The 53,511-nt window shown below is 38.9% G+C and overlaps 4 protein-coding genes across 4 annotated transcripts; 2 read left to right on the top strand and 2 right to left on the bottom strand.

The window, feature by feature from the left end:
* Positions 1-9,311: 9,311 nt before the first annotated feature.
* Positions 9,312-10,350, top strand: LOC145768662 (uncharacterized). Its single transcript, XM_082580223.1, has 3 exons — positions 9,312-9,612; positions 9,843-9,961; positions 10,254-10,350. The coding sequence occupies exons 1-2, from the start codon at positions 9,381-9,383 to the stop codon at positions 9,953-9,955; spliced, it is 345 nt and encodes a 114-aa protein (XP_082436349.1). The 5' UTR covers positions 9,312-9,380; the 3' UTR covers positions 9,956-9,961; positions 10,254-10,350.
* A 14,331-nt stretch (positions 10,351-24,681) lies between these two features.
* Positions 24,682-33,662, bottom strand: LOC145782962 (transmembrane protein 179-like). The gene is made up of 5 exons (XM_082594723.1): positions 33,493-33,662; positions 30,728-30,893; positions 27,513-27,662; positions 26,440-26,524; positions 24,682-25,112 (listed from the first exon to the last, which is right to left on the bottom strand). Exons 1-5 carry the CDS (start codon positions 33,617-33,619, stop codon positions 24,924-24,926), a joined length of 717 nt encoding a protein of 238 aa, XP_082450849.1. The 5' UTR covers positions 33,620-33,662; the 3' UTR covers positions 24,682-24,923.
* Positions 33,663-37,428: 3,766 nt separating this feature from the next.
* Positions 37,429-45,302, top strand: LOC145771829 (uncharacterized). The gene is made up of 9 exons (XM_082583564.1): positions 37,429-37,585; positions 38,575-38,768; positions 40,161-40,204; positions 40,786-40,883; positions 41,538-41,676; positions 41,898-42,028; positions 42,284-42,433; positions 43,024-43,071; positions 43,417-45,302. The coding sequence occupies exons 1-9, from the start codon at positions 37,514-37,516 to the stop codon at positions 43,498-43,500; spliced, it is 960 nt and encodes a 319-aa protein (XP_082439690.1). The 5' UTR covers positions 37,429-37,513; the 3' UTR covers positions 43,501-45,302.
* Positions 45,145-53,128, bottom strand: LOC145767270 (cocaine esterase-like). The gene is made up of 9 exons (XM_082579064.1): positions 52,974-53,128; positions 52,293-52,488; positions 50,048-50,244; positions 49,184-49,347; positions 48,549-48,694; positions 47,673-47,894; positions 46,726-46,882; positions 46,197-46,443; positions 45,145-45,697 (listed from the first exon to the last, which is right to left on the bottom strand). The coding sequence occupies exons 1-9, from the start codon at positions 53,126-53,128 to the stop codon at positions 45,532-45,534; spliced, it is 1,650 nt and encodes a 549-aa protein (XP_082435190.1). The 3' UTR covers positions 45,145-45,531.
* Between the last annotated feature and the right edge of the window lie 383 nt (positions 53,129-53,511).

Raw genomic sequence — 53,511 nt, forward strand, 5'->3', positions numbered from 1 at the left:
TTTTTTTCGAATTTTGACCCCCCTCCCCCATGTAACGCCATCGTAACGCTTTTTTCAATCCTCCCCCCCCCCATGTAACGCTTTTTCACTACAAATTCAGCACAAAAAACTACCATTCCGTACTCGACAGCGTTACGTAACGTTTTGCTCTAACCCCCTCCCCCCGATGTGACGCTAACGTAACGCTTTACTTAACGCTTTACGCGTCGGCAGCCGTGGCCGAGTGGTTAGCGCGTTGGGCTCGCAGTCGAGAGCTTGCATGTTCGACTCCAGCCACCCGCACTTGCTGTTGTTTCTCTGGGCAAGAAACTTAACGATAATTGCCTCTACCTAGTGATCGATTTTGAGTAATGGGTAGTACCAAATTTAAGTCATAAGTAGAGTAGACAAGCGGAAACTGACATTGCCGTCGGCTGCAGCGTGGGTCAGGTGTATGTCGGAAAGCGTACACCGATGCATAGCGCTCAAGTCCGCTTTTCCGCAATGCAGGATAAAGATAAACAAACAAACATAATCCCCCCTCCCCAGGCGTTGCGTAATATTTGAACGTTCCCTAAAGCTGTCTGAACCAACAGTCACTGATGCAAATGCTTGTAGATCATGTGGCCCAATCCCATGAAGGCTTTGCAAGTCTTCATGGGATTGGGCCAAAACGGATTAGCCTACATTGATCGAAAAGGAAGATTCATGCTACGCGAATCAATACATATAGGCTATGTTAAGCGATTTGACGTCATAATGTCTATGATTGAACCAATGCTGCCAGTCACAATTAAGATAAGCTAAAGTTGAAAGTAAACAGTTGAATATATGAGAGCACTGGACTGCACTGCAGAATATGACGCTGGTGTATGAATATGAGACAGCAGTCGGTACAAGGGCAGCAGCTGACTTTATAAATATACAATATGACCTTTCGCTGCTTCCAATTGTTTGCTGTGTTTCTTAGGTGATTATAGCAGCATACCTAATTCTAAGGAATTTTTATCACTGCACATTTTCTTCGAAAACAGATAGGCTAGTAATTTAGGCCACATAATCCCATATTGCAGGCTTGGCTAACCCGCCGAGCCGTATGCGGCTTTTCTCTTGATTTTATGCGGCTCTTACGCATAGCAGGTAAGTCGTCTTCAGGTAGGCTATATCATCAACTTTCTAAAAATCACAGGGATCACCTTGTGTATAAAATATTAATGTTAGAAACGAATCCCCGCCCCTTTAATATTATTGCTGTATCTCTGCTCCATTCTACTTTTTCATGCTTGAGTGACCTCAGCCATGCATTAATATTTTTGAAAGTTACCTATCTTTCTTTTTACGTTTTTGGCATGGACTAGTTATTGTTTATAATTCTGGAGATTTAGAGTGACTAGGAAATATGTTAGGAATGAAATTTGTAAGAACTAGGAAAGCAACTGTTTCGTTTTATTATTGCCGTTTTGAATACACCAATTCTTCGAATAAGTAAGGCCTGCACTTTATCCAGTCTAGGCAGAAAACGTTTAAGACAATTAAACTTGGATAACGTTTTGAATCTTGTAATGGAAATTGCAAATTACGTTCGCACTCATGCGCTCAATCATCGGTAATTTGTTGAACTATTCAACAAATAAACCAAGCACCAAAATCCTTGCGACTTAAATCAAGACATCCCTTCTACAAAACCAACCCATCCCCAATAAATAGCCTACTAGCCTATAACGGAATGGCAGAAATTTTTGAATAACTTAACAAAAATCCCTCCTGGGTGGAGACTTAATCACGGACCCAAAAAAAGCTCTTCCGGGCTTTGACACGTCTACCAGAAAATTATAGTTCACTGCAAACCGCATACGAACAAACTAAAACAAGTTACAACATAAGAACAAAACAAATGACAACCTTTTTCGATAGGTGATGACAACTCTACTCTCCAAAATGCAACGCCTTAAATCAGTCTGCAGACCATCTCATATTGCAGTGTCCAGTCAAGAAGAATACCTCATAACCTCACAGCCCACCAATGCAACAACGTGCTCATGGATTGGCTATATGAAAATTGCTTGGGTAAGCTTTGTTTCGAACCTTTTTCTCGACCTTTGCTATGTTGATGTGTATTGTTTTGATATGATGGTCAGAAATAAAAACAACTGAACTGAACTGTTTATTGTGCATGATTTGCACGAGCAAGGTGCAGTCGGAAATACGCAAATAGCTTTAATCAACTTCTAGGCCTAATTATAAATCACGGAATCCACGGTCTGTTCTAGTGGTTTTCAATTTTTTTTCAGGCCCTTTTTGGTGCCCCAAAACCAGAGATGTACGTATGCGCCGCAAATTCTACGCCGCATACTTGCGGCGTAGACTTATTGTTTGCGCTAACGCTTGCGGCCACAATTTTTTGGTGAGTTTGCGCTTGAGGCTGCGCCGTAAAGTTTTCGCGGTTTTTTAGCGCATAGCGTCAACGCATACTTTTTAATGTCTTGGTTGTTGTTTGCAATTTTTTTTGTCAAACTGCGAAATGTTGACGTCTTGCAATTGCCCATTGTTCTAGTGTTGTGTCACAGTGTCATCTATTGTTCAGTCAGCTGGAGTTTGTTTGTACAGTATATCGCACTACCGCCTTTGACGCTAGAGTCCCACGTGGAGACTGAAGTCTTGCAGAAAAAAAGAAAGAATTAGTTAAAACAACTTAGGCCTACTGAAAAATTAGTAAATTACGGGTAAGAACAGGAATGTAATGTAAGCAAGCAAGTAGGTAGGTTGGTAATGTCGCTCCATGTAAAATGTAAACAATGACTTGGCTTCGTAGTGTGAAGTACTTTTAGTCAAGCAGTGTTGAAGGCGTTTGTAAGCTATTGTGAGCACTTTAATTTATATTAGTTAAGTCTTGCATTTTGGGGCAAATGAGAAACTTCTCAGGCAATGAGCAGTGCAGCCTATGTATCTAAACAAACTCAAATATTTGGTCTCCGACCGTGATTGCTTGCATGATGTTGTACTCTGTATGTTATATGTAGTACATTACTTTGCCTTTTCCGGTTATTCTTGTTGTAGGCTAGGCCTATGTAGCTAAGCCTATGTAGCGTAGTAATGTGTAGGCCTACATACAGTAGGCTATCAAGCTAAGGTAATTTTTACTTGACAATTTATACATTCTGTTGCGTAAGTACGTAGGCTAATTATATATGTTTTGTAACTTGATGAGCAGTTTAGCAAAACATGCATCCAGGGGCCAATTGTGAGAGGCTTTTGAGTAGCCTACTGCTAATAACACTTGTAGGCTAATGCTAACTATCCCTGAATGCTAATAACAAAGAGTTGTGCAGTTCAGAATCTAAACTTGCTTGTGTCTGGCAGTTTTGTCTTCCATTAACCCACTTTTTAAAAATCTTATCAGAAAAAAGCATAGAGCTTACTGAGAGAATTATGGCATTAAAAGCAACATCAGTCTTATTCAAACGGAATCATTTTAAAAATAGTGTTTTTTATAATGGATTTTTAGAGAGCGACAGTTAGTAGGTTACTAGGAGCGACAGTTAGTATAATACTAGAATTTTCTTGATAGGCACTCGCCATATATCAAAGTTGTTAAAAAACTCTGAGGCTGAGAGCCACTGCAACCAGACGAAGGAAGCCAGCGACAACGAACCCCGTGGGCTATTCCATGCTCTTTATGAGGACACTGGCGAAGACAGCATAGACGAGGTTGTAAAAGCGTACTTGGAAGAGAGGCCACACAAAGGACCATTAACCATGGGCGCTTTTCCAACGAAAGATTTCCAAAATACTTTTTTTCGCTACAACACGCCAATACCTTCCAGTGCTGCGGTTGAAAGAATGTTTTCAATGGGCAAAGACATATTGAAACCAAAACGCAGCAAAATGTCAGATGAACACTTTCAGATGCTTGTGTTTCTTCGTGGAAATTCAAAATAAAACTTGTTTGTTTCGAGTGGTTTATACCGTGTGAATGTTTGGCACCTAGCAAACAAAATGAGTTTGCGCTAGTGTATGCGCTGACGCTGACGCCGCCAACTTTTTTTACAAGTTGCGTTGACGCATGCGACGTATAGTTTTTCGAACGTTTGCGTTTGCGCTGACGGCGTCAATATTTTTTGTATGCGCGTACATCACTGCCCAAAACCCCGTCGTGGACCCTTAAAAAATTATCTGAAATTTTAGTATATCGCGTTTCCTTACGTAAGCAAACGTTTTATAAGTTTCGAAGCGACGCACTTACAAGACTTTACTGAACGCGACGCATTGATGACATTTGTGACACACAGTTTGGAAATCACTAATACGCAAATAAAATTCAAACAATTTTTAAACGTCGTCATTTATCAATAATGCTGTAAACTTTCACGACCCCCTGAAAACGCTTTGCAGACTTCTTGGGGGTCCGCAGGCCCCGGGTGAGAACAGCTGGTCCATTCAATAACATTTTGAATAATTATGGGCCGATGATGATGAGAGCAGATCGTAAACCACGAGTGAAATGTGCAACAATTTTATGCGCACCGAACATATGCAAAAATTTGTCTGTGCTGTGAACTCATAGATGGTTATTTTTACACTTATTCAACGTCTGGACTTAGGTTACTACCTGTCCATCGCATAGGCCTATTCAGTACACACAGCAACTTTTATTTTATTGGGATTTCTTCGTTTATTCACATTTGTTTGTCGAATCGACAATAAGCGGCATACACAAATAATTGCAAACTACAATAAAAAACCTATCTTATATGGAATTAGCATAGGTCTACAGAAAAACACAAACGCGGCGTACAATTTTCAGCCGTTGCAGGTCAACAGAGCTGGCATGACGCCTTATTGCCAACCGAATAAACAGAACATAAACGTCACCGGCGATCCTGGCTTAGTGCCATTTTAATTTCTGTGTGTGTTGCCACAGTGTGAAACCGGTTGTACTTTGTAGCAGTGGCGTAGCCAGGGGGGGGGGGTTGGGGGTTACAACCCTCCCTTTGGCACGCGTGTGACGTCACGGTATTGAGAATGATGCTTTCAGTCTAAAAAAAATTGTCTAATCTTAAACAAGATTGCATTAAAAGAGCAAGTTTTGCCAATACCAAACATCTCAGCCAGGAATTGGCAACATGAAAACATAGAAACTTAGCTTTATTTCCGAAAAATGCCGAAGAAAACATGATTTTATCCTTTTGCTAAGCCACCAGACCCACCATTTTACAGGAATATTTGTAACCACTGGTCACAGCGGTAAACCATAATCTCTTCGTGGGAAAATTGTAACATAAAATTCCCAAATCCGTTCGTCTGTATGTACTGACCGAAAAATAAACACACTTTCGAAACGTCTATTCAAAAGTGTATTCCAGTAAAACTAGCCCACGGCTATCGAAATGACTGGTGCAACGCCTTACACCTCTAAGAACTGTCACTACAATACAAATTACTTGGATAAAAGACGGAACTTTTGTCCAGCTAGCAAGCACTAAGCCAACAGTTAAATGAGCGGCCAACTTTCAAGCAATCATTTTACGAATGACCAGAATAGATATCAATATCTCAAATTCACGTATGCAGTACTATGACGCAATAATGAAAGACAATTATGAAGTCATTCAACAGGTGTTTAAAGCTGATGTAATCCAATGTATTCATGTTTAAACAGGTTTCAAACTGAAACAGGCCCAAACAGGTCCAAACAGGTTTAAACAGGTTTGACACAAGTCTTATTAACGATGGTGGAATTTTGGCACATTTTCTAGCAACTTCCATGACGTAATATTCAGTAGACTTGAACTGTTTTTATATGACGTTTGAATAGGTGAAAATTGTCGGGAACATAGCGGCCCCTAGTTATGACAGTCTGACATGGCATAACTAAAAAAGAATTGACGACAATTTTGAGCCAATGAATACAACACACGATACATACGCAAATTGTTTGAATCACTCACGTTTAAGTTAATACGCAAATACAAAGGGCATGCAAAGAATGAACAGCAATACGAAATAATACACGACGATACATGAAATTGGTACCATAGGTACACGCTAAAATGACGCTATATACAATGGTTGCGCTAATAACCGACTGTTCCGGGCTCAGACAAAGGTCGACCACCGCAGACAAAACCAGGCTCAAACCATAACACTTAGGTGTTCTTTACGGGGGCGAGGCACGAAATATCCCTCAAAACGTAGTCTACTTTCACTTTCCCCGTACTCTCATCATAGTTGCAGACGGCAACTTTGGCTCTACGAACCACAGGCTTCCCTTTCCTAATTTGTGGAACTACCTCATGCACCCTCCCAAGTTGATACTTCCCACGTTTACCAATGTCTTGGAGAGAACCTACCACTACAAGTTGACCACCCAGCAAACATTGATTGCTGGGCCAGCATCGGCTATATGCTGGGTATGTTGGCATAAGGTCGGCAATTTCGTCCAACGTTTTGCCAACATTGCCAACAATACGCCAACAATTTCAATACATCTTATTAAGCGTTGAAAAAGGTCTCAAAGATTTTATTTCAGGTTTATTTGTTTTAAACTTGAAAAATACTAACACAAACCTCTTTTCATGTGGTATTGCTTCTAAACACAGTTGTGTGACTGGTTAACATCATTCAGAAGCATTGCCAACGTTGTGCCAATTCATAACAATTTCGGTGTTTTCTTTCAAATTATGCAAATGTATGCCATCATTTTGCTACAATTTAAAATTTTAATAATAGGCTATCAATGCTGTTATTATTTTCTGATACCGTACAAGTATATTATGAATATTTAAGACCAGCGTTGGTCAGAAGAGTAGCCAATGCTTTGCCAACAAAGTACTTTCATTTCAGTTTGTTTATGCCAAACTGAGCAGAGGTCTAGAAAAAGGTAGGAGCAACAAAATGCGAACGCGATAACGTGCTTGATACCGAAAAAGTTTAAAGTGTCCATTAGCCTACACGTTTCCACAAAATAAACAATTGCAACGTTGGCTATATGCTGGATGTGAGGGCACAAGGTCGGCAATTTCGTCCAACATTGCCAACAATACGCCAACAATTTCAATACTTCTTATTAAGCGTTCAAAAAGATCTCAAAGATTTTATTTCAGGTTTAAGCTTATTTGTTTTAAACTTGAAAAATACTAACACAAACCTCTTTTGTGAAGAAAGGGGCGTTCTTCCCGGCTATCAGCACAAGGCTGAGCACTCACTAGTACAGCGAGCAGCTGCGATTCGCCAACCATAACGGTGTAGCTTCCACGCTAGCCATTCAGACCATCCAATCAACAATATGTTTCTCGGCAGCCGATTTGTAGCAAGAATTGACAGCGATAGACACGTGTTTCGCCCATAGACACGTGTTACGCCCCTTTCTTCACAATGTCCTCTGCCCTGGCGCCTGCTGGTTTTGTTGGCTCTTTCTTTGTTTCCACAAAGATAAGAGTTAAACTGACTGGTAAAGCGGTGGTCGAATAAATTTGTGGCAGAATACGGTGCGATACTGATGAGCCCAGCCTCATAGGCGAAACACGTGTCTATCGCTGTCAATTCTTGCTACAAATCGGCTGCCGAGAAACACAAACCTCTTTTCATGTGGTATTGCTTCAAAACACAGTTGTGTGATTGGCTAACATCGGTCAGAAGCATTGCCAACGTTGTGCCAATTCATAACAATTTTGGTGTTTTCTTTCAAATTATGCAAATGTATGCCATCATTTTGCTACAATTTTAATAATAGGCTATCAATGCTGTTATTATTTTCTGATGCCGTACCGGTACAAGTATACTATGAATATTTAAGACCAGCGTTGGTCAGAAGTGTAGCCAATGCTTTTATTACTTATTTCCATTTTTTAAAATATCAATAGCCTACAAACCTTTTTTATGCGGTTTTGTTTAAAAATATGTTTCTGTGAGCAAGCATCGGTTAGAAATGTTGCCAACGTTGTGCCAGTTGAACAACTATTCTAAAGTTTTCTTTCAATTTATGCAAATGTACACCATCATTTGCTACAGACCAGGCCAGTGAGAAGATAATTTGGGCCCGGTACCAATGAGATCTTTGGGCCTCTAAACAGTTTTAAAAATAACGCACTACATCTAAATATACCCGGTAGTTTGTTTGTTTTTCCGGACACCTTGAAGAAGTTACGGGCTCCTAACATTATCCAGGGCCCGAGTTCAAAAGTACTCCCTGAACTCCCCTGACACCGCTACTGGTGGGCAATTCCCAGCTTCAGGAGCAGTCATGTTGCGTCGAAATCTCTCCTCAATTTCTTGAAGCGAGATTTCACAAAACGATTGCTACTTTTACTTTCAACGATCCGGCAAATCGTTTTTTCTCCTCCCGCGGTGCATAGAAAAACACTGCAGGCACAATAATTGTTGTGAAAACTCCATTATGACGTCACTACTTAAACTTTGACTGGGCAATATGACGTGTTGAAGTGAAATAGGCAACAAAGCTTTAGAATGCGGCGATGTGTTATATCAACGTGAGGAGATGCAATTTAGCAGAAGAACTTGGTTTGTTTTGATGAAGGAAGACAAAGGCCATGACGTAATCCTTTGCTAAAGGGATTATGACGTCACTCGATTCACTTCGACTGTTCAAGCATGGCGGTTGTGCGCAATACACAATTACGTGGAGAGCCGAAAGCACAATGCTTATGTGAACAGCGCTAAGAGGAATTTTCGCTTCTTGCATCGAAAATATAAAAAATCGAATTCAACTGAGATATTAGTTTTAGAAATGATCAATTAGAAATGAGCCGAAAGAAGTTTTAGAAATGATCAAAATGAAACTATAGGAATGACTTTCGACAATGTTTATGAAAACCTGGTAAGTGAATGTCTTTTATTCATTGAACCTGAAATAATTGTGTAAAGTCGTTTTTGTCACTAGGCTACGTTTACACAATTCAAAGAAAGTTATAAAACTCCATTTAGAGAAAGTTATAAAACTCAATGACCAATGGAAAACTTTCATATGAAATATTCTCGTGACAAATTTAGTGCCAGTGCTCCTAGATGAGTGCTAAGAAGATATCACCAAAGTAGCAGAGCTTGTGATGTCCCACAACATGTGTAGGGTTATGCTCAATCTTTGATTTTGCTGCTCCGGCAGTGTTTGCCTGACTGCTTGAATGTGTTTGTATTTTTATGTCGTGTGGATAGGTCTGTGATGGTTGTAGAGTATTTGCAAATGTAGCTTTCATAGCCGTCAACTGAATAATAATAATAATAACATGTTTTATTTTGCGCCCATTGCGACAACATAGCCTACAGTAGCCTACACTGCGACCTACATACGCAACACACGACTGGAATCCCAAATAAAACTTTAAACGTTGGCTGTCATTTGTAACAGTCGAAAATTTCTGTAACAAGTGCTGAAGCTTTTTAATATGATGGATGAAACCCCTGTCATTACATTCGATTTACATTTTGCAGGTGGCAAATTTAAGTTAAGTTGTTGGCAAAAATGCAAGCGATTGTATCAGTGGACTTATTCCAACTATTATTATCGAACACAACACAGTTCAAGTCATGTCGAGAACAAAGAAAGAAAAAAAAACATCGTGAAGTCTAAGCACTCGTTTGATTGTTTAAAAAAGAATCTGAAAAAGGTTGTTCTTGGTGAGTACGGATAAATGTTTCTACTACGACTAAATGATTATGTCATAACTATGCCATTTTGCTCTTTTGATTAATGTATGATGTAATTGTGAAGAGTATTGAGTAATGTATGAAAATGTTTTAGTGGTGTACTCGCATTGATGTGAACAACGAACATGGTGGTTAGTAGGCTATGTCGGCATTTACAGTATATACTGATTTAACACTTCTTTTTTTACTTTCATGATTAGACATGGTGATGGCGCACGACAAAGCTGCTGCCGTGCAGCAAATTGATGAAGAGTTTCAGAGTGATTTCGAAATTGGAAGGACAGGCAAGGTGGCCGAAAACGGCAAAAACTAACTTTTGGTGAGCTTGTTGTATGTTTGAAAGACAACTGCGAATGTGTTGCTTTAGTTGTTGAATAACTATCTGTACACGCAATTAGAATGTATTGGAACTTGATTATCGCTCTGCGTGGCGCAGAATCGAATGATAAGTTTTTTGTCACGCACGTTGGAGAGAGTGATATTACCATGGATATTACATTGATATTGCAGATTGTCAATTAACTTCGTATTATCCTGGACAACAACTGATCAAAATCCTACACTGTTGCCAAACAGCCCTCTTGAATTAAGTATTTTTGTTTCATTTGCAGGAATTCAGAATGATAAAGATACGCAAGAAAAAGCTGCTGATGTGCAATGAATATCCATCTGTCAATACGATTTGATGTAGCTTGTTTCTAATAAATGTGAAAATATAAGAAGCTCCCCAGGTAGCAATAGTCGGCGTGCAGCTGGCGTCATCAGGGCGACGAGCGCTCACATTGGCGACTTCGAAAATCGTTAGCTGTAGGACAGCGCCTCACTGGCGAATATCGTCATGATTTTTTTTCTTTAAAGTCATGACGATATTCGCCAGTCAGGCGCTGTCCTACAGCTAACGATTTTCGATGTCGCCAATGTGAGTGTTTTCTGCTAGCTTCGCGCCGTCGACTTTCGAGCGAGAGACGCGCTTCCGATTTTCGCTCGCTTTCCGCTGGCAACGCGCCGTCGAGTTTCGTCAGATGGTGTTGGTTTCGTACGAAAGGCCGAGCTTCGCGCTTGATTAGAAAAATTTCGCCATCATACCGTTTAGTTGCGCTTGATTGAAGTCACGTGCCATTTCAAACACGCGGTTGATTTGATTTGAAGAGCCTGTTTGTTTGATTAATTGTCATTTGCGCTTGTTCAGTTATTGGGTAGAGTGGTAGACTGCTGTACAATAAAGCTTACTTTGCACTTATTTTGCTGTACCCGATTACGCCTACAGCATGTAAGAAAGTGTCGAAAGAGGGAACTGTGTCCTAGTCTGTTGTGTTTTAACCTTAATTACATGAAGATTTAAGCAAGCTAACAAACGCTCTCTTTTTGATCTGGAAGAAAAGTTAGAAGAAGATGCGGATGTTTTGGCAGCTATTGTAAGTCACTGTACTCATTTGTTATACACTTTTATGCCACAAGCTACATGTGTGGTAGGCCATGTCGGAATAGGTACATGCAATCCTATTCCGACATGGCTACACCAGTCTTATGTCATGCAACAACCGATCAGTTAAATTCTAACATGACGTGTTGACAAAATATTTGTTATTGCACCTATAAAGTAACTGTTGTCATATTAGTTACATGTTTGTTTTCGCTTTGCAGGTGGTAACTACAGTAAATCATACTCAAAAAAGATTAGAACCTCCCAGACAGCAAAACCCGTCATTTTTACATTGATGTGACGTCTGCGGACATTGAACCAATGTAAAAATGACAGATTTTGCTGTCTGGGCTTTTAACTATTCTACTGCTCAGTTTCAATTTTTAAAACTTGTTTGTTTTGCTCTAAATGCTTCCACATACATTTTGTGTGCAGAAATAATTTAGTTTGTAAAATAGAATCATGTTTATTAAACCAATTTATGATGATTTTTAAAGAATAACCTAACGATTAACCAATATATAGAACGTGTGGTTGTTTGGTTTGAGTTCACGATCTAGACTTCGCTTGTTACCTTGTTCAGTTCTAAACTGACTATTGAGTAACGTGTGGATGTTCATTTAACAGCAATGGAAAATAACAACGGTTGGATGAAAATGTACAGAAACTGTGTGGAGAGTTATGCGACTTTTAATGAATTACGATCTGGCCGCTCAGTTTAATTGAAGTGGAAAAAACGAAAAAAATGCCTTTCTTGATCTGAAAATAAAAAAATGTAATTTGGTAAGTTTGTATTTATATAATTGTAGTCTATATTTAAGTAGTTTTACGAGCTACCGTCAGTAATAAGTGCTGCAATGCTATTGCTAACACCATGCATACTACAGTACGATGGTGGAAAATGCCAGGCTTCTTTGTTTTTATGAATGGAAGTTAAATATAAATCAAATCAACTGAGGATTGACAAATTGGAAGATTTATCAAGGAATGGAATATTTTTCTGTAATATAAACGTTAAAATGTGACAACGTCCTGTAATAAGTTATATCAGTTTCTACTATTTAGCCATGCCTTCCAAATATCACATGCGTGGTTGTTGTTGCAAGATAAAACACGGGTTTCAGCAGCACCTTATCACAAAAGATGTTTCAATAGTGCTGAGTATTATCACTGATGAATTATATTAAACCCCCTCCCCCACCGATGTGACGCTAACGTAACGCTTTACATAACCCCCCCCTCCCCCGTCGAAGGCGTTACGTAATATTTGAACGTTCCCTAATTACAATTTTTTTATATTACTACCCGTCTTGCTACGTCATAGGGGGTTTATACAGTACATTTAATTGTAATGAACCCCACTCATGTCCTCATGCAGGTTAAGGATACTTGCCATCGGTTCGATCCCTAATAATGAGTTAGTAGTGTAATTAAGTTGTTGTTGTGAGCGAAATTGTTTTCACAGAGAGCTCATATTGTATTATTACAGATGTGATTCGAAGGCAAGCCGAGGCGACGGACAAAGTTTACAAATCTGCAGTGAAGCGGTATTTGAAGGCGGCTGGTGACAGAAATGAAAAAAAAACGACGATACATGGACGATACATGAACGCTATATGTTTTTTGGTTGTTTGTTGACCTTTTAGTGTTCTATTTTAACATCTTGCTGCGAATTATTATTTTTGTGCCTCTTATTCGGTTTGCTTCCTTCGTACAGTAGTTGTATTTGGGAAAATCTTATCCCGACAAGCTATTGCCAAACACTGTTGTGCCGTCTATTCACTAATATTAATTCTTGTAGTGAAGTCGAGTTTAATGTTATTAATCATTTAATTAATATGTTTAATGTTGTTATTCAAACGTGTTTTCGGAGGGGTGTTTTGCCGCCAGTCCTAATCCCTAACATTACCCCGAACCAAAGCTCTTTGGCGTCAAAACAACCTGTTCCCATTTTTTTTATATTTACCTAATGGATGTCGGAACGCAATAATCACTTATGATTGTTGGTATACTGCATGTATCATACGTGGATTTACATTTGTTTTCATGCAATGGTATGTTATGAGGGTTTGAATTTTGTGCTATCTGGCTTTGAAGGTTGCCAGCATGACAGCCACAACAGATGTGCAAACGAAAATGCGTTATGGTCGTCGTTCAAGCGGCCCTTCCCTATAATTGTGGTTGCCGTGCTGGCAACCCTCAAGGCCAGGTAGCACAAAAAACTCATTAATTTGAATTTCCCTGCTGGCTACGTATTAATCTTTATTACATCATAGAGTACAGTGCAAGCAATAGTAGTGTTTTTGATGTTGCTGTGTATTTTCTTCCAGTGCTGTGATTTTGACGTATTGCAATACCTATCATATATGCTTATATAATTATGACACTGTCGTATGTAGTACACAATTGGTTTCTAACCGGGAGTAAATTTTACTTACCCCTACCCTAGGCCTAAGGTAAATCTTGCAAGCAAAGATTTTAATCAGTTTGGAAAACCAAGAAAGTTTTTTTTAATAGAATTTTTTGCTTAAAAATTATTGTTTCGCGAAAACTGTCAAAATTCACTTAACAGCTGCTGGGCTTTTACAAATAATTTCATGTTTATAGTCTTTAGCTTTGCTCTCCCATGGCTTGGACTTGTAAATTGTTCTGCTATTTGTATTACAAATGATCAGAAAAACCGCCATTCATATTACTGAAACATTTTTTAGCATTGTGTTACGAAAACGGAGCTGTGGTAAGACAGTGTAGGCTATTAAAAATCTTCATTGTTTTCGTTGTTTTACATTCTTGAATTGCGTCTCGCTTTAACCACAAAAATACAATTAATACACGAAATGCTCAAGAAGTTTTAGTGTTTTGTTTTGATAATTTCGCAAACAACAGCTGCTGCTGGTGGCCGAAAAAAAACGGGCTTCAGCAGGGCGACATTCGTCAGCCAAGCGACAGCGCGCGCAGCCGCAAAAACGCGCCAGTAAGTTTAGCGAAATTCGTTGGCGTACAGACAGCGCGCCGTTAACTAACTTGAGCGACTTTCGCGATCGAGGCGCTTACGCACAGCCGACTTTATTGTCGAATTTCGCCAGCGTTACGCCGGCTATGCGATGAGCAGATCGGTGGCGGCTAGATGGCGATTATCGCTGGCGCGTCGCCAATAACTTCGCTAGCGTGGAGCTGGCTACACGCCAATCTTTGCTACTTGGGTCGGCTGTTACTTTGCTTTGTCACAAAGGGAGTAGTGTTGCTTATAAATCCGTGTTGCTGCTGTTCTTTCGCCCAAGGATTAGCTAGGTTCAACAATAAACTTTTGGTGATGAGCGAGGTTTAGGTACAGAGACGTTTGGCAAATTATAAATGCCAATGCTGTTCAGATGTTTTATGCACCAGCTTTGGTCAAAGCGCGGGCATCACAATAGTCAATAGGTCAGATGAAGCAGCGTCATGGTGCATAAAAGTCAACCAGAATTTAGGCGCTAGATGAAGCAAAATGGTGCACAAGCCATCTTGCCAACGCTGGCCAGATACAGATGCCAACGTTGGCAAGATGAAGCAAAATGGTGCATAAAACATTTTGCCAATGTTGGCAAGATACAGAAGCCAACGTTGGCTAGATGCAGAAGTCGACGTTGGCTAGATGCAGAAGCCAAGGTTGGCAAGATGCAGAAGCCAGCGTTGGCAAGATGCAGACGCCAACGCTGGCCAGATGCATCCAAATGGTGCATAAAACATTTTGCCAATGTTGGCAAGATGCAGAAGCCAACGTTGGCAAGATGCAGTAGCCAGCGTTGGCAAGATGCATAATCCAACGTTGGCAAGATGCAAAAGCCAACGGTGGCAAGATGCAGACGCCAACGCTGGCCAGATGCATCCAAATGGTGCATAAAACATCTTGCCAACGTTGGCGTCTGCATCTTGCCAATGTTGCGGCCAACTTCTTGCCAATGTTGCCCCAACAATCACTGTTTACTGGGCAGGCTCCAAATTCTCGGCCATTTTTAGCCATTTTTTCCGGCCCTGAAGCCCTGGCAAGTAAAAATCGATCCATTTACTCCAAAACTGCTGAGAAAGTGACAAATTGAACCGATAATCCCTTCTTAATTGGTCACGATCATGTGGTTGCCCAACAGCACAGTATGGGTCTAAGTATGGGGTCAAAAGTGAGGCAGGGGTGATGACAGTAGAATCCCTAGGGTCGTCGCTCAAAGGTACCAAAGGGCGTTCGTTCACGATCCGAACGGCACTACTGGTGTACGTAAGCAGTTCAATAAAACTGGGCTTACGTACTGAAGAGTCCAAAATGTGAAAAAATGCCATTTTAAATTGTTTTACCATTGCCTCCCAGGCGCCACCTTGCGCCGGAGCATACAGAGGTATAAATTCCCAGTTTATCTCTCTCTGTCTCAGAGCGTTGTGAAATTCAGCTGATTCTATCAACTCGGGTAACTTCTTAGATGCTGCCTGAAAGGTACTTCCATTATCGGAATAGATTGCATTAACCTGCCCACGTAAATCTGTAAATCTTGTAAAGGCAAGTAAAAAATCACTCAGTGACAATGACGTAACCAGCTCAACATGAATAGCTCGAGATGCCATACATGTGAACAAGAGTCCCCAAGCTTTTTTGTGACTTCTACCTTCAACAAATGTTAAAGGTCCAAGATAGTCTAAGCCGCAATCAAAAAAAGGGTTTCCTATGCGCAGTTGTGCGAGACAAAGGTAAATCAGACATGAGCTGCCTTATAGGCCGTGCTTTCTCAATCGCACATACACCACAATCATTAAGATACCTCTTCACGGAAGCATTACCATTAGCGATCCAAAACTTCTGTCGCGTAGACAACAAAGTGTGCTGTACTCCACAGTGCGCATTTCGATTATGATGCGACAGTACAACAAGCCTAGTGAAGGGGTGTTTCGAAGGCAAAACAATCGGATGCTTTGCTTCAAGAGAGATCTCGGGAGAATTACTTAAGCGCCCTTCAATGCGGATTACACCAGCGTCATCTACACAAGGTCTGTACTTTTTAAGTGAACGCAATTCTTTTAAGCGTTCCTTCTCACGTTGCGAAGCGCCAACACTACCCCGCTTTATCACTTCCTCAAGGGCATCCGGCGATCGCTTGGTCATTAAATGTACCACATCGCCATACACGCTCTTCTGAACAAGCTTCACAGTCAAGTCTAAGGCACTGTTAAGATAAGAGGCGTCCAGTTTTGGCTTCACAAAGCTACGCTTTCTCGTTTTACAGCACAAAAATTCAACAAAGGCGACTAAATAAGCGATTCTCTTTTTCATAACATACAAAGAAGGTGCGGCCTCGATCAATTTGTGAAGGCCACCCTGTCCAACGTCAAGCGACTCCTCTTCGTCACGAAGATATAGGCTATGGACAGGTACTGAAGTGGCATTTTCTACAGATGGAATTTCCTCACACTGGTAGAGAAGACTAGAACCATTTAACCACAACTCTCGAAATTCTTTCTTTGTAATAAGATTTGGCCTTGTGCCAACATCAGCTGGGTTCATATCGGTAGGGCAAAAACGCCAATCCTGGGCTCCAGACAACAATAAAATATGCTCAACTCGACGCGTAATAAACTTATTCAAACGTAAATCAGGGTTTTTAACCCACTGCAACACAGTACGAGAATCACACCAAAAATACTTAAGGCAGTCGGGCATCTTCAATGCCTCGTAGGCCTGCTTCACGAGTCTTGCTGTATTCAAAGCGGCAACAAGCTCTTTCCTAGCTATCGGCCAAGAAAACTGATTTTTTACAACAATGGTAGATTTACCCAGAACGAAAGACACACTCGGAACTCCGTTAACCAGTCTACGTAAGTAAACAACAGAAGAGAAAGCTTGATTCGAAGCATCACTAAACCCATGCAATTGATATGAAACAATATCATCCGGACTGCACACACCAGAGTTTGCAAAATACCATCTCGGTAACGAAAAATCCTTAAGCAGGTCCAAAGAGCGAAGCCACGACTCCCACTCTTTAACAAAGCTATCAGGGACCTCGGTGTCCCAATCAAACTTGTCTATCGCCAATTGCTGAAGTATAAGGCGTGCTTTTAGAAAAAATGGCGCTCCAAAGCCTAGCGGATCAAAATTTTGTCCAAGCTGACTGAGCATACTTCTGCGCGTGTGTTTAGCTAAGGGCTTTAAGGAACATGCGATACGCATCTCGTCAGACTCGGTTTGCCACACACAGCCCAATGTCTTCGCTGATGGCAAAGTCATATTTTCAATCTGAAAGTCAATGTCACGAATCAAAGGTGAAAGCATCTCATTATCCAAATTTGACAAGACAATCATAGCCTCCTTGTTAGCACTCCACTTAACAAGTTTAAACCCACGACTATCAAACAAAGCAATTGATTCATGAGTGATTTGCTGAGCTTCCTCTAAGCTATCAGCCGAAAATATAAAATCATCCATGTACATATTCTTTGCAATATTGCAGAGAGTCAATTCACCAGCACTGCTGGGATTCTGCTCGATCATTTTCTTTATAGCCAAGCAAGCGATATACGGGCTACTCTTTATTCCCCAAGGGTGTACACAAAAACGAAATGGTACCATCCTACCATTTTCAAGGTCATCATCTTCAAACCACAATATACGAAACAAATCCCTTTGCGACTCAGGTAACATTATTTGAAAGAAGCATTTAGTCACATCAGCCATGAGACCAAATCTACCAAGCCGAAATCTAGCCAAGACATCTACCAGAGGGTTTAACAAGTCAGGACCAGAAAACATTACATCATTAACACAAGTTCCTCGAAATTTAGATTTTCCATCGTAAACAATGCGCTTTTTTAATTGTGACGTCACAAAGTAAGGTAAATACCATTCAAATCCCTTGACATTTCCTGCTTCACCAGCACGCTCAATATAGCCATTAGATTTAAGATCTTTCATGGTGTCAGTAAGGAAATCACGAAGTTCAGGTTGTTTTAAAGCTTTCTTTCTTAAAGCAGCAGCTCTATCTAACGCCAACACAAAATTGTTAGGTAGATCAATATCTTCCTTCAACGGAACAGGTATCTCAAATCGACCATCTTTCAACTCAATATTCGGTTCGACACGTTCTCTAGCCAAATTATCATTGCGAGACAAATCACATTTTTCATTTTGCAAAGTCAAATCCTGAATGACTTTATTCAGGTCTGCTATTTCCATATCACGAGACTCAATTTTACACTGAAAGCTAGAGATGACATCCGACTCTGAAGACGTCTGCACTCTGCACACTTTAGCAACGCTTTCAACTAAGGGTGACTTACCACCACAAGCCAACCAACCGAGAGGAGTGAGTAAAGCATGCGGTTCACTACGATTTTCACCAACACGTTCTTCTTTTGTCCACATCAAATAAGCGTTGTCATTGCCAATCAGTACATCTACAGTACTACAATCATTCAAATGAAACATATTCACGTCATGAAAATGACGGAAACCACTTAAATCCTGTTTATGCGGTAAAGTTTTAACATCGTCAGCCCAAGCTGGGTTAACCACCGAAGTTATATCACAAATCAGTTCATCTGTCTCTAACGACTGGATGTTGAGTTTGACAAGGTCAGCACAAGTAGGTTTCTGACCAGCCAGGGTATCCATTTTAAACGACGCTTTATCGTACGGTTTAAGATCAAGTTCACACACCAAATCACTCGAAACAAACGTCAACTGCGAACCAGGATCATGCTGACAATACACCAACTTCGATTTGCCAGTGATTGGATTCAAAACACGAGCAGCAGTAACGCGGTTAAAGGCTGCTTTAACATTTCCAATCTTAACATTACGCACAGGAACTCTGGCACGAGCATCATCTTTCCCAACCGAATCCAGAGAATCACGTGACGTCACATAAAAATCATGCAGAAGAAAATAGTGTTTCCTATCGTTGTTAGGCCCACACTTACGACAGTTATTTGCATGAACGCAATCCCTAACCATATGCTGGCGCAAACAATTCAAGCATTTGCCAGCTTTCACAATGACATCTCTCCGATCTTTAGGTGTCAAGCGTAAAAATTCTTTACAATTAGACAAAAAATGATATTCAACTTGACCACGTGACGAACAACAAATGCATGCCGGTAGATTTTTACGTCTGGCTTCACCACCGCGCGGTGCGCCAACAGCAGTCGAGTACTGCGAACTCCCTGACATCACATCATCATGGGGTTTTACGGACGTCTGCCTAACCGGACATGAAGGCAATTTTCCTTTGCCAAACTTTTTAAAATGCTGCGACTCACCAGAATCGCCCATTAGCATAATGCTAAAATCAGTCGACTTACGCGTTTCCTCCCGTACTACAAATTCAAACAAACTCTGAAAGGTAGGCTCATCAGTGCCACCATACTGATCACCTAAAAAGTCAAGATAACGCTGCTTAGCGTCAAACGGGAGTCGCTTAGCCAAATCCAGAACAAAACGTCCTTCTAATTTATCACGCTGACCATAAGCTTGCGCGTAAAGCAGACACTGCGACAATTCATCTTTAAACTCTTTCAGATCACTGGAAGAAGTCGAAGTCAATTTGCTACCATAGCGATACTTTCTAATTTCCGGTTCTGCGAAAAGACCTCCACGAACTCCAAAACGTTGAGACAAGCGAGCTAATGACATTTCTATCCTGTCTTCCTCTGACAAGCCAGGAGTGTCGGAAACCAAATTAGCAATCGTTTGTGCAGCTGTTCTAACACAAGCTGCTTGCAACAAAGTCAAACGAGTTCCCTTAAAGGGCGAAGCTGCCATCAAGGCCATAACACGATTTTTAAAGAAGACAAATGGCATATTATTACCATCGTAACCAATCAAGGCCGCCTTATCGAAGAACGTCCTACTATTTTGGTATTCAAAAAAGCAATCCTGTTGTTGAGAACTCGATTTAGCGGGAGAAGACAAGCTATATCCCTTAAGGGGCTGAGTGGGCTCAGTCACATGCACAGCCCGATCACGATCCTCAAACACGTTAAAATCAGGAGACACGATACGCCTCTCACAACCACCCAAATTACGTGTAGCTGGGCGATCAGCAACTAGCGGCGCAGAAAACTTTAAAAGGGGCAAAGCATTACTGCTAATGGCGGCCCCGTGACCTGTACGCTCTGGGGGAGGAGATCGGTTATAATTCACAGACCTTGGCTCTACAGCCTTCGGAAGACCCTTAGCCGCGGCCCCGAGACCTCCTGAAACATCTTGAAAAGATGTGGATTGTACTGGTCCACTTACAGATTGAACAGGCGTCTGGAAAAGGTTAGGTAAATTAAACTGCGATTGATGTTCACTTCTGGAATGCCTAGAAGAGCCCTTCCTAGAGCTACGCCGGGAGCCCAACTCAGAACGATATTCAGCTAAAACTACCTCTTTACGTTGTTCAGCCCTCAACTGAGCGTCTTTGAGTGCGAACTCAGCAGCTCTGGCTTCGGCCTGAGCTCTCGCGGCAGCCTCAACTCGTATGGCTTCAGTTCTCGCGGCGGCCTCAGCAGCTCTCGCTTCGGCCTCAGCTCTCACGGCGGCCTCAGCAGCTCTTGCTTCGGCCTCGGCTTGTATCTGGAGCTCCTCTCGTCTTAGCTGTAGGTTAATTTGTGCAACTATCCGTGACGAGCTCTCAGACATCCTAGTGCTTACATTTGAGGCGCTATCCTCAGGATGTATGTCAGCATCCAACCTATCTGAGAACTCACTTTCTTTTTGTTCGAAGTTATTTTTTAACGAGTTAAATTCGGGATCTACCCTATCACGAAGTTCTGCTAAGATTGCAGAGTTAAAAATTTTACTCAAGAGAGCATGGAAATGCCGTAATTCCTCTTCTAAAGTAGATAAGTTAGATCGAAAAATTAACAGTTCCTGCTTATCACTCAAAGAACCTAGGGCTACAGAAAGTTTCCCAATTTGAGTCAAAATATCCCGTCTAAGATGCCGGGCCTCTCGAACTGACTTAGCCTCATCGTTAATGGGTCCCTCCCCAAATTGGCCTGCCCGACCGCAAAGAACATCATCAGGCTTAAACTCAGTCGAGTCTACGGCGGTCGAGTCCCTGTCGCCACCGAGTGTAGACATATTAAATGTTAGGGCTAAATTTAACAATTAAAAAATTAAGTTACACAAACACACAAAATTAAGTTATAAAACTTAACTGTAAAGACAGTAAAAAATACAAAAAAGAATTTAAATGCACGATACCGTAGCTGTACGAGTAGCCTATATGAAGTCCAAAAGTCCACAAAACTTGCTTGGATTCTTCCACTTGAATCTTCAAGCACAGATAGATTGCTTTTAATCTTCTTTCTTGCCAATGATTGTCAAAGTTATTTTTCTTCAGTACCAAACTGAGAAGATATGTCTTTACTTTTTAGCTTAAAGTTCTTTAGTAGCCTACCAACCAACAAGATCTTCTTTATTATTCTTTGTGCTTCTAAGTTCCAACTGACAACAACGTCTTTTATTTTTTATGCTTTAATTTCTTCTTGACCTACCAACTGACAAAAATCGTCTTTTATTTTTTATGGTCACAGCGGTAAACCATAATCTCTTCGTGGGAAAATTGTAACATAAAATTCCCAAATCCGTTCGTCTGTATGCACTGACCGAAAAATAAACACACTTTCGAAACGTCTATTCAAAAGTGTATTCCAGTAAAACTAGCCCACGGCTATCGAAATGACTGGGGCAACGCCTTACACCTCTAAGAACTGTCACTACAATACAAATTACTTGGATAAAAGACGGAACTTTTGTCCAGCTAGCAAGCACTAAGCCAACAGTTAAATGAGCGGCCAACTTTCAAGCAATCATTTTACGAATGACCAGAATAGATATCAATATCTCAAATTCACGTATGCAGTACTATGACGCAATAATGAAAGACAATTATGAAGTCATTCAACAGGTGTTTAAAGCTGATGTAATCCAATGTATTCATGTTTAAACAGGTTTCAAACTGAAACAGGCCCAAACAGGTCCAAACAGGTTTAAACAGGTTTGACACAAGTCTTATTAACGATGGTGGAATTTTGGCACATTTTCTAGCAACTTCCATGACGTAATATTCAGTAGACTTGAACTGTTTTTATATGACGTTTGAATAGGTGAAAATTGTCGGGAACAACCACATTTTTGTTGAAAATGCTCTCAGAATGCACCAAATTCAAAGTAATTTTTCAAAAATTTCTGGGGGAGGTCCCCCAGACCCCGCCGCTGGGTCGTCAAACCCCCCCTTTCAAAATTCCTGGCTACGCTACTGCTTTGTAGGTATCATTACGGTCTCCAGCACGCCATAAAGTCGATGTTTTACCAGTTCTACCTTATTCTGGGCCCTTTCTCTGTTACAGTTTTAGCAATCGCCTTGATGGTCAAAATATAAAAATATAGTGAACTTGAATGAGTGGAGCACTTCAAAAGCAGTTCTGTCATATCTAGTAAAACCATACCGATAGAAATGCTTCAATTACAAACTAGAGACCTAGAGGGGTCAATCCCCAGGCCTGTGATGTTTTTTTAAGAAAAATGTATAGCGCAGTTGCGTATTTTAACACAAAGGCTTGTCGCCATAAATTTCTACGCAATATTAGGTCGAGGAGAAAAATATGAAAATGGTGTAAATTGTAGAATACAAACTCAAGCAAATGACACGCAAAATGTAACGTAATTTATCAGACACTTTGATCAAGAAAATAACACAAGTTATGGTAGCAATAAGACACTTAAAGGGCGGGGAAACCCAAATTAACTTTGCGAGTTTTTTGTTTCAGCGTGATGTCATTGTGTACAACATGCGTTTTAGCAATAAAAAAATCCAAATTTTGTTGCCCTCGTCTCGCTAAGGCCGCTTTTGTTTGATACCCGTTTGCGAGGTCTCGTTGCACATCAAGCTGCGATGCTGTTCGCTGTGATGTCACAAGGTACATATAGTTGTGGCCAAAAGTTTAAGACCAGACTTGATTTATGACGATTTTTGCATAACTTCAAAATACTGCAGATATAAGATGATGCAACTGAAACAATATCTGATGCAGTGTTTTGAAGTAATGCAAAAATCGTCATAAATCAAGTCTGGTCTTAAACTTTTGGCCACAACTATATGTAGGTGGGATGGCGCAGCGGGTAAGGCGCTCGCTTTCCAATCACGCAATCCTGGTTCGACTCCCGGCTTATGCTGGTTGTTGACAAACACCGCTCACCTCTACCCAGGGTGTAATAAATTGGGTGGGCGTAATTGCTGAAGTAAAGGCGGCCGAGAGAAAGGAACTGGCCACCCTACTCTCGTTAGTGCCGATGGCTTAGTATAATGAGAACCTTATCTTCTCATCCCCCAATGCTTGGATTCAAGTATGGGACTCACCTTTACCTATATGTACCTTGTGACGTCACAGCGAACAGCATCACAGCTTGATGCGCGCGAGATCTCGCAAACGGGTATCAAACAAAAGCGGCCTTAGCGAGACGAGGGCAACAAAATTTGGATTTTTTTTTGCTAAAACGCATGTTGTACATAATGACATCACGCTGAAACAAAAAACTCGAAAAAAGTTAATTTGGGTTTCCCCTCCCTTTAAGTACAGCACTTATCAACTGAAATATATATTGCTAATGCACTGTAATAGTCTACATATGAATAACTTCGACGAAAACAAAACAACAGGAAAAAAGCTTGAGACAAAAGCAAGACATATGCGGATGGTGAGTTTTTCTAATGTATTTTTTTCGTCGCTAGTGATGCAGGCCTATTGTAGCTATTAAACATCCTTGCTTCTAATGTTGCTTAACACTGATGTACAGATTTAGAAGTAGCCACTGCTTTTTCGTTGTACTTGAGCAGAATGTGTTTTTCAACTGTCACGTTGATTACACATTTAAATTTTCTGATGAAGGCTCTGTTGGAGCGAAAACTGTTTGATTTTTGTGTGTGTTGAATTCATTTCGTGTCTGAATAAACGTGTGCAGTTGATTCCTTTTGTGTATTCGGAGAAAGCAGTGGAATCTCGTAGAAGGTCTGGCCTTCTGTTTCTGCTCTAATCGATGCAATGATGTCTTGTTTCTAGCAAACGAAACAAAACAACTAGCTCTAGTTGGCTATGGTCGACAACGATTAGACACATAGACAGCATCAGTTGCGAATCCAGCAAATAGCCTTAAGGGAGGAGGGCAATTTCAACAAAAAGCAATTATGTGTAGGTCTACATTATTCCGACCTTGCAAATACACCGTAAAAAACGTTACTTTTCTGTGCTTTAGTAGGGGTGTTCGCCCCAATCGCCCTCCTGCACCCACCACTGGACATCGGGATAGATATGTGTCCAGTAGGTAGAAACACAGCTGGCCACAAACAACTTCTCAGTGCCCACCAACCACATAAAATGATTGTCAAAAGTAAACACTTAACTTTAAATAACAAAATATTTCATGTGTGTATATACCATCTGCATTCTGCAATGCATCGATAGAAACTTACTTTTGTAATGAATCCACTTTACCTAAAACTGTTGGATATAAAGAGCAGACTACGCTGATCATCAAATAAATCTGTGTGGTGGTTACACAAAATACACTCAAAGAAAATCTCATTCCACAAAATATTAAACCGAATTTAGGACGTTTATAGAAATGACAGTCCAAGGTGTTGGTTACAGATTCTCACGCAATTTTTTTAATGACTGGAAATGGATATTGACACAGTATGAACTTCTGTGGTATTAGCTAATAGCCACATAGTTGTATGAGAATGCGACGAAGATATAGGAAATAAAAAAACGTTTAGTGCTTTGCTACTTGCAAGTTTTAAAGGCGTTTGTAAGATTGCGTGGCCTTGAAGAAAGTTGTTTCTCATGCTCAAGTGGTAGCAGCAGAGGTAAAACCTTCTGAGTCTATAGGTTGGTACTGACGATTTCGATGGAGCAAAGTGCCTTTTTCGTTGGCGAGTGATTGCATCAGCTCGTGGTTCTTGTGGTAGTAGTACACTTTAAAAAAGGCTAATATGAACCCGATGAGCCAAGTGCAGAAACTGCACCAGATTCCAAACTGAAACAAAAAAGAAAAAATTACGATATTATTAGGAACAGATGCTTACGTCAATACTAAATTTAAAATCGCTTATCAATGCAAACTCTAAAAATATTGATTTATGGAAGAAAAATATAACCTAAAAATGGCTGTTCAGAAAACTTAATGGGTCAAATTTTAGACTGTGGTACTTGAAAAGTTGCTTTAATGTTTAAACTACAGTACATTTAAAAAAAATGTTAAAGTTGTGGTAATTGGGACATCCATCAAGGCTGTCGAAAGACTCTTGCTGCGTTCACGGAGCTTGTCCAGTAAGTCTCCCTATCCTGTCCTGGCAAACTTCAGACTATCATGCTGCCTTTCCTTGCGCCTTTCCACAGGTAAAGGTGCTAACAAAAAAAATTAAGTGATGTATGAATGCAACAACACATTTTGCTGAAAGAAGCAAGTTTGACACAGGATGTATCAAACTTGTACAGTAACCTGGAACACTGGAACAGTAACCTCATAAGTTTTTTGACATGAGTGACCATTCGGATGGGTATGCATATAAGAGGTTAGAAAAAATCTTGCAAAAATTTAATTACAAAACCTGGTGTTAAATGAACAAATGCACAGAAAAGCCCAAAACATTTGTTTATGGAAAAGCCCACAAGTCCAATTACAAAAATACACTGTTATAAAACAAGGAAAACTGTTGTGTTTATTTCTGTGAAAGAGCAAATATAACATTAACACGAATGAAATGACTCCAGTCACTAGCAAACCACATACATACAACATTTATATCAATAGTAATTGAGCCTAGAAAGAAGTGTCCAATAAGCATACATATGATACAGGGATTCATAGTATTGGGATCGCCAACTCGGCTGGATTTCTGACAAGCGGAGTGTAAAAGTGTTGGAAGATGTTTTTTTAATTTTTAGAAAAAATATTATTTTGGTATTTTTAAAGTAATAGTCGCCCAAAACTTGTCTGTGAATAACTATTTTAAAACTAATCCAAAGAAAATTTATTATTCGCTTACTAAACTATCATATTTTTTTGCAAATTTAACCTCTCTTTCTAAGTTTTATTTAAATTTTGTGCATAAATTCACATTCTTATTGCAAAGTAACACAACTACAAACTACTTTAACTCGATCTTGTGCAACTTTAAACTTCAGGTTAGTTTTAATTTTTAAATAGACAAGCTTTGGGCGACCACTACTCTTTAAAAATGCCAAAAAATTAGTTTTTCTAAAAATTTAAAAAATATCTGGCAACACTTTTACACTCCGCTTGTCAGAAATCCAGCCTAGTTGGTGATCCCTATACTATGAATCCCTGATATGATATTAACCTGAATGACACGATAATTCGAGAAGAACTGGCCAGTGTAGACATCAAATTCGTCATGCAGGCTGGACAAGTCGACACTGTCACATCTGGTGGAATACATTAATTAAAATCAATATTCAATAACCTAGGCATTGTTTGCATTTTCAATACAGATGTATTTTGACTGTATTTTTAACAGAGACGAAGAATCATTTTTGTATACATGCAATAAAAGTTATCTTGTTGAGACAACTATCTCATGAAGTCAACCATGAACATGTAGGTCTTCCATTACACCTGAAGAGTATCCAAAGTATATATATATACATTATACAAACTGTTCAAATAGCGTAGATCTTACCACATTTCGACACGTTTTAGATACTGAAAGCGCTTAGTGTCGTAAAGGGAACTATGATAGGAATCAAGCATTCTAAGCAAACCAAGGGTCAAAAAAGGGTCACAAGTTGAATTGCACAAGGATATAAAGAACACTATTGATTTAAATTATTATAATACATCATATCATACAATCTTAAAACAATGAAAACTATTAATACTACAAAAAGTGCTCAATGCTAAGCAAAAAGGCAAAGCAGAGCAAATTAAATCAAATATAGTTATTACTATCTGAAGCCTTTACAAATTGTTTCACCTAACGGATCATCAGAAGGTCTTATTCAAATAGAAAAATATTCAAAATTCTATTTGAATAAGACCTTCTGATGATCCGTTAGGTGAAACAATTTGTAAAGGCTTCAGATAGTAATAACTATATTTGATTATACAATCTTATGTGTCAGCTCTAGGTTATATACAATATAAAGCATGGTATAAAACCAGCCATCTGATAAATTAGAATTAAATTAGGCTAACATTTGTAAGAAAAAAAACCAACGTTGCTATGTTGCTGTGTGCTGTTTATCCTTTTCTTATCAACAAGTTTGCATAAGCCACCAGATTCTACAACTAAAATCTGCTACTGGTACATAATACAGTTACATGTTTAATTTATCAATTTAATTGTAAGATGTAGGTTGATTCTACATTGACAAATATTAGCTAATTTGAAGAAAGTTTTGGTGTTAAACTCACGTTAAAGATTGATTAACTGACTGCTTGTCTGACTGAAATAAACCATCGCAAAACTTTTCATAACCGATACTTGAAATTAAAGCAGAAATAAATAAACAGAACATGATTATGCCACTTCCAACCAACATTAAAAAGGAACTGAAAGGCGATCTGAAATGAATAAAAATAATTATTTCAAAATAATCTCTTCACAGAGCTCTAGTAGTATATATATAATATGTTCAATTTATTAAAATGCATGTCTCGGAGTTATAAAGAATTGAAACTTAATACTAAAATATAATAAAATAGAGTGACTTCAGTTTTATTATTAAACATATATACCATTTTATATTGAGCACTGAATGATGTGAAGCTACAATTTTTCCCGGTACACGACAACTGGGCGAGACAAAGTGGGCGATACCCACTTGGGCGAGACCAGGTGGGCGACGAGACAAGTGGGCGACGGACCAGGTGGGCGACGGACCAGGTGGGCGACGAGTCAAGTGGGCGACGAGCCAAGCGGGCGACGGACCAAGTGGGCGACGAGCCAAGTGGGCGACGGCCAAAGTGGGCGACGGAAGCGAAAGTTTAGCCGTTCGGAAAAAATATGACTTTTAATTTTTACTTTAAAATACAATGATTGATTTGTGGAAGGGAGGCAATGAGAGTTCTCACGCTGAGTTTCACGAAGCATTGGAAGCAATATTTTCATTATTTTTTGTAGCCTAGTAATACTAATAGCGCTTGCTGTTTGATGTTAATTTGCATTGTGACATCATCTTGACACATTATTTTGCAATTTGCGGCGTCAGGGTTTATCGTGAAGCTTAAGAGAAACCCCTCAGAAAAGAGACAAACGAATGGCTAAAGAGTGGTTGAAGTCAGTTATGAACGTTCCCTAACCGTTAATCAAAGCTTGTCAGTATAAAATATGACTTTTAATTTTTACTTTAAAATACAATGGTTGATTTGTGGAAGGGAGGCAATGAGAGTTCTCACGCTGAGTTTCACGAAGCATTGGAAGCAAAATTTTCATTATTTTTTGTAGTCTAGTAATAGCGCTTGCTGTTTGATGTTAATTTGCATTGTGACATCATCTTGACACATTATTTTGCAATTTGCGGCGTCACGGTTTATCGTGAAGCTTAAGAGAAACCCCTCAGAAAAGAGACAAACGAAAGGTCAAAGAGTGGTAGTAAGAGTAGCCTAATTGTAATCAAAGAGTTAGAAAGGAAAACGCCGCAGAGAGTTGTTGCAGCAAGATTTGATTTGGCACAGGCGCAAATTTCCCGGATATGGAAGGCACGGGAAAAGCTCTTGAACAACCATCGTAACAACAACATCGACAAAACTCACCTTAAGCAAGTAGGAGTTGTGTTTTATTTCCAGCAAATACAACTTCTTCTGTCCATCTTTCAGACCAAGGTATCACCAAGAATTTCAAACATCATTATCGATGGAGTATGTTGCAAAAACTTCCGGTCACCATCGATGCTAATAAAAACGCTGCAGCCACCAACATAGCACGCGCAATCTGTTTGATTTTTTTTCGCTGAGACTTTTCGGTCATTTGTCCGAAATGACTTGTAAAAATTCGGTCCTTTTTTATTTATTTCGGTCATTTTTTCTGATGAAAATATTTCCTTTCAACTAGCTGATACAAACCAAAATTTGCACTTTCTGACGCGCTACAACATTAAGTTTCGCTGAGAAACGTTGTCGTGTTTTACCTGAGAAAAGTTGGAACAGACAAACGTTTCTTCAATGTTCATCAGCAAAACTCAACCTTGCAACACTTGGCCGAATTGACTATATATTTGTTTGCACATTTTGACCGAATTGGCTATATTTTTTTCGGACATTTTTCTAAAAAATCGGTCAATGACCGAAAAAAAAAACAGCGCACAATTAGTGTTCTTGACGCTATAAATCGTATGTGCGCGGAAAATCCAATGTCTCATAGAGACTTGCCACTTACATTTACAATGTTGTATGTGAAAGTACCAATAAAACTTTAATCCGAATCCTCTAATCTAGACGCTGCGTAGCCGCATCAGCAGTTTACAGAACACATTGTGACTGACAGTCATTACTAGGGCCATTTTGTTTATGACCTAAAAATTGAAAAATATGACTTTAGTTTTAGATATTCTGTCAAAAATTTTATTTTAATGGATTATTTTTAGAGCATCAAATTTATGCTAATCTCCGTAGTTAATGATTCGTATGTAAGTTTTTACATGTATTTTAAACAATAACACACTCGAACAACTAACAAAAACTTCTGTTTCGCTTGAAAATCACTACAAACATTCAAATGTCTAATGCATGTACCTACCAAACCAGCTACTTAGTAGTTAAGATCTCACCACTGGCTGACCTAGTGACCTACCGCAAGTGTTTATAATATTCAGAGACTGGATTGTGTGTTGCAAAATAATGTGTCAAGATGATGTCACAATGCAAATTAACATCAAACAGCAAGCGCTATTACTAGACTACAAAAAATAATGACAATGTTGCTTCCAATGCTTCGTGAAACTCAGGGTGAGAACTCTCATTGCTTCCCTTCCACAAATCAACCATTGTATTTTAAAGTAAAATTAAAAGTCATATTTTATACTGACAAGCTTTGATAACGGTTAGGGAACGTTCATAACTGACTTCAACCACTCTGTGGCCATTCGTTTGTCTCTTTTCTGAGAGGTTTCTCTTAAGCTTCACGATAAACCCTGACGCCGCAAATTGCAAAATAATGTGTCAAGATGATGTCACGACGCCGCAAATTGCAAAATAATGTGTCAAGATGATGTCACAATGCAAAGCGCTATTACACAAAAAATAATGAAAATGTTGCTTCTAATGCTTCGTGAAACCCAGCGTGAGAACTCTCATTGCCTCCCTTCCACAAATCAATCATTGTATTTTAAAGTAAAAATTAAAATTCATATTTTTTCCGAACGGCTAAGCTTTCGCTTCCGTCGCCCACTTGGCTTGTCGCCCACTTGGTCTGTCGCCCACTTGGCTCGTCGCCCACTTGACTCGTCGCCCACCTGGTCCGTCGCCCACTTGTCTCGTCGCCCACCTGGTCTCGCTCAAGTGGGTATCGCCCACTTTGTCTCGCCCAGTTGTCGTGTACCGATTTTTCCAGACTTGTCATTTCATGAAACTCTTCAAAGTAATTTTTATAAATTTTGCTTAAGAAATGATGAAACGTACATATATTATACCTGTCATCTTCTTTCCAAACAAGTGTACCTGTTCTCCATATCGATAGAGCAGATGCAAAAAGACCAGCAACCCCCATAAAGAGTATAAAATTACAATTGCTACTGCTTCCCCAATCTTTTAAAATATATGAACTGGCGTTTTTGAATTGATTCAATGTAAAGTTTCCTGAAAAATAGATGTATTGAAAGAACAAAAGTTCATAATATAATTTAATGTATATACGGTAGATACTGTGCTTGCATGCTTGTAAATGATATTTACCACTGACACAAACTCTGGCACCGAGGTTGATAGAGCAGAGTTGTAAGTCACGACTACAAGTCATTGGCTAATTTAAGGTATATAGCAGGCCTCGAAATTCACGGCGGACATGTCCGCCGTCACAGCATGTGATGTTCGCAGGAAGTACCATCTAGATCGGTCATATTTGTCCGCCGAGAAATAACACAGGAACTAGCATTAGCAATACAAATCGTCATTGCATAGCACGAACAATTGTTCCGAGAATATAATTTTCCGAACATTCTAGCGGGCATCTAGAAAATGTGAATACTGTATTCCTTAGCTTCCATTCAAGCAGGAAAACTTTCAATTTTACGTTGCTTTCAATGATTGATGACATTGAATCAGCGTAGCAAAGGTGAATTCTTTGCTAAGAATCGATGGGAGTAGTGGACTAGTGGTAGCCTACGTCTACACGAATCAGCACAACTTAGTTCAAGTTTTACGTCACAATGCCTGGCTTTGGTCTCCGAGTAATATTGATAAGGCAAGGTTGGTTACAAAATTAGATCATAATACGAGTAGGCTATTACAGCAAGATGCAGCAAAATTTGTTAAGTTTTGGTATTATGTACAGTAAGAAAAGGCCCAGGGAAAATTCACTTTCGCTCACATGACACGCAAAAATAAACTTAAAGAAAAAAGCCTGTGAAACTTTGCACGGCAGAAAATAGTAGCGTTAGTGTAGAAGTTATCCGACTCGTGCCCAGAGCATTGTGACGCAAGAAGCCACACGACCTCGTTTGGTGAAAGTTAGTCAGTTATGCGGCGTATTAAGCAGCTACACGGCACTTTGACTCTTCAAGAGTGACTTTGCTGAAATTATAAAAGGCTTTCTAAACCGTAGCTAGAGTTCTCAAATGCTGAAGAATTAGCAATATAAAGTGATTAAGCATTACGATCAGAGGTGGGCACCCGCTACTTTTAAAGTAGCGCGCTACCCGCCACCGCTACTTGGGCCAAAGTATCGCGCGCTACCGCTACCAATTTACAAAAGTGGCGCACTACCCGCTACTCGGGCCAAAGTAGCACGCGCTACCGCTACTTCTTCCGCTACTTTTGTCTAAAATGACACTAGGAAACACTCAAGTCTCTAGTGACGCAAAAATGACCTTGAAAACGAATGTTATCGTTCGTTTACGCTGTCATTTTAACGTTGTTATAGAAAACACATTCTAAGGGAAATTTATTGTTACGCATCTTTCAAAAACACGAGCATTTCAAAATGAGAGTCACTAAGTCCTGTCCGCACTTTCGCTTAAGCACATCTTTTCCAACAGAGAAAAGTCTCTCCGCCGCAGCACTGGAAGGAATGGGGGTGTTGTATTTAATGAACAGATGTTTTAACTCGGTATTCGAAAAGCTCAAGGACTTGCTTTTGTCCAAAAAAAAGGTATCCACAATTGTTGCTTCTTTCTGCACCGACATTTCACGGGATGGCGCAAACACTCCAAAAAATACATCCTCGGAGTCATGACTGGTGTTGTTGTCACTCTTCTCGGTATCAACCTGGCTTGATGTCTCCCGCAACAGTCGAATTACATCTGTCTTGACTTTTTCTCGCAGTGCGTCAGCATTAGGGACTTTAGTCAGCATCATCCGTGGAAACGTAGTGCAGAAATTGTAGCCACGACGTCTTGAAGGAGGGATGAAGACATGATGCCATAACGCATTTCATGTTGTTGAAGCACTTTTGGAATTGTTTCTTCACCCCTTCAAGGACTTTCACTTTCAACTCCTCACAGGTCACAAGATCACTGATCTCGGTCAACTTCTTCCCGCAAATTGTGATGGTTGGAAGCAAGACTCCGTAATATGCCTTGGACTCGCCCTGGAGAATGTCTAAAGCCTGGCAGATAGGCTTCATCACACGGAGATATTCGCCGAAGAAGTTGACTTCAGCTAGAAAAGACCGAAACTTTGCAACCAAGCCGATTATATAGCTGCTTGACCATGCCAGTATTGCAAAAAAAACAAGCATTTTTTTCAATTTAAATTAAAGAGTAGCAGGTAGCGGAAGTGAAACTGAAAAAAAGTAGCGCCTCTCCCGCTACTTTGGAATAAAAATAGCGCCGCTACTACAGCCGCTACTCCAACTAAAAAGTAGCGCCGCTACTACAGCCGCTACTCCAACTAAAAAGTAGCGCCGCTACCGCTACTTTTACCAAAAAAGTAGCACCGCTACAAAAGTAGCGCACTACTGCCCACCTCTGATTATGATCGACGCTAAAACTGGTGTGTCCGCCAAGTGAGACTTAATTTGTCCGCCGAGATAGCTGCTCAGACCGGACACGTTTGTTTGCCGTCAACAGAAACGAATTTCGAGGCCTGATATAGTAATTATATATAAATATAATCCAAAGTTTTGGGTGAAAACTGTACAGCCATGTTTTATATGCATGTACTGTAATTCAAAGATATCAAATCACAAAATAAAAACTAATTTATAACATTTTAATCTTTAAATAAATATCCTTCTTACCATCTGCATATAGCAAGCAATGTCCTTTAAAGTTTTTGATGCTGATACTCGTCGGAATAACAACAAATAAAGACAAAAATAAAGCAATTGTGTGAATGAGAAGGAATATTTTTGGTTTTGGATTCATTGTTCTTGTTATGATATTGTAATAAAAGCAAAGACAGCTTGAATATTTTTTTAATGCTAGGCTTTATTATACAGTAACATAACTGAAAAAGAGATATAGCATGTTAAACAGAACTTCATATAATGGCAGTGTGAGCTGCATGCTACAGAATTTATTCATGACCTACAGTACGGTACCATAGGATTTCATAAACAGATGACTAAAAAATCTGCAGAAAGTAGTTTTGCGCTCAAAAATTATCATAGAAATTAATGTTTTTGCACCATGAGAACAGTGGCTTAAAGTAAACTTAGTATAGTCAGCTGAACAAAGCACCAGATATATTTCTTTTGGCAGAAGCTATAGGATATACGGTAGTAACCATAGCCTCTCCCAGACTCTGAGGCACCCAAAAAGAGTCAGACAAATAGTGCTACAACTTTGAGCAATGAAAAACCCTTTCCTTGTCATATTTTGCATTGAATGAAGCACATGAATAATGTACTAACGGGCTGAAATCCTCATAAAAAACGTAATTTTCTCATTTGTTTCTTTACGACAAAACTTCATCATTGGAGATTTGGAGTTTTTGTCTCGGTAGCCACTTTAACAAGTCGAAATTCTGCCACTGAAATTGACTATATGAAACCACCAACCAATCATAAGCTACGGTTTAAGTGACGTAAAAAATGGCGAAAAGAAGATCATAGAAAGCAAATTAAGTGATGGATTTTTTGTCAGCTGGTTGGTTTAGGGCTAGAAAGTAGTCATTTCATTGACGCGTGTTCGATTCTCACCATTGCTATTGCTCTTTTTCTTCTGTAATTACCAAATAAAGTTCAAAACAAGCATTAACTCTCTGGATGAGCATTAACTCTCTGAATCTCAGTGGCAGAATTTCGACTTGTTAAAGTGGCTACCTTTTGTCAATTTGTCTCACTCTCAGACAGTGTTACCAGACCCCTACAAAGACAGATGAATTTTCAAGCTGCAGAAATTCTACAAAAAGGAAAGTAAACAATATATTCAACTCATTTGTGGAAAATCTTAAAGCTTGCTTTAATGTTTATAAGCCAAATGTTTTCCACAAATTTGAATGCTCGGCCTCAAAAACATTGAAATTTTTCAATATTTTAGTAGCCTATATATCAGAAATTAATTTCTTTATTTGGTAATATGGTTTAAAAAAAATGGTTTAAAATTTTCTTTATTGTTGCTAGACAATTAGAAAAGTAATTTATATTGCGCATTCATCATCATTATATATTTTTTATTTTTTAACAGTCTGAGTAATAAATCCATATCACTTGCTATAATGATAATATAGCAGAAGTCTGGATAAAATATAATAATAATAATAATGTTAGTTTTTATATAGCCTAGCGCTGTATCCATCGCAGAATGCGTTGCTCCTCAGCGCTTTACAAAGCAGACAGTATCAATGCAGCCGTATAGAGGCGCAACTGAGTACATTATTACCCGAATCCACTCCACTGCTCAGTGCCAAGCAGAAATTAGACCCAGTACCATTTTTAAAAAGTCTTTGGTATGACCCGACAAGGTATCGAACCCAAGCCTACCGCTTCAGAGGCGGGCGCACTAACCACTAAGCCATCGAGCCGGTAAGCGAAATAACGAGATCGTCGCAAACAACTTGTAAATCAAATTAAATATGCTGTGGGAGAGAGATTAGAGAAAACTTTTATTTTATCTGTTGGTATGGTACAATAATAAACAAAACGAATAAAATAGCACCACAGCAATTTAGATAGGCCTACCACAACATACAGGAAGCAGCCAAAAGTCCATAGGCCTATCTATCATTCATCGAGTCAGCTGCTTTCCTGTTTTTAATCTGACAAATGTCAAGCATGGAAAATTTACGTTTAATTTATTTTTCTAGTTTGCGTTTGGCTGGTGCCATAGGCGTAGCCAGGGGGGGGGGGGGCGAAAGGAGCCATGGCCCCCCCCAAATTTTCCAAGTTTGGATTCTGAACTTGAGCCCTTTGTTGAAAATGTAGTAAAATTTGTAGAAATTTGTAACGTTTTCCAAGACATCTGGCTATTAACACCTCCAAGGACTTGTTTTAGACACACAGAAAGACACCAATAAATTTTGCAAATCGTAAATCGCGCAAAATTTACGCGATTTACGTTTCTTTGTACTAATTTGTGAAAGCAATTTCAGAAAGGCTTACTCTGTTGGGTTTTTGTGTAGTTATTGAGTTTTTGTGTAGCTGAGTTTTTGGTGTTCTCTAATTTTAGCCGCAGTGTTTGCCCGTTGGTGTGTAAGAGCTACCTTTAATAAGTTAATAGCTGTTTATCTGCTAATAAATTTCATACAAATATTACCCTAAAAGTGTTTCTAGAAAGCGCTATAATCCATTATTTGAGTGTAATTTTTCAAAAATTTTCCGGGGGAGCATGCCCCCGGACCCCCCTAGATTACGCGTGCCTTCGGCACGCTCTAACCCCCCACCACTTTCATTGCTTCCCTTGCTCAACCCACCAGGATACGCCACTGCACATCAAGTGGCGATGGCTTAAATCAAACACTTTGTTGTTCTCTTCAGATCATCAAATATTTGGCCCCCCCAAATTTTTTTCCATGCTACGCCACTGGCTGGTGCCAAGTTAATGTAGCATATTTACTTCGCCATTCCCTACATGTTCGGGCCAGCAATGAAAAATAAAATTAAAAAAAATAAATAAAGTGACATGTTTCCTGAACTTTTTACTTTGAGAGCTTTCATGTAGGCTGAAATGCACACAATTATTTAACAAATTCTCTGATCGCAACTTCATTTGACCACCACTATTTCATCACAATTCGGCTTTCATTTAGTTTTTTGCTACCGTACTTTAAAAGAAAAATGAAAGATTCTCATCCAATGACAGGAGTATCGGTAGTTGTCCGACCACAGGGTCCGACGATCATAGTCTGTCTGAGGCTTGAAGTGGGATCAACGTTTTCAGTGGATGTAAAAAAATTCAGTGTGCAAATTGTGATTACCAGACTTGCATCAGTAGATTAAAATATCTGAAAGTATGCAAAAATTCCAGGGTTCCCAGAGGGGTTTACTCTGTCTACAAATAAAGTTTTTCCTTTCCATTTCCTTATCTTAATTTTTTTTTCGGCAACTTTAAAAAGCTACAATGTCAAGAGCAACCAAATGCCGAAAGAATTCAGCACCGTGGTTCCTCGATTATCCGGTCTAGTTGGGACAAGGGTTTCAAACATTTGACGGTTTTAAAATTTGAGCAGAGTGACGTTCGGAGCCAGAAACCTCCCGCACAGCAAATAGATTGACGTTGGCTGTTTGTTGGCCAACAATCGCGAACGTTGCCACAGGTCTTTCGTCCATTTGTCCTTTTGTGTCATTTCAAGTTTGTCATTTCCATTTGTCGAACCAACCATTTTGTTCTACCAACCATTGGTAGAACCAACCATTTGTCAAATGACATCATTTTTTTATTTAAACAATACCAAAAAAAAGTAAAACATGTCAATGAAATAAATAAAACAAATTAGTCATATGAACCATTTTTTTGGCCAGCCCATCTTGGCTCAATTGCCAAATACCTTATGCCTCAACTTTGCACCGATGGATCACTTCCGGTGGTGTAACTATGCGGTTAGCAACAATTCATTCATTTACTATTTTATCTTTACTCAGATGAGCTGATCAGTTATCTAATATCAAAAGAACTTTCGTTTCCTGTCCTATTTGGAGTGTTTTTTTTTTGGATTCATCAAGGATTGTTTGGGAGTTTTTCAGTAGCCTACCATATCCGCATTTTCATCTTGTTTTTAACAACTAGGTTGAAAATGCATTTCATGCATGAAATAAACAAATATCATCAAATCAAGTGGTCATAAGTCTATTTTTCTTGACTTATCTGTTTTCATTACCAATGATGTATTGTGCTGATGAAGACGAAGCTGAAAACATTCGTGTGAAGCTTTTCAGTGGTCACAGTGGAGAAGTATGTTGCCGCAACAGTTGTAGTTTTATAAAAAAAATTGTGGTCTGTTTAGTTAAATAATAGCAGACTAATACTTATAAAAATAGGCTTTGATATTGTGTCAAGGATAGCTTAGTTGGTCAAGTATTAGTACGGTACCTGACTTTGCAAACACAGAAACTTCTACAGTATGATATCAAGCAGCGCTGGTTCAACTCTCGGGGTATGTGTTTAAGCAATACATTTCAAAGACAGTTCTTCATTCATCAACCCCTGGTGGGTAGAATAATTACAGACAACAGTTCAATAATCGGAAACTTAATTTTTAGCTTAACAAAATGTTTAGCTTTTTACAATTATTTGTACATTGCTATTTTAATTTAAAGTCTAAAAGGCTTACTGAGTGAACCTAGCCTATGTCAATTGACATTTTATGTTGCAAGATTTGTTTTGGCTTATCCAAAAGGTCTTGAAATGTTTTATGAATTTTCTTAACTTCAATAAAAACAAGCAAATAAAAGACTAAGATCCTCTTTCAAGGACAAGTTTACTTCATACCTTCAAGGCTGTGCAATAAGTTGCTCACAAATTCATCATCATAATTATGTATATAAAAATGTTGGTATTTCTTTCAAATAGCTCCACAGTGACAAAGGACAAATATATAATGTTAATATTTTGCCAAAGATTGACCAACCAAAAATCTGAATTACAAAAACATGGAGTGTGATAAGCAAAAACGGATTTAATGTTTGAGTTTAATGCACCATAAGTACCTACAATTACTTTACTGCTGCTTTGAAATTTTCTCTGTATTGCACAATGTGACTGGGTATCTTATGCTTTCAACATTGTTGATACAGTAGTAGTAGATTGGCCAGTACCTTTCTCCCGCCCTCCTTTCATTCAGCAACTATGCCCATTCAATTTGTTACACATTGGAAATGGTGTGTTGGAAGCAGGTGGCTTAGCTCATGGACTTAAAGTATCTACTTTTGATTATTTTTCAGGTTAATTCTTGTTCCCTATCGCCGGATTATCAGTTACTGGTCACTGGTTCTGATGATTCCAAGCTTATAATTTGGAATGTTTTAAAGCAGAGTGTTTTGTGTGAATTAGCTGGTCATACTGGTCCTGTAAATTGTTGCACATTTTCTCCAGATAACAAAAACATTGCAAGTGCGTCACATGATTGCACTGTAAGGTGGGTGAAGTGAAGCATTAATATTTTGTTTTTACCTCTTTAATTTGATTATATGATATAGACAGAGGTGGGCAGTAGCGCGCTACTTTTGTAGCGGCGCTACTAGCGGCGCTACTGTTTTGGTAAAAGTAGCGGTAGCGGCGCTACTTTTTAGTTGGATTAGCGGCTGCAGTAGCGGCGCTATTTTTATTCCAAAGTAGCGGTAGCGGGAGAGGCGCTACTTTTTTTCAGTCCCACTCCCGCTACCGCTACTTTTTAATTTAAATTGAAAAAAATGCTTGATTTTTTTGCAATACTGGCGTGGTCAAGCACCAAGCCTATAATCGGCTTGGTTGCAAAGTTTCGGTCTTTTCTAGCTGACGTCAATTTCTTCCGGGAATATCTCCGTGTGATGAAGCCTATCTGCCAGGCTTTAGACATTCTCTAGGGCGAGTCCAAGGCTTATGACGAAGTCTTGCTTCCAACCATTACAATTTGCGCGAAGAAGCTGACCAAGATCAGTGATCTTGTGACCTGTGAGGAGTTGAAAGTGAAAGTCCTTGAAGGGGTGAAGAAACGATTCAATAAGTGCTTCAACAACATGAAATGCGTTATGGCATCATGTCTTCATCCCTCCTTCAAGACATCGTGGCTACAACTACGTTTCCACGGATGATACTGACGCACTGCGAGAAAAAGTCAAGACAGATGCAATTCGACTGTTGCGGGAGACATCAAGCCAGGTTGATACCGAGAAGAGTGACACCAACACCAGTCATGACTCGAGAATGTATTTTTTGGAGTGTTTGCGCCATCCCGTGAAACGTCGGTGCAGAAGGAAGCAACAATAATTGTGGACGCCTTTTTTTCGGACAAGAGCAAGTCCTTGAGCTTTTCGAATGCCGAGTTAAAACATCTGTTCATTAAATACAACACCCCCATTCCTTCAAGTGCTGCGGTGGAGAGACTTTTCTCTGTTGGAAAAGATGTGCTTAAGCGAAAGTGCGGGTAGGACTTAGTGACTCTCATTTTGAAATGCTCGTATTTTTGAAAGATGCGTAACAATAAATTTCCCTTAGAATGTGTTTTCTATAACGACGTCAAAATGACAGCGTAAACGAATGATAACATTCGTTTTCAAGGTCATTTTTGCGTCACTAGAGACTTGAGTGTTTCCTAGTGTCATTTTAGACAAAAGTAGCGGAAGAAGTAGCGGTAGCGCGCGCTACTTTAGCCCGAGTAGCGGTAGCGGGTAGCGCGCTACTTTTGTAAATTGGTAGCGGGTAGCGGTAGCGCGCGCTACTTTGGCCAAAGTAGCGGTAGCGGGTAGCGCGCTACTTTAAAAGTAGCGGGTGCCCACCTCTGGATATAGATTTGTTTGTTTTATTTATATAAAAAACAATTTATTTTTAGGATATGGGAAACAGTTACAACTAACTGCTTAAAAGTTTTGAGTGGTAAGTAAATGTTTTTTAATGTTACAATTTACAAAATAAGTAATATTAAGTTTTTGTGAAAAGCTTGTCTATGAAATTGTATAAATCAATGTGCAGTAATACTGAATGCATTAACTAACAGTTGTCAGACTATTTAGCATGCAATGACGAAATTCAGCAAGTATCGGTACTGTCCAAGTTAGCAAATAAATTTTTCATTTAGCATGGGATTTGCTTGGTCATTGCTTGCTATACTTACTGAATTGTCTGACTTGTGACATGCCAAGTTTTGGCTTGTTCAGTTGTTACATACTTGCTTAATTCAATCATTTTCCAACTTCAGCCACTTGCTGAATTGTTGCTAGCTCAAGTTGTCTCACTTGCTCAACTGCCATTTGCTCAGTTTACAACTGCTGACTTGTAGAAGACTCATTAAGAACGAATATGTCATGCCACAATTGGACATTTCACACTGTTGTTAATTATATTTAAAAAAAAATAAACAATCACAACATCTCATTAAATGCAAAACTGTTTGGAAAGTTGACTGTGTGATTAATCGAATTTCTCAGTTGTTTACATTTTTGCAATTTTTATCTCAGATCATACCAAGAGTGTCGAAAGTGTGTGCTTTTCAAAAGATGGGTCTATGTTATGCTCAGCTTCATGGGATAGACTGTTGATTGTATGGGACACCAGGGTATGGTCTTGTTTCTAACTTTCTTTCTGATTGTTGTTAGTGCTTTTTAAAGATATTATTTCTCATATGTGTAATATCATCATAATGATATCTAGCAACATCATAATATCATAGGCACCGTGATATCCATAAAAAATAGTTATAAAAAGAATAAATATAGTTGATTGTGTTAATAATCATATTGATAATTTAATGTTTTATAGTGAATGATCATTTTATTATGGTTAAGGAGTCGAAAGCATTTCAATATTACTAGACATCTTCATTAACTGTAGTTATTTTGATATTGATAAGTGAACCCAATGCCAACATCGTAGTTAGTCGTGTGTGATGTCCTGGTACAAACACAAGGGACACCTGTGCTGGCATTTGACAAGGCAAAATTAAAGGAATAAAGGCTACAAGTGCACATTTCACATAACTAACATGACAATTAAGACAATGTAATGCATAAAGTTTTATTGACATAAAGTTTTAGAAGCATCATTTACTTTAAAAATTTAAAATCTAAAGATAATCATTTCAATGATGGCCATCAGTTTGAATTATCAAACCTACAAGTCCTACATGTTAATTTGTTTTCAAGACTAAATATTGCTTATCCATGCATTTCGATGTTACTTGTTAGCCTATTTTATCCCTTGCGTTGTGCAGACTTATGCAATACTACATAAGCTATCAGGCCACAAGGACTGCGTAAAAGCCTGTGCATTTTCTTTTATTGGAAGCTTACTTGGCAGTGGAAGTTGGGATGAATCTGTGAGAGTTTGGAAACTAAAACCTACTGTTGCAGGTACACAATGTATAAAGCTTTTTATTTAACCTTACAAAGTGCATTCTCAAGTCAAACTTTCAATATATACATATAATTGATTTTCAAAGTGCCATTTGTAGGCCTACTACTACTGTATTGTTATTTTTAGTACAACTATTGTACCACTATTCTATTGTTTTACTTATATACCTACTGTTTTCGAAAACTTTGGGCCATGAATATTTCTGTTGTTGTTTTAGATACTTCTAATCAGTCAAAGTGGTTGCTCCGTAGATATCATAAAGTGCCGAATAGCCAAGTTTACGTTGCTGTGATGAAAGGCCACAAAGGAAATATTCAAGCTATTGCATTTTCAAGAGCAGGTTTAATGGTAAGATTCGACCTCTGAAGCAGAGAACTAGTTAATGTGCGCACAAGCATGACTACACTAAACTTTAATGTTACTTTACTGCTACCACACCATAGCCTATCACACTACCTACAGCCCACCTTAAAGCCATAAGTTCCCATAACACCACATCCGTAAGGTACAAATGTATCTTTCTACAATAAATAATTGTGCAGCAACAACAACCATGTCTTGATAGTGCCGATAACTCATGATTATATCTTAATGTAATTGCAGGCATCAGGGTCATGGGATAGAAGTGTGTGCTTGTGGAATCCATTTCGTGTTGAACTAATAAAAAAATTTGATGGTCACACAGGCTGGGTGAAAGCTGTCAACTTCTCCACTAGCTCTGTCGAATTAGCCACTAGTGCGGATGATGACACTGTGAGTTTTTGCTGCTTCCTTATTCTATTTTAAAAGCTACTATTGCTGCTTTGAAATCTGTGTTACAGTGGTTAATTTGTGGTATTGACTGGAATTGGTTTATGCTTGCAATCCTTCCACGGGCCAATCGCTGACCTCTTTTGTTGGCTTCCACTGCAGTCAGATCATGAATTCTTCTGTCTGCTCATGGTTGGTCTCAAGTTCTAAACTATATTTTTGGTTAATATTTTTATATGTTTCAAACTTTATGTCTAATGCTTATTGAAATATTTTTTCTTATGTCTGTGTTTTGCTCTCTTTTAATATCTACACGTTTTTTTTTGTATTTTTCCAGATATTTTCTGCACTTTTCACAACTGAGTCATTTTTTTAACCACAAAGTCTCACGCTCAATTCTTTGCCAGATCCCAATAGTGATTGTGATCTTTTTAAGTGTTATTATTTGAGGAGGCCTGTGGAGCTTAGTGGTGTAGTAAAAGTTGCAAGAAATTGCCTGCATTGATACTGGCTGATTTTTGACGTCAAAACACCTGGATGACATCGAATCTGTGCTTGCAATTTTATAACTTACTTTTTGTGTCTATTTTCAGGTACGTCTGTGGAATGTTATGTCCGGAAAGTGTACCAAAGTATATCCGGTGAGAAACTGCGTGCTCAGTAATATTTTTCTCCTGCAAATTCTTTTTTGTGATTTTTTTTCATTGCTAGCATCAGATGAAATAGTTGTGCAGTACTTTTAAGTGTTTCACATATTTTCTAATTTCAAAACGCTGAAACTCTGATGTGGTTGACTTTTGAATAGAAATTGGACACCCAAAATTTCAGGTGAGACCCTGCCCTTGAGGTTCGAATCCCGTAATTCCGACTACTTTGGAAATTACTTGTCATTGAACAATTGACAAAATCGAGGCAATTACGCATGTCTTCCGATTCTATGTGCAATAAATTATTTTTCAAAGTGTTTTATTGCAATTTTTATCCAGGCTCAAACTGACATTGCCCAATCTTGCTTGTTCTCTTCATCTGGCAATCTCATTACTTCTGGAAGTGCCTTACAAACGTTATGATGTTCTTTCTAAGAAATTGACAAGTCATCAGAATCTAATAAACACCACAGAGTAGTTCAAGGCAAGGTCGTGTAGCCGGTGATTTCGGTGTCGCAGTTACAGTACAAGCGATTCCTGCCCATTCTTTTTTCTTGCACACAAGTGAAGTAATGCGTTGGATAAGCAAACGGAATTCCCCTATGTTCATTACGACTGGACAATGCATACGATACTACCACACGTCGCAATCCACAACAAAACTTGGACACGAAAATGTTGGACACGCGCATTGGATCTTCGTTGATAACACTGGAAATTGTATTAAAGATGAATACATGGGTCGCCGCAGTTTCATTACATTGCTTCAGCAAGACCCTTGTATTGTGAGCCGAGGTCGGCAGCAGTTGCCGAGTGGTTAGCGCGTTGGGCTCGCAGTCGAGAGCCTGCATGTTCGACTCCAGCCACCCGCACTTGCTGTTGTTTCTCTGGGCAAGAAACTTTACGATAATTGCCTCTACCCAGTGATCGATTTCGAGTAATGGGTAGTACTAAATTTCAGTAATAAGTAGAGTAGACAACCGGAAACAGACATTGCCGTCGGCTGCAGCGTGGGTCAGGTGTACGTCGGAAGGCGTACACCGATGCATAGCGCTCAAGTCCGCTTTCCCGCAATGCAGGGTAAAGATATGAAAAACAAAACAAACAAACAGTTTGAACAATTTTTGAAATTGTGTAGTCACGTATTCTTTTTTTAATTCCAAAAACTGAAATAGAAGACGAAGTTGGTTATGTGAATGTTTTTCTCTTTTCCAAAATGCTGTGCTGTTAATATGAATAATACAAAGTATCTTTATGTCAGTCTCTGATAGGTAGCTTATTTTAAATAAAGCTGTGGCCCCCAGTCTTAGTACAAAGGTGAAAATCTTAGCTTTATCACAAACCTTCCAAAGCAGAATAAGGCTACGCAAAATAACAATATATGAATACTGAATATTATCTTTTGAACCTTTTGCATTTTCATTCTTTAGTTGTCAAAATTTTTATACTGTTGTAGTTGTTGCCTTTTTTAGAAAATGTTGATGGTGTTATAACTTTTCTAGTTTTGCATTTGTATGTAGGCATACGTCATCATCTAAACTGTGCGTTTGATAGTATCTGTAAGACTGTAATGTAGGGTCTTTAGGTCTACATGCCCTGTTTTGTTAATTAATGTTTCCGATAGCGCGTAAACGCACTACAATGACTACATAGCACTTAGTTTTCTTTGTGTAAAATGTCTATAACGCGCTAGTTTGACAGTTTTGACTAATTTTGTTTTGCAACAAACAATGTTGTTTAGCTTATTAGGTATCACTGTATTGCTTAAATTTTGAAGCATCGTTTTCTTATCAGATTATCAGTTATACCTTTTACTGTGATTCTCTTAGATGTTAAGAAACTCCTTGTTTTCTTTTCTGTGATCATGTTACACATATGCTTTAGCTTAAATTAGCTACCTTTTATACGTAGGCCGATTGCATTCTCGTCCTAGCCTGACCTGTGATGTCTTTACTTCTGTTTTGTTGCAGTAAATGCGAAGATTTCTAGCATTTACAATATAAAAATTACTCTACAGATAACAAGGTGTAGTGATTAGTAAACAAATTTAACATTTCAACTTATAGGTATCTCTACACGCTTTATTTCATAGCATAAATTAGATATCCGTTTAAAAAGCAGGTAATTTTACAAAGATCTTCTATTTTTGCACAATTACACTAAGTTTATTTCGATAATTCATGCAGCTTTTTGCACACTTACGTATAGACCTACGTTTTATATTGCTTCGATCAATAGTAATTACTTTGCAGTAATAAATGCTTTGATAATGGAGGAAATGTGTTTAATTTAAAACTGTTCAACAAAAATTGTATAAGTTTATTAACAGTGTTAAAATTGGGTTAGGTTACAAGTTTTTTGACAGCGCTACTACTACGTATGTTTTAAGTGCGTAATTAACATAAGCGGAGTACAGTGATCCGTTTTGAAGATATACACAACTCAGTAGCTAAATTATATCTTTTCTTTCATTGGTTCGATAACTTCATTCCAGAATTGCAACCGCTCTTTGGCTAAATCCTTTTTGGTAGAGCATGGTTGTTGAACTGACAAATACTGTTGGTCATCCTCAGAAAACAAAGGCCACTTTGTCCATACAGCTGAACCTTCATTTGGATTCCTAAGCAAAAATATACATACCCATGAACAGCTTACGACATAGCCCACCACTCTATCAAATTGTAGAAAGCCTAATTAAGTCTAAACTTTGCAGTTCAAACTTGTAGATAACTACGTTTATTGCCATCAAAGGTGTGCTATTTTTCACGCAGTTACAACGTTTGTAGCCTATTCTGAACATTAACCTATAGTTAGAGTGACCAATTCAGAGGTGGATACTCAGACAGAAAAATCCATTATTTTTACATTGAATCAACGTGTGCAGACGTTGTGTCAGGGTAAAAATGACGAATTTTGCTCTCGAGGTACATCACCAACCAGGAGTGGATTCAGCAAGTTGCTTTAGGGAGTGGGAGATTTCAAGAAAACACAATGACGTGTAGATCATCCGACCTTGCAAATACACCGTAAAATGATGTTTGGAAGGAGATTAACCTACCGTCTCACTGATCCGCTACTGTTAGGCCTACCTACCACGATAGCTAGCATGGCATTCTTACCCGGTTTTAGCAAAGTTGGTCAGATACGTCATCCATTCTTTGGTGACAAGTTTTTCGTCTTCGGTGAACTTCACGTCCAGTGATATCTTCCCTTCGTCCAAAGGAAGACCGAACGTGAAGTAGATGTCATCCCCATGATCACACTCACAGAATGGGACTTTCATCATTTTCTCTTTCCCGTATTCCAAATCATAAAAACACTGCAAAGCCTGCGTCATCTGGTAAAGGTAGGTGGGATGATTGGTTTCTGCAACATCAAAATTACATTGTTTTTGTTTGCATCTGACGTAATCTGATGCTTGTGGTGGATAGACCACACGGTCGTGTGCCTAAATGTTACACAAATTATTTATTTTTTAACACACAACGACTTTTGAAATCAAAGTCAAAACAAAATAGTTGCATTTGAAACAAAATATGAAAAACCTGGTGAATAGACGAGCCTACACTCCTTTAAATGATATTTCCACAAATTTTGTTGTTGGCAAATAAACATTTAATAACTTAGTGTTAGCGTATTGTTGCTTACTTGCTTGATACTTTGCAGTTTCAATTGCAAGAAAGACGAACTGAATGTCTTCCATTATTCTTGCATAAACTTTGCTCCACTTATGCTTGTTGTCGTCGCCGATTCCATTTGAATATTTTTTCAACATTTGGTCATAAGTAGAATCAGGAAGATTTATCTGGTTCGCAAATAGATTGAAGCATATTTGCAAAGAATTTCTTTGGAATTTTAATCTAATTCAATAAAATATAAATTATTTTTGAGTCCTAAACTCTGAACCCAAGTAGGCTACACTAGGTTACGCTATGATTCAGATCATTAAAAATGAGCTACAAAAAGAAAAACAGAAACTTACAGAAAATTCGCAGGCCTACCGAGTTTGATATGAGCAACAGTAAAAAAATATTTGTTTTCATGAATGGAGCCGCTCAGTAGGTTAATTTAACAAAGCCTACTTCTCTTTTCTGATACAACATAGTCAATAGTCATTTTTGATAGGAAACGGTCATAGATTTATTGCAAAAGCGATAGCCTAGTAAATGATCTTCTCTTTCAAGACGAAAGGTTAGGCCTACTTGCTCTGTATATTGTCAAACCCAATCGGTGTGGGCTACTCTTCTGCAGTAACGAGTGCTGCGGATGTAGAAAACAGTTTTTGGAAAGGTAACAGACCTTTTTAAAAGCAAAAATTGTAGCCTAATCGAAATCAACAATAACAAAATCTGAGACGATGCTGTAAATAGTAAGCAAGGTAGCTTTGAAGTTGCCCTTAGAAAGTTTTGACAATTAGGCTAACGTAGCCTACTCTGCTGGTCCAAATAGCCTTAAACTTTAAGTTATTTTGGCAGCCGATTGTAGCATCGAATAGACAGCGATAGACACGTGTTTCGCCCATGAGGCTGGGCTCATCAGTATCGCACCGTATTCTTGCCACTTCACATTAGCCTTAAACTATTATTTATTCCAACCTTTTGAAAGTAGTCAAAGTTTTGTTGTATTGCGGTTTTGCATGCTTCCTCGCTAAGCCCATCAACGAAACCAGGTTGAAGCATAGACAAGAGGCCGCTGCATTCAGTGGTGTTGCAACCTACGATGAACGGCACAGGAGCCAGTTTTCCTTCACTTAGAAGTTTTTGTGGAGAATCAGGTAAAAATTTTCCATCGACACATGGTGCAAAGTATGACATTTTCTAGGAGTAGATTCGAAACAATTAGTAGCCTAATCTAAAACTATGTTTATTGTTAACAGTTTTTAATCGTGATAGTTTGATTGATGGATTGTGAGAATCTTTATCCTCGGAATGAGAAAGCTTCTTTGAGAGCTTAATCCTGGCAGTTTTGCCTTGGCATACTTGTAAAGGCTTTGAACCACTGCCGCAGGCCTGGTCACTGAGTTTGACAGAGTGAACTTTCCGACTGTTGAAGTGTAGTTGTCTGTGAATTATTCTATCCACTAGGTGTCGCTGAATGGAGAGCTGTCATTGATATGCGTTGCTCAAGCGCACATCCCGAGAATTGAACCAGCACCACTTGATCTTCAAATTTCGTCGTTCGTGAAGTCATCAGGTGCTTAACCAACTGAGAGATTGCGCGAATAAACAAAGTTTTCTTAACAATACTATTATAGGCGTCATCTAAGGAACATTTAGCCTAGGTAGGCCTATAGGCTAACAGTTTCTGCTTGTCAAACCCACGGTTAATAGGCCAACTCGTTTATTAAGCCCAATTTGACTTGGTCCGCAACTATTGAATGTATTGGAGTGGCAGAGAATCACCCACTGCTAAGCCCAAAATCTTCCGGTTTCGAGGTGGTCTTAATAGGTGGAGACTACCTGTAAACCTACCTTATTTATAATTTCTTCTTGACCGATAAGAATGTCATTGAATGGAAGACTCTTCAACTTTGTCATCGCATCTGCATGATTGCTTTCTTTGATGCCTAATTCCTCTAACAAATCAGAAACAGCCGAGGTATTGTCCTTCAAAGTACCTTAACACAACAACAGTGAAAAATGACATTATCGGCAACACATGCAATTCCACAGTTACCGGTACCGTACCGTACTTAAAATGTATAAGTAATAAACCAAAAATAATAGATTAATTTCTTGCTTTCTTCCGGTGACTGTAGACTAGATTATCCCTATCACCGGAAGAAGGCAAGAAATTAGCATAATCTATAATTATTATAATGCCTGGTGAACAGCCCCATTCTGTATTAAACCAAAAATGATTCTTCCCTTATGTGTCATGCGCAGAGTTAAGTTACTGCAGTGCAAAAGATATCCGATTCATCTCGTTGGCTGGATTAATTTGTTTCGCGGAGGGTTTGTTGTTGTGTAAATGTCTACAAAAGGCATTTAAGGACTCACCGTAGCATTGCAATAAGGCCTACCCCTATGGGTTTACAATTACGAGTCAATTTAGTAACCCAAGTGTGTAAATTGTTGCGAGCAGCCTAAGAGTGTGAATTGGTTACCTGGAAAAGTTGACGTGCCACTGTGAGCGATAGCGCGATGAAATAAGCCACGTGAAAGTGGAGACATCATGTGAAAGCAGACCGACATACTTCCAGCACTTTTACCAAATATAGTTACGTTGTTGGGATTTCCTCCAAAGTTATTGATGTGTTCTTTCACCCACCTAGAGTGATTTGTAATTTTTGTAAAATCCAAGGAGTGCGTTCTCAGAATTTTCTATATCCGACTCGGTGGCTTAGTGGTTAGTGAGTTAGCCTCTGAATCGGTAGGCATGGGTTCGATGCCTTGTCGGGTCATACCAAAGACTTTTTAAAAAGCGGTACTGAATCTAATTCCTGCTTGGCATTGAGCAATGGAGTGGATTCGAGTAATAACGTACTCAGTTGCGCCTCTTTCGGCTGCATTGACACTGTCTGCATTGACGCTGTCTGCTTTGTAAAGCTCTGAGGAGTAACGTATTCTGCGATGGATACAGCGCTATATAAAAGCAAGCATTATTATTATCTTGCCAAAAGTAAATATTAATAACTTAGAATCTTGAAAAATAATGCGTAGTTGTCAGTGTTGTTCTTTTATAACAAGCAAGCATTTTTTTAAAACGAATAACAAAACGAATAAAATCAAACGAAAAAATCTAAACATTTGCGTTAAAGAAGTAGGCTAAAAAACAGATAAAAGTTAAAAGAAAATGATGTTGTAATGTTGCTGTAAATCAAGTACTAAAAATACAGTTACAAAAATATTGATATACCAAAATATACGCATAGGTGGTCGCAGAGTAGGCCTACTATAAGTTATCGTATTGCGCGCAAAATAAAACAATATTATTATTTTGAACAGTTTACCAACTGTAACTTACTTACTGCAAAGCCAAGACTTGATCTAACAATCCCATGTTTCCAGAATAATTGGGTTCATTTTCAGTGTTTAAGAATCCAAAAACTCCAACTCTGTAATTAGGAATAACTACCACCACGTCATGCAAGGCGCTCAGTAAGCGGCCGTTGTAAGAACCTAGAGAACCACTGGTAAACCCTCCTCCATAAATCCAAAACAACACCTAAAAAGAAATTGAATCAAGAGGTTGATGCTGTTTTCATCTGATGGCCAAATACACTTAACTGGTTTAGACCATTGATCATATTCTCATGATAAATTGAACGTAATATTTACGTTACTCTACGTTACTTTGAACGTGGTATTCACGTTACAATGATAGGATGGCGCAGCGGATAAGGCGCTTCCTCTCCAATCATGTAATTCTGGTTCGACTCTCAGTTCAAGCTGGCAGTGATGTACGCGCATACAAAAAATATTGACGCGTCAGCGTAAACGCAAACGTTCGAAAAACCACACGCCATATGCGTAAACGTAACTTGTAAAAAAGTTGGCGGCGTCAGCGTTAGCGTATACACTAGCGTAAACTAATTTTGTTTGCTAGGTGCCAAACATTCACGTATAAACCACTCGAAACAAACAAGTTTTATTTTGAATTTTCACGAAGAAACACAAGCATCTGAAAATGTTCATCTGACATTTTGCTGCGTGTTGGTTCCAATATGTCTTTGCCCATTGAAACCATTCTTTCAACTGCAGCGCTGGAAGGTATTGGCGTGTTGCAGCAAAAAAAAATACATCAAAAAGTATGCGTTGACGCTATGCGCTAAAAAACCGCGAAAAATTTACAGCGTAGCCTCAAGGGCAAACTATCAAAAAAAATGTGGCCGCAAGCGTTTGCGTAAACAAAAAGTCTACGCCGCAAGTCTGCGGCGTATACGTACATCTCTGCAAGCTGGTTATTGAAAAACACCGGCCATCTCCACCCTGGGTGTAATACGTTGGGTGGGCGTAGTTTCTGAAGGAAAGGCGGCCGAGAGAAAGGAACTGGCCATTCTACTTTTGTAAGAGCCGAAGACTTAGTATAATGAGAATCTTATCTTCTCATTCCCCGATGGACTTAACCTTTACCTTTTTATTCACGTTACTTTAAACGTAGTAGTCACGTTCAAAGTAACGTTATTTTTGTTTGTTTGTTTGTTTGTTTGTTTATCTTTATCCTGCATTGCGGAAAGCGGACTTGAGCGCTATGCATCGGTGTACGGCTTCCGACGTACACCTGACCCACGCTGCAGCCGACGGCAATGTCTGTTTCCGGTTGTCTACTCTATTTATGACTTAAATTTGGTACTACCCATTACTCGAAATCGATCACTGGGTAGAGGCAATTATCGTAAAGTTTCTTGCCCAGAGAAACAACAGCAAGTGCGGGTGGCTGGAGTCGAACATGCAGGCTCTCGACTGCAAGGCATTCACGTTACTTTGAACGTGGCATTCACGTTACTCCACATCTACAACATTACTTTTAAAGGGATAGTAAAGGAAAAACCTGACTTGGCGATTTTCCACGTTCTTTGTGTTTAACATGCTACCATAAAACGATTTTCAATAAAATTTTGCCCCATTGCGGTCTGACCATCATTGTGCGCGTGCTTTTGTCAGAGCTTTCAAAGCGAGATTGGGCCTGAGCAGCGAAGCGTGCGACTGTACAGTCTACGTAACAAAAGACTATCAATCAACCGATCACGCAATAATTGTTACTGCGGCGATTTGACTGTAGGCTATGTATGTATGTACATCAAAACAGCACATTTCAACATCAAAACAGCAGACAGTTTGCTCAAAACATCAGATGAGGTAACGTGGCTTTTGTTATTGCTGTCTTTTATTACGTATTCTCGAGCAGTGTAAGCACGTTTTGGTCATTTTGAAAAAAATGAAAATAAATGAAACACTGGACTTTGGGCCTTGCCAGCTCTATTGAAAACATTTTTTTTTTCGGTAATTGTTTTTGAAATGTATTCTTGAATGTTCAGTTTATTCATTTTAATGCTTAATTCCGGTTGGAAATTTTCATTTAGTATGCCTTTAACGTGGTGATTAGCAATTAGCATACTTTACTCTATAACGTTACTTTGAACGTGGTATTCACAATCCAACACATGTAAAATTTATATTTTTATTTAAAACCGCAACGAGAAGAGTTTAAGAACTCCTGATTTAATCTATAGAGTTTTTAATATATTTTTCTAATTGGTTAATTCAAGTCACCGGTAAGTTTGCTGATTTGGATGGATCCGTGGTGAAAACGCTCAAATATAGACAATCTTCATCCACATTTTCCAGTTCTACGTCAAGTTCAGTGCTGACAATAAAGTGGTTTTCAAACATTTTTTCCATTTTTATATCTTGTGGAGGGCTAGGGGGGTTCTTCCCACCATCACGTAACCCAGTCCATGGTTCTGGTCTATGAGAAAGAACAAGAGAAAGATAAAATACAATTAGGCTAGGCTGTTAAATTGGCCGAAGCAAATTTTCTTTGAATAAAATTAAACAACAAAAATTATATATATATATTTTTTATGACGGTTAGGAACTATTTTCGTGATTTAAAACAAACTCAATAAAAAAATAAAAATACTTAAATAAATATTAACCCAAAAAGGAATATATTTTTACAACACTTCATTTCGAAGTGATTATATTACGAACAGTTACATCCTATCAATGCAGCCAACTAAAAGCTTAGCCAAGAAAGTGCAGCAGTTCGCACACCAATAAATACGAATCAGCAACTTTTTACAGTTAGGTCTACATGCGTTTTAGGCTAACCATCGCTTACTCTTGTCAACTGTCGTATAGGCCTACAGTAGGCCTACATGTTTAGCTACATAAATAGGCTGGTCTTTCCACAAATTTATAAGTTGTGTTTTGCTGAACACAGATACTAACTTGCATGGAGGCTCAAACCGCAATTCCCCGATTGGTGGTTTTGCAAACGGCAAGTTGGTATAGTTGTAAACTTGCTTTCCAACAGATTGTTTCAGTAGTTTCCGACCTTTCACTTTGCCAAGCTTTGTTGCAATCACAGGACAACTGTATGACATTTTTACGAACGTTCTTTTAACATAGTCTGTAATTCTTTCAAAGTAGTAAGTAGTTAACACAGGGTCGAACCCGGAGGTGGGTGGCAATCGCCCCCTAAAAGTTGTAGGCCTGTTTCGACCCAAAGAAAATCTTTTTTCAATATTATTACAATGCTAAACCATTGTAATTGATGTTATTCCTCTCCAACAGTTTCTTTTGCAACTTTTGCAATCGTCGCTGAGTTAACATTAATCTTGATTAAACGAAATATATAGCCTACTGTAGTTTAGGGTTGTTAATAGGCTACGTTTAATGTAAATTTAGCTCAGTGTTGTAGCTCCGACTCAATTGCTGGACCGATGTCAATATCTTGCTGACCAAAAAATATTGGATGTGGTTAATA

The sequence above is a fragment of the Aplidium turbinatum genome, chromosome 1 (genome assembly GCF_918807975.1).
Source record: "Aplidium turbinatum chromosome 1, kaAplTurb1.1, whole genome shotgun sequence".
NCBI classification, from domain to species: Eukaryota; Metazoa; Chordata; class Ascidiacea; order Aplousobranchia; family Polyclinidae; genus Aplidium; species Aplidium turbinatum.

Excerpts from the sequence above, each read along its gene's own strand:
- LOC145768662 (XM_082580223.1), top strand. The coding sequence starts at position 9,381 with ATGATGGATGAAACCCCTGTCATTACATTCGATTTACATTTTGCAGGT. Across the intron at positions 9,613-9,842 it reads TCTGAAAAAGGTTGTTCTTG|ACATGGTGATGGCGCACGAC; the intron begins GTGAGTACGGAT and ends TTTCATGATTAG.
- LOC145782962 (XM_082594723.1), bottom strand. The coding sequence starts at position 33,619 with ATGAATCCAAAACCAAAAATATTCCTTCTCATTCACACAATTGCTTTA. Across the intron at positions 27,663-30,727 it reads GTTTGGAAAGAAGATGACAG|ATCGCCTTTCAGTTCCTTTT; the intron begins GTATAATATATG and ends TATTCATTTCAG. Across the intron at positions 25,113-26,439 it reads CGAATTATCGTGTCATTCAG|TTTGGAATCTGGTGCAGTTT; the intron begins GTTAATATCATA and ends TTTTTGTTTCAG.
- LOC145771829 (XM_082583564.1), top strand. The coding sequence starts at position 37,514 with ATGATGTATTGTGCTGATGAAGACGAAGCTGAAAACATTCGTGTGAAG. Across the intron at positions 40,205-40,785 it reads CTGCTTAAAAGTTTTGAGTG|ATCATACCAAGAGTGTCGAA; the intron begins GTAAGTAAATGT and ends TTTTTATCTCAG. Across the intron at positions 42,434-43,023 it reads CTAGTGCGGATGATGACACT|GTACGTCTGTGGAATGTTAT; the intron begins GTGAGTTTTTGC and ends GTCTATTTTCAG.
- LOC145767270 (XM_082579064.1), bottom strand. The coding sequence starts at position 53,128 with ATGTCATACAGTTGTCCTGTGATTGCAACAAAGCTTGGCAAAGTGAAA. Across the intron at positions 49,348-50,047 it reads GATCAAGTCTTGGCTTTGCA|GTGGGTGAAAGAACACATCA; the intron begins GTAAGTAAGTTA and ends AAATCACTCTAG. Across the intron at positions 46,444-46,725 it reads AACTGCAAAGTATCAAGCAA|AAACCAATCATCCCACCTAC; the intron begins GTAAGCAACAAT and ends TTGATGTTGCAG.